Below are 72,089 nucleotides of genomic sequence, written 5' to 3'. Positions count from 1 at the left end.
CAATGGGGTGGGGTGGGGGGGCATGTGTCGGGGCCTGCTGGCAGGTGCTCATCAATAGGGGGTGGGTTGGGGGGACATGAGCCGGGGCTCCCAAATGCATGGTGCCATGTGGCCTGCCTGCGGGGCATGGGGAGGGTGGATGGGCTGCCTGCGGGGCATGGGGAGGGTGGATGGCCTGCCTGCGGGTCATGGTCAGAGTGGATGGGCTGCCTGCGGGGCATGATCAGGGTGGATGGGCTGTCTGCGGGGCATGTGGAGGGTGGATGGCCTGCCTGCGGGGCATGGTCAGGGTGAATGGGCTGCCTGCGGGCATGGGGAGGGGAGATGGGCTGCCTGCGGGGCATGGGAAGGGGTTTAGGATGGACCCCTGTGGCATCGTCTGGCTGCAGGGGGTGCATGTGGCTTCTCAGCACACTGCTGTGTGAATCCGGGGTACGGGAGTGAGAATTACATGCAATTGGGCTGGCACAAGCAGGGTACGTGTATTCCAGGGGTGTGCATGGAGTTTTACACGTGATTGGGCTGGCGCAAGCGGGGTACGCGTATTCCAGGGGTGCGCATGAAGTTTTACATGCGATTTCGCTGGCGCGAGCGGGGTAGGCGTATTTCAGGGGTGCGCATGAAGTTTTACACACAATTTCACTGACGCGAGCGGGGTACGCGTATTCCAGGGGTGTGCGTGGAGTTTTACATGTGATTTCGCTGGCACGAGCAGGGTACATGTATTACGAGTGATGCGCAGGGAATATTACACGCGATTTCGCTGGCGCGAGCGGCGTACGTGTATTCCGAGGAGTGCGCGGGAATTTTTACTTGTGATTTTGATGGCACGAGTGGGGTACGCGTATTCCGAGGGGTGCGCAGGGAGTTTTACATGTGATTTCGCTGACGCGAGCGGGTTATGCGTATTCCGAGGGGTGCGCAGGAAGTTTTACACACGATTTTGTTGGCACGAGTGGGGTACGCTTATTCCAAGGGGTGCACAGGGAGTTTTCCATGCGATTTCGCTTGCGTGTGATGGCTGTGTGGCGTTTTTAGCGCGTTTTTGTGGTTGGGGACTCTATGCTGGGCCACTGGCCTTTGCACCATGTAGGGGATTTGTGCTATGTTTTTGGTGCACGGGGTGGGGTTGGGGGCATAACTAGCACTGCTGAAGGGTTGCTGTGCCACTCTACACCATGTCTGGTTATGGATATAAGTATTCATGAATACACCCATTTACACTCTGCGCAGCCCGCGTGCGCTGCTTTTGTGAAAAATTCTATGAATTACCCCCTTTGTATTGATGTTGCTTCTGTCTTCCGTACTGTAGTTTGCCGATATTTGCCTCTAATTTGTATGCATTGTGGGTCTTTATATGTATTGTTTGTGATAACACACATATGTAGTAGGTATTGATTTATTACCTATATATTGCATGCTTAACATTACTGAAAACTCAAGCATATTTTTCATTAGTTTACAAAGCAAAATTACCAGAATAAAAATATTCTACATCTACAGTGCATGCTGTACCCATTTCCTATGTGTATGTATGAGTATCGACCTGTATTAAGAACAACACTGTAATATAATGTTTTATTTGCATAAGTACAGTCGTTCGTAGTTTTGCATAGATCTCCCAATCACCCCTAACACCTTGTTACCAACATTATACAAAGAACCTCTTGTAAGGACTTGAAAATTGTGATGTCATCTTTGGTGTCCTGGGTGTTAGTCTTAGCAGTGCACAGTGGTTGCTTACCTTACCATAACTGGCAAATGTCTGGTGTTCTTCAGTTTTACTTGTAACAATAACATCCCTTTAACAAACTTTTTCCACTGAATTTGTTATTTTGTTATTAGTGCAACTTAAACATAGCGTCCCTTTAACAAAGTTTTTTCACTGAATTTGATAGGTTTTTATTAGTGCAACTTAACCATAACATTCCTTTAACAAAGTTCATGGGTTTTTACCAGGATACCCTTAATAATTCTACATGTCCCTTAGATCATAGTGACCCCCCTGCACATAGTAGCCTCAGAATCCGCGTACTGTGCGCTGTCCGCTGACTTCGTACAGCATTCACACTGCCCAAAAGCATAGGGTTTACCTTACATTGTTGTATCCTGCAACGGGCCAAGACATGTACATGAAACTATAAGAGATGTATGTACCACATCCAAAAATAAATATATATATATATATACATTCTGTGATTGAGAAGTATTTTGTCATAGGTTGCACAACAAAATGGAATGCACCAAGCAAAATGGCTAACTGTACACCTCAATTGAACCTTCCTTACACACTGAGATGCAGCTGGCAGTTATGCAAGGAGGAACCCTTAGAAAAATATTAAGTGCACTATATTGCTTTATCTACCATACATAACTTGTAAGAAATAGCAGTATTGTTTTCTTTAAACAGAAATGGCAAGCATACATGAGTGGTTGGAGAAAAATGTCCCCCATGACGAAATGAGTGAAGTAAACAACTCTAATGGTACAGAATACAATTTTTAAATCAGAAAAAGTTACATAATTTGTTCAGATGTCACTAAAACATGTTTTTCCTTTTTACAGTACATAGTGGGAATGAAGAAATGTGGCCTGAACTACAATAAAATAAACCTGAATATGGGCACAGACAGTCCCTAACTGCAAATGCACAAAATTAACTAATATACTTATCTGCAAAAACTGATGTTTATACAGTTGATGACGTTTGTTAAAAATCAAGTCAAAGAAAATATCCGATATCACTGCCCTACTTGTACCTGTGCCCATTCACCCTGTCCCAACCAATCATCCCTATCAGATTCCCTAAATGAAAGACCTTATGATGAAACCTCAATCCCTTCCTCCCCTCATTAACAGCGTGTAGAAAACCCCAATTCTCCCATATATGTTGCCCATTCTGATTCCCCATCTCTTTCCTAATTGATTGTATGTTTTTGTTTCAATAAATATGTGTGTCTGTACTGTTGCTGCATGTTTTTTTAAAAAGTCCAATTTGTAGTATGCAGACTGTGCAACTTGTTCAGGCTATACGTAACAAAAATGGAGGTGCCCCCAGACATTACACATGTCTGCTTGGTCACTTTGCACTTTTAATTAGTTCGGGGACTCCACCCTGTATTACGGACAGTAGCACGTATCTCGCTATGCCACTGGACACCTCGCCTGTTTGGACATGTCCGCTTGCATGTGTTGCACTTTTAATTAGCACAGGGACTCCACCCCTGTCCTACAGAAACTAGTGTACGTGTGCACCTGATCTCGCTGTGCCCCCAGACATTCTGCCTGTTCGTACATGTCCGCTTGCATGTGTTGCACTTTTAATTAGTTTGGGAACTCCACCCCTGTCATACAGACACAGGCACTCATGCGCACCTGATCTCATTGTGCCCGTGGACACCTCGCCTGTCCGCACATGTCCACTCCACGTGTCACATTTTTAATTAGTTCGGGGACTCCACCCCTGTCCTATGGACCGTAGCACAAATGCCCACACTGCCTCCCCCACAATAGGTGTCTGCAGGACAGCCGTCCTATCCTGGATGTCATTATGTGACCAAACCTGCATTGCGCATGGGGAGTATCCATGGACAGTGTTTGTACCCCTGGACAGTTAATAACTGTGTTATTGGCCAATCCAGTGTGTTTGGAGCTGAAACGTCACCCTTGCAGAGCTCTTAGGCCCTGTCTTAGTTGATCTAGAAACTTTTAATAACTTTTAAGCCCTATATATGGATCGACTGTCCGTGGACAGTCGCACCATCCGCAGACAGCCCCTCTCAAGGGACCCACAACTGCTACTCATTGTGTTTCTGGATGTCCAGGAGAGAGCACCTACTGCTAATTTTTGTACTAGCTATCTGTTCTTGGAGACAATGGCATCCATGGTCACTGCAGCTAGCCCACCACCACCTCCACCACCATCTGGAGGGCCTGGACTGGGGAACAGGCATGGTGATACAGAAGTGGATCAAGAGGAGGATGATACTGGAATTCCCTCTCCCAGCTCTCAACGTGAATCTTGGGTGTGGCAGCTTTTTACCACCATTGGGGGTGTACCTAAGGCTCGGGCGGACAAGGTTAGATGCACTGAGTGCAAGGTTGTACTCAGTCATGGAAAACCGGGTCAGTACAGCTACGGGACTACCTCCATGCAGTGTCACCTCAGATCAAATCACAAGGGAGCAGTGCGAAAGGTCGTACCTTTCGAAGGGACAAGTAGGCTGATGGCCACTACCGCACAATCATCATCCACTCCTGCAACCACAAGGGACATTCCTGTGGGGCAGAGGAACCCTGCGGAAGCCTTGCAGGCCATCCACAACACAGTCGACCCTCATCTTTTGAGGTTGGCAGTGCTCCGTATGGACTGTGACACACCGCTTTGTAGGGGGAGCAGTTTCGGAGTGCTTTCGAGGCTGCTGTCAAGGAGCATGAGAACCAATGCCCTCTACTTGATTAAGGCCCCCCCAACATCGTCCTTGCTCCACCTGCCCCTTCATCCCTGTGGTTGGTGCCCCTTCCCTCCCTTCCCTTCCCTGCCCTCCCTTGTAACTCCTGTGAAAACAAACCAAAAAAAAACACACACAAAATATTTAAAAAATTGTTCTTTTCAGAACCACCTTTCACAGTTTAAAAAATAGAAGTACCAAAAAAAAGTTATAGGCTCCAAGGCCCCTGTTGAGTCCGTGGACAGAGGTGTAGTCCTCAGACATCTAAAAAATGAGGGTGGCGGTGGCATCAAAAACATTGAACTCTTTTGTGTGGAAAGTGCTGGCTCTAAAAAGAACCTTTTTTTAATTCTTTTATTTTGAAGTTTTTTTCCAAATTTCAAAGTAAACTAAGCAACATTCTACTGAACTAAACTTTTTCTTTCAACTTCCAAAACAGTAGGCATTTTGTTTTCACCATGGTTCCATGCATGGTTCACCTACTGGAAAATGCTTTCAATATTTACAAAAAGTACTTCAAAGCATGTTGAATGTTTTGCAGAAAAAGCTGATTACCAGCATCGGTAAGATGTACTCCATCTCTGCAGAAAATATTGGCAATGTCAAATTTTAAATTTTCATTATGGAAAGACGTCTTGCCAACATCTCCAAAAATGCACATACAGCCTGGTTGACATTGTGCCTCTCTTTCTCCAATTGTGGACCAAATGAACTCGAGTGCATCAACATCTGTCTCTGGGCAATGCGAAAAAAATGAGTCGAGAATTCAGGAACATTTACTACAATTTGCCAAATGTCTCCTTCATTGCAAACTCCAGTGAAATGCTGGTTACATGCCCTAAACTGTTCCCTCCGAAATGAACAATGAACAAAGATAATGACTGAATGTTGCAGTGTGACCAAATTGACATAAAATGGGAGCAAGTCCACCTACCTCATGTCATGCACACCATACCATTGCACACCATACCATTGCACATGAACATCATGAAATCCAAGATTTTCAGCCACTCCACACTGCTCTGCATACACCTTCAACCAATGGATCCACATGTCCCCCAGAAATCGACACACTCAGCCTCCTGAAAAACAAAGCCATAGTCATAGCCATCTGCACTCCTCTCATCAAACACACCTTCTGCAAAACACTCTTCTTGCATACCATACGCAGGAAACCTTATTGACTAATCCCCTTGACTGAACAGTCCCATTTCAATGCCTGCCATCATCAAAAGACCTGGATGTTGCAAGTGCCGTCCGGCGGGCTACCGCAGTGCCTGCAGAGAGTTCATTCAAATGAAGTAGTGGGTACAGAAATTAAATGTAATGTAAGTTATGTACTCTTTAGTGGTGGCTCTGAAAATAACCTTTTTTGTTTTCATTTTTTGGGTGGGGAGATTTTCAGGTTTCGTTTTCCTACAACTACTCACATGCACTCTACATCATTTTCACAAGAACTTTCCGAGTGCATTTTGAATATTGTCAAGAAAGATTGCATTGCCACAATCAGTAAAAGTGATACTCTCATTTGTCCCACCTCCTGACATCAACTTGCAATTACTTACAATTCTGTGTGGTAGTAAAGTTTTCTTTTAATGAGCATTTTCATAACAGTTTCAAAACACATATTTGTAATTTCAGCAGCACTCTGTGTCTTTTTTAGGAAATAAAAGAAGTCCACATTTAAAACATTTCCACAGCATGTTTAAGTGCCAGATCCTGTGTCAAAGTTCAATATATTACCAGTACATGCATACTTGCAAATATGACCCATTACAATCTACCAAGTGTTATTTTGTTCATTCATTCTGTCACTTTAAATGCCATTTCTCCCACTAACAAAGTTACACTTAGACTCCCACAATGCAAACTCAAAACGAAAACTGCATGTATGTCACCAAAGCATGGCATGTACATGGAATGAAAAATGGAAACATGCAATGTGTTTACAGACATTTATTTCATCACCACTTCAAGTGAAACACATAAATGCATGTATACATTTACAACAGTGCTCTGTGTAATTTTTAATGATTAACTGAAAGAAAATGGAAATTATTTCTCCAACATATTGCAATAACACTCAGTGTGTGCAATTTCATTAACTTTCATACACATGCATACTTGCTAACATTCTCCTTTCTAAGCTGTACATTCTTATTGGCTCCTTGATATTTCTCTGCATTCTGGGACTTGTAGTGTACCTTTCTAATACAAATAGTGCAACCACAATCTCCACAATACAAATGAAAGAACTATCATTTAAAAGCAACTACATATTACAATGCTTCACATTCACAAGTATGCATGTACTGAAAACATAACAAATCATCACACAAGTGCCACTTAAAAGTGCTCTACAAATATTTTCCATCTGCATTTCTTTTCTTTAGAAAGAAATAATGCACAGTGCTGCTATAAATCCACAAAACCATTTTCTTTACTTTCATGTACAGCCTCCCAAAAAGGACAGCTTTTTAAATGCTTAGCATTTTCCATTTTGAATTGTATACTAATGTCACACTTTCTTGCTATGGCCCCGATGGGCATACTTATCATGGGACCACCGGCACCATTCGCAATGCTGCCAGTGCTCCGGTGTCCCCATTCCTGTATAGTACTATGCAACTCCACAGAAATAGGGACTAACATTTTCTGGCACTTGACTGTCCAGGCTAACAGGACCTGTAATGTTCTGGTGGCACCAGAAAGCTAGCTGCCAAAAAATGATTAGGAATCTGGTTGCAACCCATCTGCATCAACGGCAGGGTTACCACCATACTTGTAGTAATGCCCAATGCTATTAGCTCTTCTTCCCAGCAACTCCTCCCACATTCAAAAATAAATTCTTCTTGTACTAAAATTACTTCATCATTACCATACATACCCACTAATTTTCTTCTTTCCCAATTGTAGTATAGAACAACCTCCTGGAAGACAACAACCGGAATAAAACTACTCTTCACATCCTACAAAATAAGTGTCCTATTGTAGTAGTATTCTTTCTGTTACTCATACAGTACAGTGTAGCCACATAGTAGCCAACAAAAATCTGTTCAAACCAACAACATTTATTTCCATCTTATTAATTTCACCTCAGCAGTTACACTCTTTGTATTCTCATCTGAACACCATTATCATAACACACACTATTGTCCTGAAAACATTGTAATGTCCTACTTATTCATTCACACTATCCCTCTCTTAGGCACTAACCCAAGCCTTTCACACATTTACACACACAGCTACTCTTACAATCTTCACAGTCAGAACTAGCAGCCCATTGCACACTCACACAGCCCTCTATTTATATCCCACAACTTTCAAACCCACAATTTCCCTTTTTCTCCAACATGCAGAGCAGAATGCCTACTAAAGAGCAACTCCATAAAAAACAATGAAACAATAGAGCAGATAAAAATTTTTAAAAAATACTCATCCACCTCTAGCAGAATGTATAGCAAATATTCAAACAAATCTGCTAATATAGTCAGTCATCAAAACTGAATCAGCTAGCACCAAATAAATTAGGGCCCCTCTTCCGAAAAATAAAAATATAAAAAAGAAAATGTATAAAGAAGAATAAAACTGCTAATAACCCTACCACTATATCTACCAAAGTTAACGTAGCCACAGGTATGCATCCCAAAAACATTATTTTACAAAAAATGTTCCACTGTAGAGTACTTCACAATCTTATGAAAACAGTGGATAAGTCACGCTCGACCCCTAAAAATTACTGCAGAATAATAATCCTGGAAGCTCTCATTGACAGCGTAATTCTGCTCAAAAGAACATTGTTTATATTAATTTTAAACAGAATGAAACTACTAACGAAATTAATCAGTAAACTACAAAAAGTACTTCTAAACATGTGCAATGTCAACATAGATACCATTGTGAATTGCTGTGAAGGTGAATTGATTTACACACGCAGCACATAACCATATTTCAATGAAGAGGCTGATAAACAAGAACAAGAATACCCAATTGCCATACATAGTAATGGCCAAAGGTATGAAATGCTAGAAAACACCATTATGGCAAAAGAAACCCTTATTGAAAATGCATCCCCAACAAACATGCAATAAACCCAACCAATCTGTCCAGTCTGCAAATGGCCATTCAGCTCAATGTTTAACACACAGAAAGAATCGTAATGACAATTCCTCAATCACTATGAGAAAAACAAAATAGAATTCAAACTTCACAAACAATGGATTGCAGTCCAGTGCGCAACTACACTGGACTTGTGAGGACATTCATTAGCCTGCATTTCCAGACTTGCTTGCAAAAGCACCTTCCACCACATCAAAATGTTAGCAACAAACCATTCCACTATACAGAATCCTCTCCAGAGACTATACTGTGTTGAAATCCTACTTTACAACCGCAACCGCAAACCGTACAAATGCCAGTCTTCAAATAAACACATACAAAAAAGAAATAGCAAAGTTTAGAAGCACATCTGCTAGCGTACCAAACAAAGTATGTGTGTGCTGTTGCAGAACTTTTAATAAAAAGGGCATAACAATTGAAGATTAAAATAGAAGATAATGAGGTATCCCAATGGTTGAAATTAGCTCTATATCTTAACAGAAAACAAATACAAAATAATTGACCCCTCAATACTTTGCACACACTGCAATACAAACCTTGATAATAACCAAATGCCTCCACGTGTTGTCACTAATAACTTGGAAATATTTCCACTTCCAAAACCTCTCCGACAGCTTAATTCGTATGAGAGCATTATTCAAAAAGTACACCCATTTCAAGTTATAATACACCAAACAGACAAATTGCCTTATTCTGAATTACTAAAAGGCATTTGTGGCAGAGTAGTTTATTTGCCATTAGATCTTAACGAAAATGTAGAAACTATAGGAGTGCAATGGCCAATAGAATAATCTTTGATTATACTAGTTAATTGTGTACCAATGAAAGACAACAAAAATATGGCAACACCTCTTAAACAAAGTTAGCAAAGCCGTGCAATAGCTAACAAATAACAATAACTTCTACTTTCATGGATCGTTGGCGCCGCCGCTCTCTGTGTCAACGCTGGAGGTTGCGGGCATTGTCTATTTTTCTTTCTTTCAACATGGCTCCTCTTACTCGGGGTAGCAGTGCAGCATTTCCGCGTTTGGAAGTCAGAAGTCCTCTGACGTCATCACGTTGTTCCGGGGATTCCGGATATGGCCCAGTGGATCCAAAGCCCAGCGCGTCGCTTCTCTCCCCAGACGCTATGTGAGTTCGCAGCTAGGGTGCATGTTACCTACATCCTTGCTTCTACTTACTATCTCCTTCTATTCCTTCCCACAGCCTTGTGCCTTTATCCTGCCATTTACTCCCGTCATCCAAGACTCTTCAAGAACCTTTGATAGGCTCTTCCTTCCGACACACAGGGTACTTCTCCACCCCTTTTTCTTCTGATTTAACTACGTGTCTGTCCCTCGGCTCATATCCTGTTTGTTTATTTAGAGTCCAGACGTTTTCGGGATCCCGCAACTAGAACCTGGGAGTTCCTTCCCGTATTGATGAGCGGCATACAAGGGACAAATTGATCCATCTAGCTACACATCCGTTCCAGCAGGGTTTTATTCCCCAGGAGGGTTTCCCTGGGATCCCTCGCACCACCCCTTCTTTCCCTTTTAAGGGGAGGGGGGTGTCAGGGTCCTCAGGGGACTCCCCAAGTGCCACGTTGATTGCTGCACAAAACAGGTTAGTTTTAAATTTGATACAACTACAAAGATATAAACATTGAACAGAACTTAAGGGAAACCACCCAAATAATTCAGGATGCATCACCAACTGGCCAATTGAACTTGTAGATCCTATCACTGAACCCAATATTTTAGACCAGTATACAATTCCCCCATTACACTCCAAAGACACCATAGACGATGCATTAGAAACCTATCAAATGTGTCAAGCCAAAGGATCTCCAATCAGCAAATGGGAGAAAAGTGCAGGAGCACAAGTCTTTCCTCTACTCTTTCCTGTAGGAAAAGGGGGAAGATATGATGAGAGAGCTACACAAATAACATCATCAGAAAACTGGTCTTTACGAATACATATTCCACCTCCTGTTTGAAACTGAACTAGCAACTCTATTTTACGGAGTTGCACACATATTGAAAATAGGCTCCATTTTTTTTAAACATGTCTGCTACCCAACTAATTCAAAAGATAAAAGACAAAGATGAAGTTTTGCATCTAAGTATCACAAATCTATTGGCAAACATGTGTGGTACAAAAGAATACTGGTTCTGACGTCACACTGATGTACAGTGTATGCTAAGGAACCTCAGTGCACCCACATGGTTTGTTACTTTAAGTTGTGCAGAATATACATGAGATGACTTGCATGACTTCCTACGCATAGCAAACCAAAACAAAGAAGAATAGACATAAAAACACAAGGAGCACTCTGCTCTCTTAACCCTGTAAATGTATCAAGATACTTTCACCAATGCTTTATTGTCATGCTTCATCTGTATTAAAAATATCACTCTTTTGGAGAAAAGAATATCAATCCAAAGGAGCACCACACATCCACATGCTTTGTTGGATAAAAGATGCTCCTAAATTTAGTTATGAGTGTGATGCCACTGTTTTGCAGTTTATTCACAAATACATAACCTGCAGCATCCCTTCAGAAACCACAGATACTGAGCTACGTACACAAATGTTACGCTTCTAGAAACATAAGTGTGGCAAATACTGCTGATGTAGAATTAAAAACAAAGGTAAATACTACACAAAATGCTGCTTTGGTTTCCCTAGACCAGTTTCAGCAAAAGGACAAGTAAACAGTGTCATGTCTTCTGTTAGACATAGTGTGAAAGGCAAATCGCCTAAAAACACATATAGCATTAAAAGAAACAAAACTTCAAAGTTCATCAGTGATTACAATGCAATCATTGCCCTCTTGTGGAATGCAAACATAGATATCAAATATATTGCAGACAATTACACTGCTGTTTCAAGATATGACACAACCTACCTAGCCAACGCTGAGAAAACAGAGCTAAAAGACCTCTGGGTTGACATATCATCTGACAAAACACTGTCACAATAATTGTACAGCTTTGGCATAAAAATGCTCTCCCATAGAGAATGTGGATGCTACAAAGCTGCAGACCATTTAACAGGCACAGCCTTATATGGCAAATCTGAACACATAGGGCCTCATTACAAGGTTGGAGATAGTCATGGCGCTGTTAACGCCATAACTACCTCCAATACCGGAATACCGGTACTGAGTCTGCCCTCGTTCAATGAAGACTTACCGGTCTATTCCAACCTTTGCGGGACCGGTAAGTCCCCATTGAAAAAGCCATTCCCCATTCCCATTTCAGCCCCCATGAGGCTCAATGGGAAGGGGAAGGCACTAATAACAGTACTGCAGATTGCGGTACCGTTATGAGCTCTTAAATCCCTTAACGGGCCCCGTCCATAATGCGTGGAAACCAGGCGTTAAGGAAGGTACCCGCTAAGGGACCTCAGAATAGGGCGCAAAGGGATTACCGGCACCGATGTCCTTAACGGTGCTCGGTATCCCTTTGTGCCCACCTCGTAATGAGGCTCATAGTCTGGCTAAGCCTTGGTTCAGATGCATCTAGAAACAGAGTGCTGAAATCCTACCAAGATATATAAGCAATAGCCACAAATGATCCCAGCTGCCATGACATTTTAAAAAACAATGTATTAGACACATACTACCAAAACAGAAGTACGGTTCATGAAAACATGTGCCTGTACCACATAGCCCAACATTTTTCCTAGAAAAATAATGTCAAACCAGATGATAAATGTAGAAAATACATGGTGTTAGCTTGTGAAGGGAGCCTCATCAAACTTACCAAACCCAGACTAATTATTCATATGAAGTTATCATTTAAAACTCTTCAACCTTTACTTCATGGCCCTTCTGCAACTTTTTAAACCATGGAGAAAAGAAGAAGATTTATTATGCAACCATAACTCATTTGAAGCTGCATTCATTGCAAATTAAAGCAGTATAACAAATGTAAATTTCAAGCAATACAAAAACATGGTGGACAATGAACGCCAACAAGAGAAAGGAGGTCAAGCACAACTAAATGAAGACACTCCTGAGGGCAGTCAACCCTCTGTTACAGGAAGCCAAGAATCACTTGGAGAGCCACTCATAGTAAATGAAGCAGAATTAGCCATGACTCAAGTAGAGAACACCATGTATCAATATAAGCAATTAGAAGAATACTTAGCAGTGCTGAAATCACAGCTAAATGGTAAGCAACTTAGCATTTTCCTAGAAGTGACTAAAGAAATTGACCACGGTTTGAAGCATGAAAGTACAACTTCTAGCTGTCAAAATATAAACCTCTACTCCTGTATGTAACTGTTGAAGCTGGTTCTGGAAAAATAAAAAATCATCAACAAATTCCTACAAAAGTTAAAAAACAAGAACCGTTCAGCTATAGTAACAGTACTACAAACTATCAACAGAAGCTGCTACTGAAGTACACAGAATTCTGAAACCAAATGAAAATGCTCCTAATAGATGAGGTAAGCATGGTTTCCAAGCTAATGTTAGCTTTAACTCACTTCAGATTACAAGAAGTCCTTAAAACTGACTAGGAAGAACTCTTTGGAGGGAAATACGTTATTGTTTTTGGAGATCTCCTACAATGAACACCAGTGAAAGGTGAACCTATTTTTAAAACCTTAGGACACAAACAGTGCTGCAACACACTTGGCAACATAGGAAGGTAAATCTCTGGTAACATTTCCAATACATAGAATTAACTCAAAACATGTGTCAGTCTGCAGACCTCACCTATGCTGACATTTTAAAAAGCATTAGGACTGGTCTTCTTTCTAAAGATGCACAATCTTAAATAGTAGACTCATCCATGAGCTATATGGGCGTAAGACATTGGTCCTGATGTCATAGAACAATTAGCAAAAAAAACTATTTAAAATGTATGTCCTTAATGCCAATCCTAGCAAAGTGTACGCAATTCAATGAGACAATGTTAAAAACATAAATGCATCACACAGACAAACTGGAAGTGCACGTCATGACACTCCCTATGCATCAACAAGCAACAGCACGACTAAATAACTTGGAAAAATGTATCTCCAACACAGCTGGTTTGTAGAAAATGTTAATGTTGTGTTTAAAGTAATTCTGCAACATAACCTTGATTTGGAGCAAGGTTTTGTCAATGCATAAATTGGTACAGTTGTTGACTTCTAGAGGTATCCACATGACAACAAAATTCAGTTTGTCAACATCCACTTTGACACATTTTCAGAAGTTAAAAGGAGAACTATCAACCATTAGAATATGCCAATTGGTATCTAACTGCATCCATAGTACTGCAATGCTACTTTTGAATAGCAAAATAGTTAGAATATACCAACAGGAATCAAAATGCTTCAAAACATACCCTTCAAAACTGTAAAACTATCAACAATTAGAATATGCCAACTGGTATATAACTGCACCCATAATACTGCAATGTTACTTTTCAATAGTAAAATAGTTTGAATAAACCAGCAGGTATCAAACTGCTTCAGAAAATACCCTTCAGAATTATAAAACTATCAACAGTTAGAATACACCAACTGGTATCTAAATACATCTAAAGTACTGCAATACTCCTTTTGAAATAGAAAACTGTTTCAATACGGCAACAGATATCTAAGTGATTCAAAAATACCCTTCATTTCACTTCATTGCAAATACAGCATTACAATTCTTTCTACTGCAACACTGCTTGTAACAACAAATACACTTATTTGTGCACTTTAAACATTTCTTTAAGTAAAGTACATTTCAAATAAACATACTGTGACAAGTAACATCAAATAAATGTAGTAATTTCTTTTTAAATCCTGTATTGATTTTTTTTCGCCCAAAGCCACAATGATTATGCAAAAAAAAACATCAACTGTGTAAAATGCACAGTAATATTGTTTCAAACATAGTACTTAGAATGTATTGATTATGAGGTGCTAAAAATTACATGAACATGTGAGATTGTGTGCAATGCGACATTGTAAAATATTCTACCTAACATATTATGCTATGTATTTTTTACAGAAAAAGAAGCAAAGATTTATCCTGCATTACCATGTACAACAAACGCAACCTGTACCCCCAATGGTACAGCAATCATAAGTACCATTTGCACTTCAATAGTATTGTGTCACCATGTTACATATACTATACACTGCTCACACACTATGTATAATTACTATACACATATTATTATAATGGTTGTTTCCAATGGGCGGATTCCATTTCTGTACACATATTATTACAATGGTGGTGGCCAGATTCTTGGGAGCATGGCCTGTAGCCTACAGGCTAGGACATATGGCCTAGGTCATTCACCCAGGAATCTAGGCACTGGCCACAACTACCACAGCATAATACAGCCATGCACCCAAGAAACTGGCCACTGGCCACAACCACCACACCACAACTTTCCCAAACCTTCTCAATGCAAATGTCATTTGCAGACACCGAAATAGACTGCCAACCCTATTTGTCACCTGTGAAAATAACCCCATATCATCTAGATTCCACTCCACTACCATGAACAACCCCTATTGCAGTCACCAAATAAACCCAAATGTGGTTCTCAAGCTGTCAACCCAAGCCCTCTTTCGGTCACCAAATAATCCAAGCTGTCCGCCCCAAAACTCTTCCAGTCACCAAATGATAGCACATTTGTTTCTCAAGCAGCCAGCCCAAGAGTCTGTTTGTGGACTACCGTGGTATCTGCGGACTGCCGTACACCTGTACACTCTTCTTCCACTTGAACAAAGAGCCCCATATAATCTTTTTTTTTCACTCTTCCACCCTGCCCAGTCTCTCTTTGCAACACCAAATGACCCAAAATGTGTTTTCCAGACTTTTTCAGTTGCAGCTGTCCGTGGATACAAGATGGCGTGTGTTTCCGAAAATATGACACACCTCACGATTTACACCATTTAATCAGCGAGTGCAAAAAAGTATATGCCCCGTCTGAGGTTTTCTGGCACGTTTGGTGAGGTTTCATCAAGGGGGGAAAAGTTGTAGGGGGTCCCAAAATGTCTGTTTTTACCATAGAGGAAGTGGAAAAATAATGTTGCTTACGTTTGCAGCTCAAACCGCTGGACGGATTTTCACCAAATTTGTGGCAGGAGTACCGACTTGGTCTCAAAAGCACACTTTTATAAATTTGGTGTAAATCCATCCAGTAGTTCTTTTTAAAACGGCCCAAAAGTAGGTAAAAAACAATTTGGGATATCTGAGTTCAGTCCACAAACTCACTTCCCTCTTTGGTCTGTGGACAGGCATCCGATTGGCCTAGAGGGCAATGTGAAGTATATGGACATCGACACGAAGTGCATCAGATTTTGGGAAGCGTCCGCCATGTTGGATTTGTGGACAGCCGCCGGTGTCTGCAAACATTGACATAAAAACATATTAAAAAACACAACATTGCACTTGTCAAACTTATCAAACAATCTCTGTGGAGGTGAGGGGTGATGAGGATGGGATGTATATGGCTGTAAAAAGCCCAAAAAACAGGTGTTTTTCATCCCTGAAGTCCGCAAACAGTCCGTATGTTTCGGGTGCAGTCCTATTTCTGCATTACAGGGTTGGTGAAAAGCAGTTGTTGGATGGCTTATAACTTTGGTGCCACTCAATGAAAATGCATAGAATGTTGCAACTTTATTTTAGACCTGATTCTGAATGGTTTTGGAAAGTGTGGAGCTGTTTTGTCAAGAGGGAACAAAATTAGAGGGGTGGTCCCAAAATATTGTAATCTACACAAAAGTTTGCAAAAGAGGGGGCTAAATTACAGGGGGGTCTCAACATTTTTAGATGGCTTATAACTTTGTTGTCATTTGACAAATGTGGACAAAGGTTTTCACCCAACCTTGAATGTCTGTGTAAAGTCTGAATGGATTTTGTCAAGTGGGGGCTAAGTTATATGACTATTGAATTTACATACATGTTGACACTTTGAAAAAATAAAACATGGGTGGATTTCCAGCAAACTCATGTAAGGGGCATTGGTGAGGACCTAAAGCATGATTTTGCAAATGTACCCATGTTTTATTTTTTGACAAGTGTTATAATGTAGGTACAACAAATAGTGATATACCTTTGGTGACTGAGGTGTAGCCTGTGGCCATGGGCAATGACCCGATTTTGGAAATGGAAATCAGATGCACTTCACACTTTTCACCATGCAATCAGAGTCTGAGGAGCAAAACCCAGATATCACACATTTTATTTAACTACTTTTGGGTTTGTTTAAAAAAAAAGACTGGATGGATGAATACCAAATTTACAAAAGCATGCTTTCTACATGATGTCCGGGCTCTAGAGGCAGCAGCACTGGGGTTACCATGCCCCACTTTGGAGGACCATAATGCTGGTACTCTCCCCTCCCCCAAATGCGGGTAAGAACTGTGTTTTGGAGGGGTGTTGGTTCCTGGCCACCTGAAATGACTGAACTTTGTTATCACTACATGTACCAGAATCCTTTGAGACTGAAATCAAAAACTAATTAGCAGCACCTGAAAAGGTCACAGCCTCTACCAAGAATGTTTGAGACAGGAAAGTACTAGGAGGAGAAAATCAACAGAAGAATTGGAACTGCAATGCAAAGGATTCAACCCTATTATTACTGCATCATGGGATTCAACCCTGTTACTACTGAATTTTGTTGGGATTTAACCCAGTTACTATTTGCATTAAGAATTTTTGACTGGGAACTAGGGTGCGTGCCTGACGTACTTTTTTCCTGTAACATATATATATTACAGGACAGTGGTCGTCGCTCTATAGTTAAGGTAAGTCGGACTTCCATAGGAACCCCTCAAAATTCTATCATTAATACATTTTGATTGGATTAACAGATTTGACTGAAATTTCAAAAGTGATTAAGGACTCACGGGTACCCTCAGACTGCAGAGTTTCATAAAGGTCTGTTATAAAATTAAAAAAAGTTATTAAGAAGACAAAACATTTTTTTTCTCCAAAAGCACAGCTTACTTACCATTCATTTTCCCATAGACAAACAAGGTGCATTTTTGCAAATGCACACAGCCCAACCACTGGACGAATTTGGACCAGGTCCAAATCCAATTTAGGCATGAAGCGTTGACTTGTGATCCATGCATGGTTTGGGGTTATTTCATGCAGTAGTTATTTAATTATTTGTTGGAGAAGGGTGTGCCCCTTCTCAAAAATAGATAGCTGTATCTCAGGGATTTACCCAAAACGGGCAGTTTTTAGACATGAATCAGCCGCCATCTTGTTTTTCTTTCAATGCGAGAGATAAGCGTGACTATAGCTGATAATTTGGGAAAATGAAATGCATTAAAAAATCTATTTTCAGGTAAAAAAATAGGCATATGCTATCACGCTGAGCCGAGGTGGTTGACTAGAGGGCACCAAGTGAAATGTGGTAGTTGGACGGAGTCCAGGGACTGAGTTTGCAACGCAAAGCTTTCTGTAGCCTCGGTTAAAGCCTGGAATAGCCGACATCTCAAAGCAAACTGGGTCACAGAAATAAAGTGTGTTATGGGGAGAAAGAGAGAGGGAAGGTGAGGTGAGGATTCCTTCTGGGGAGTGGGGGGAGCTGGTACACCCAAAAGTGTGGGGCACTTGGTGAGGGCATGGGTGCAGGAAGGCATTTTTTCAGTCATTTTTCCGATATTTGTGACTATATTTGAGGCTACAAAGGACTATGGATAGCCATGGGTAAGAATAGTTCCATGCGGGCAGTTAGGATTTTATTTTTTTGAAAGATATTTTGACAACTATAGTGTCCTCAGGGGTGAAATGGCCAGAGACATGATTGCCATCCAGGATTCCTACTCATGCAGTAACCAGGTCAGACCAGACCGTGCTTAGCTTCAAAGTGAGGAAGGGGCCAGCCTCCTCAGGCCATATTGCCCGATAAATTAGCCAAAGTTACAAGACCACTTAGAGCAACATGGCCAGAGGGGGCCAGCCCCTTCCTCACATTGAAGCTACGCATGGTCGTCCCGCTTTGAAACTAAGCAGCGTTAGTTCTGGTTACTGCATAAATGGGCGACCAAATGGGTATCCAAATTTTTATTATGTTTTAAACCATGCTACTGTCAGTCCTTGAACGTTTTGCACTCAGATAACATTTTGTGCCTTTTACTGAATTGCATTCTGGTATTTCTAGTCACCCAGTCAATAATAAAATAAAAAATAAATATGTTTACAGCAACAGTGCATTTCCCATCTCTGCAGCAACTGGGAGGAAGCCTGCTTAGCTTCAAAGCGAGGAAGGGGTCATCGCCCTAAAGCCATGTTGCCGAATAAATGAGCCCACTTACAAGACCACTTAGAGCAACATGGCTTGATGGGGCGGGCCCCTTCCTCACATTGAAGCTAAGCAGGGTGGTTGGTCTCCGTTAATGCACATATGGGAGACAGTCCACAGTCTGAGGTTGTGTTTTTTCTTCATTTTAAAAATCTCATAACACAATAAGTAAATACATGGCATCTGCTTTTTCTTTTTTAAACTGTGCTTCTATCAGTCCTTGAAAGTATTCCACTCAGTGGCCATTTCTTTTGCCTTTTGATGAATCGCATTCAGGTATTTGTAGTCTACCAGTCAAGAGGGCGTTGAGAGGGGGGTGGGGGGTAATGGAACAATTGTACACTTTTTGCCTAACATAGTTCAATAAGGATTTATATATTTGAGTGGAACTATGTAATGCGTGCTTTTCAAGTTAGCTTTATAAAGCAGAATATTGTTCAAAGACAGACATGGCCGTGAGGAGGGGAAATGATGAGAGGGCAAGTAAGTCAAATGTGTGTGCCCGTGGTGTGGCAGGAGATTTATGGAATTCTTGACACTGGTGCAGTTATTCTCTCCTTATTGCTTGTCATGGCACAATTAAAGGGCACATGTGGGTGAGGGGTATAACTTTTTTCAGAGGGTGGACGCGACACATGGGGTTTTTTGAGGTTGGCAAGCTTGGCTACCAGGATTGTACTAATAGTGTCATGTTCCCAGTGAAGACGCTTACCCACAAGACAGCAAGGACTTGTTTCATATTGGGATTTTGTTTACCAGGGAATATTTCATGAAAGATTGCTGGGTTTAAAAGGTGAGCACCTTTTATACTTTGCCAGCGTATTTATTGGAACACTTCCTCTCTGAAGTAATTTTTCTGGTGTTCAATATTTTTTTATAAAGGACAATGCAATATTGTCTTGCGCTGCTTTCTTCTAAGGGGGAAGGTCGAATGAACTACATTTGTATATTTCACTTTCATATATATGTTCACTTACTGCTAAAACCTTGGGGGCGGGGACAGACAGTTTTGTTTATTCGGAGAGCACAGAAAATATCTTTTTGAAACAGACTCATAGAAAACTGAACAAAATTGGTAAAAATCTGTAAATATAGTGTTGTTAAAATGAAATTTCTGCTCACTGTGCATATGTTATTCTTGCAACTAGTACATTTTTTCCCGTTCCATGCTGCTTAAATGTGGTAACTTGCGATGTATCACAACAGTCACCAAGAGACTGGCGATAAAACAAGGCGCTTGGAGCATGCCGCTTAACCAAATTGTGTGGTCCATGGCTAATAATTTAATCTCACTGCACATTGCCTAAAAACATTGTGAGTTCTCAAAACCTGCAATCTTTTATACATAAAAATACCACTGTCAAAACAGCACAAAATCAGTTTGTGATTGATGAACATTTTGAGCGATGGGTTACAAGTGTTTTAAAATATAGAGTGGCTGTGCCCACCTGCCCTGGCAACAATGATGACATCACAGATAACATCACTGATGACATCACTAATTACATTTTGTATGAGAACACTGATGGCATTACAAATCACATAATTGAAGCCATCACTGGTGACAACCCTAATTACATTGTATATAACTGATTACATCAATAATGGAATTAGACATAACATCATTTATAAGTTAGCTCATGAATGTTTGATTACTTTAATAACAATTCAGGACATGGTCCTGGCCATGTGAAAGGCTGGGGTCACAGCACCAAAGACCATAGCTAGTGGTCTGTTAGTGTTAAAAAATACCAATGTGCATAGTTAAAAGCCACGCTGTGTAGCCCATGACTGTTTTAAAATATACAGTGGAAAATATTGAAAGCTGTAGTGAGTGGCCGTGGCTAGTGCCCATTAATATGTTAGAACATACAGCCGGCAGAGCTGGCTAGTATTGTGCTGAAGACCATGGCTAGTGGCTGGTTAGTATACAGTGGGCATGGCCAAAGTCCAGCGCTTATTGCATTTTATTATTTTAAAACAGACAGTGGATATGGCCAAAAGATATACAAACTGTCCAAGGTCAAAGTCTATGGCTAGTGGCCCATTTATATGTTAAAATATATAGAGGACACAGCCAAAGATTGTGGCTGCTGGCCAGTATTGTGCTAAAGTCCATGGCTAGTGCCTGATCAGTGTATATCATATACAGTGGACACTGTTGAAATCTGTGTCTACTGGTAAAGGTCAAAATCTATGGATGGTAGCCTGTTAGTGTTTTAAAATATTCAGTGCACATCGGTGAAGGTTGTGACCACTATCCATAACTGAAGGCCATGACTAGTCCCCATTCATGTGTTAACATATATTTGCCCATGCACACTGACCATGACTGAAGGCCATGCTTAATGCCAGTTACTGTTGTAATACAATTAGTGATGTCATCAGTGATGTGATCTGTGATGTCTTCATTGTGGTCATAGGCACGCAAAAGGGGGTACCAAGTCAGAGAAAGACATGAGCATGACTACCATGGAATATAAGAAATGTGCATCTGACATTATAGACATGAGCAATCACATATTGTGTGACTGCCATAGATTAGTACTTAAAATACTAATAGTAGTGCACATGCTTGGTAAGTACTGTGCAAAGTGCTTCCATTGAAACCCTTAGAATGACTGCAGGAATAAAAATATTAAATACATTCATCAATATGACAGATAAAATGGCTCGCACATCCAACTATGGGAGCAGCCCCCGTGGAAACCATGGAGGAGACTGCCATAGAATGGTAAATACAATTCTGCATACAATAAAGGTGACAATAAAGTGCAAAGTGTGCAATTCACAATTTAAACTACGTGCAGGAAACGTGACCTTCGAAATAACTGTGTTAAACTGGTATTTAAAGTGCTATGTGTTGTGCAAATACACTGTTGGTAAAGTGCACAGTACATGTACTTCAACCTTAAAAATAGGTTTAACTGACTGCATAATAAAATACAGAATGCATTCAACCAGACAGGCAGATATCATGTATGACAACACACTACAATAAATTCCATCTGACGAAACACTAGATCAAAATATAAATCTGAGACTTAGTTAGAGATACATGAAACATATGGCACATAATAATGCCCTTGCACATTACTCGAAAATGAATTTAATTAATCCAATTATCACAAAGGAGCATATGGTATCAAATTAGAAATATGACCAACATGTATCAATAATAATTAGCCTGAAAAAAATATAATACCATAATGGCTAATGATGACAAAGAAAATGAAATATGTCCCAGAAACTGATGAATACTGATATTATCAGGCCATCAGAAATAATGCGTACAGATCTCAACATACAAAGTTGAAATTATTCGTAAATTGCATGTAAATCTCATAAGGAAAAAAGCAAATAATAAAAAAATCATAATCTATCCTAATATCAAAGTGCTAATGAAATAGAATACAGCCTTAGTGCAGCAATACAGCGCTGAAAAGCAAGACTATGTCCCTCAGCATACGCATATACAAAAATATAAACAACATAAGGAATACTATTAAATTTCAAAACAGAAAATGAGAAAAAATGAAGAACAAGGCACAAGAACTAAAACAATGACCAGAACATGTTAAAAAGAGTTCAAAGGTAATCTCCCAATGAGGGGAGAAAGATCAAACTGACAGATAATAACAGCTGCACTTGTTGTATTATACTCCAATAAATGGGTAGAGCTCCTCATTGATACTATGGCGCAAAGGAACTTTGGTTTGAAAGTCCAATATCATTCCTATTTCCAACGGCCTCAACTTCAATGTTCTGTCTCACCACCTGGATGTTTCTTCACGTTTGAGACATCAAAACATGAGAAGCCATCGAAAGGTCCATTATGGCATTCACAGAAATGGACAAGCAAAGTCAGCATGCCTAATAGCACAAATGTCCTGTAATATCTGTATCTTCAACTTGCAGGTTGTACTCCCAATGTACCACTTGATACAGTGACAACTGAGGATGTGCACCACAAAATAAATATATGTTACAATCAATATGGATGAGAATACTGTAATTAGTGACAACCATAAGATGTGTAAATGAGGATATACAGTGAGCATACTGACACACCTTGCATTTAGGACACTTGGTAAACCCAGTTATACTTTGTCCCAAACAGGTTTGTGGTTTTACTGATGGCAGAAAACAGGAAACAAACTTGTTTTTAAGAGAATGAGCCCTCCAGAAGGTGATTGAAGGGCAAACAGGGAGGACATTTGTATTGTCTGTATCGACATGAAGTACGTGCCAAAGTCTAGAAATGTCTTCACAGATCAATTTTGAATATGCGCCATACGTAAGAATAAGTCTGATGTCTATATCAGGGTTAATAGTTGACTGGCCGGCAGAAATAAGTAAGTAATCATAATTCAAAGCCTGTCCATTTATAAAAGCACGTGTTATGATTCTTTTTGGATAACCCTGAGCAACAAATCTAGAAGCAGTGACCACACTTTGTGAGTCAAAGTCAGCTAATTCAGTATAATTCCGTTGAAATCGTACAAACTCAATGTACGGAAGGCTGTTTATAGAACTTTTAGGATGGTTGCTGATGGCACTTAATGGCTGGTTTGAACTGGTGTGCTTGCGATGCACAATGGTATGAAGACCATTAAGATCACTAAGCACCTTGACATCAGGAAATACCAAATCAGACGTACGGTGTGATTCTGTGAAACTAAGATTTAAATAATCTTTGTTGAGCATGCTCACAAAGTCCAACCATTCTCCCTCAACTCTTTTCCAGATAATATACAAATGATTGATAAAGCGAAACGAACAGAGCACCTTATCAGTAAAACATTAATTAGCAGTAGTCCAAACAAAATTACGTTCCCACCACCCCATTGATAGATTTGTATATGAGGGGCAAACATAGCACCCATCACAGTGCCTCTGACCAGGTGATAGTGGGAATCATTAAAGAGAAACTCATTATGATTAAGACAAAATTTAGTCATGTCCAGGATCATTTCTGTATGGCTTAGGTAATTGAGAGACCTTGTGTCAAGAAAAGATTTACATGCTGCCAACTCAATTTTATGATCGATCGAAGTGTATAAAGACGCACTTCCAAGGTGGCTAGGAGCATGGCATCCTCCCAAGGTATCCCATTTATATGGTGTAAATCTTTGGTATCCCTTAACTAAGAGGGTAGGGTGGAAACCAATGGATTTAAGGTCTCATCATTATGTCTTTGAGGATTTCAAAAGTTTGGGCCCTGTCGCACCAAAGCTTTACACAATCATTCAGTGGTGGTCATATACATTTTTTAGCAAAGTTTGGTGAGGATTCCCCAAATGGCCCGAAAGTTATAAGCCACCCAAAACCGGTTCTTCCTAAGAGTTGAGCATCTTGACTATAACTACATGTCACTACTGCATGCTGTGTAATCATGTTATATTACATGGCCTGCGGTAGTGGCCATGTAGTTATGGTTAAATTGCTAAACCCATAGGAAGAGCACTTTTTGGGCGGCTTATAACTTCACTCCCCGTGGGTGAATCTTCACCAAACTTTGCGGAAAAAAAAGTATATGGCCCACTCTGAACAAAGTTTGGTGAGGTTTGTTCCAGGGGGGTAAAGTTATAGGGTGGACCCAAAATGTTTTTTTTTTTCCCATACACCGAATGGAGAAAACATTTCTGTCTCTCCTACAGCCCAAACCGCTGGATTGATTTTCACCAAATTTGCGGCAGGAGCAGCGGCTTGGTCCAAAAAGCGTGCTTTGGTGAAAATCTGTCCAGTAGATTTTTTTTAAAACAACCAAATGTATTTCTAAAAAAATGAGTGATATCTATGTCTGTGCCGCAGACACACTCCCCTGTTCGCTCCGGGGACAGGACACTGATGGGCTAATCGGTTTGCATCATGTCCGCGGACACGCAACATGTTCTCTGATTGGCTGGGATGAGGCGTGAGGAGCGTCAGATTGTTTTGATGCGCCCGCCATATTGGATCCACGGACATCCGCGGACAGAGCGACATAGAAGTGAGCATAAATCCAATTTCGGGGTTGGTGTTGGTGTGTATGAGTGCTTTGAGAGATGGGTCAAATGCTGTATTTGTTTAGGTGGGAGAAGGACATGATGTGTTTGCGGTGTCCACGGTCACTGCAGTTGTCCCCAGACATACTAAACACTGGGAGCACTACTGGCTATTTTAGTTTAGTATGATGTTGGTTTTGGGTCGTTAGAAGAGCATTGGGTGAAGAGGGTATGTATTGAAGAGTGTGTACGTTACTTGTAATTATTGTGTTAGAATGTTATTTGAAGTGGATAGGTTTTGAGGTGGATGTATTATGTTTTTGGGCTTTGGTCATTTGGTAGGTGTTTGTTTCTATGGGTGTGTTATGCTGGGGTGGTTGTGGCCAGGGCCTACGGCACTTCGGTCATGCACCCACGACTCTAGGCCCTGGCTACAACCACCGCAGCATAACACACCCATGTTACCAAAGATTTTGACTGTGGTATGTGGGCTGCTTAGGGGATATGTTTTCAAAAATGTGTGTACTGATTGGTAGTAGTGTAATAGTGTTTATAGGATAGTGAGATGATGTATGTTATTTTTCTTGTTGGATTGTGTTCAAAATGTTGGTATTGAAGACTCTAGGAATTTTGGGTTGTATTTATTGGTGAGGTGTTCGTTTGCATGGCTGTGTTATGTTGCAGTGTTTGTGAGTTTAATTATTATATACTTACTGTTTCCTTTGTTGAGGCTGTATGAAGAGTTTTGGCCAGGCCACGCAGTCAAGATTGTAGTGTTTGTCAACAAGCTCTGCAGCATAAGCCCATGGAAGCAAACATTTTGGATTGTGGTTTATGGTTAGGTGTTTGCTTGAATGGGTGTGTTATGCTGTGTTGTTTGTGAGTCCAATCATTATATACTTACTGTTTGACTTATTGTGGTTGTATGCAGTTTTTTCATGACATTGGTAGTGAGAGCAGACATTTTCTTTCAATCACTGTGATAAAAGAAAAAAATCACACATTAGCGTAGATAGTTAATAATGAGTATTGCATTGCATAGCAGGCATTTACTTCTGTATCTTGTCGACCCTCATGGTTAGTACTTTAGAAGTACTTTAGTTCAAACCAGTGTACTGTGCAATTTGCTCAGTTCCTGTGTTTGTTAATTAAATCATTGGGTCTATGGGAAAACAATCCGTGCCGGATTAAAAAAAACTTTCTCCGTTGTGGTACAATATATTTCTTTCATTGAGTTCAGTAGGCGGAATTGAATATGTGTTTGTTTTTTGATTTGGAAGTGGTGGTCGTATTGTTGCAATTAGATAGCAGTTGGTGTATTCTAATTGTTTATTTCTTTTTCCATTTTAGTGGTATTCATCTATCTGTTGGCTTGTTGCAGATTTTTGGGGCAGTAAGATACCTGTGGGCGTATTCTAAGTGGTCATAGTTTTTAAGTTCAAGTTTTCTTTATGTTCATACACAGATTAGTTATAAAATGTTGGTTTTAAGAATATTAAGTAAGCATTTACAAGATTTGCTGGTAATCTCTGTTTTAGAGTAATGTTAGTATCATTACATTCAAACCATCCACAATTCTTTTTTATATATGCAGTGTTGTGGCTCCTGCGTGGTAGATTATACCTATTGTTGTGAAGGTTTTCTTACCAAGTGATACTTGACCGTGTCTGAATCCAGATAGCTTGCAGTTGTTTTTGGTACCATCTGCATTGTAACGTAAAATCATTACTATTGTGTATTTATTATGTGTCTGTATTTGTGAGGTGGAATGATCATCGGAATTGCAGGTAGTACATAATCTGCCATGGTTTGCATTTTGTACAAGTTGCTGAAAGTTAGGTTAGGTACGGATAGATACACGAAGCGTTCATTAGGAACTTCTTCTTGTACTACATGCCTGCAAAGAGTGCATTTATTTTTCCACATGTATGAAATCTCATTTATAGGTATGTTTTTGTTTTCTAGTACTTGTAGTAAGTACATTACAAATTCTTGTGGATCTTCTTGTGAGTTTATAATGAATTTGACCATTCCGGCACAGTAGTTCAATTCCTGCCTTATTCCAGAAACACTGTAAGTGGTTGTAACGCTCACCTGATTCCCGTAGAGGCGCCGGTCTTGACTGGGCGTATACCGTATCTTCAAAGGTGATGTGTAACACACGGCTGGCTCTTTGGGCTGGACCTCTGTGCACTGTATGTCTGACTCGAAGGGTAAGATGTCTGCAGATAGAAAATATGGGATTAAGGAACTGGGTTATTGAATGTCTCTCTCTTCTTCCCTTTCTCTTCTCCTGTAGAACCCCAAAGGTTAACGCTCTCACCTTAGGTAAGTGAACGCCGTGCTCTCCATCTGCCTCGGGGCAGGGTGCTGTAACCAGTTTCTTCACTGGATAAGGGGGGGCAGGCCTCTTGACTTCAGAGGACTGCTGTCCGTCGTTTACTGCACGAACGGTAAGTTTCGAGTAATTCTAATGTCTTCAAAGTCTTTAGTAATGATGTTTCTTGTTTTGCAGGGTTCCGGCAATGGCGGATGACGGGCTGAAGTGAGTTGAAGATGGAGCCCGTGTGATGAATAGAAGCGCCTGGAAGCACGTAAGTAAGCGCTTGTTGCCTGCTTCACGATGCGCTCTAACTGTCTTTTTATTTTGCAGGTACAAGTTCGGAGCGGCTGCAGGGTGCCGGAATACCCACTGGGTTAGATGTGGAAAGGAGTAATGGCACGTGAGTATTAAAGTTCCCCAATGTCGTTAAACGCACCTTGTTTTGTCTTTCAGATGCGGGATGCAGCGCCGAAGGCCTCCGGAGCGTGCGAAGAGTTGGTAAGCTTTTGTCTTTCAGATGCCGGAATGCAGTGTGAAGACCTCCGGAGCGCACGAAGAGTAGGTAAGCCTTTGTCTTTCAGATGCCAGAATGCAGCGCGAGGCGTTGGTGACAGCCGATGGACCAGGTAAGTGAAGAGCTGTCACTGAAGACCGTAATGCTAACCTGTTCTTTCTTGTCTTTATAGGTGTTGCTGAAGACTGGATTCAGGATGGTAAGCCTTTTTCCTTAGGCCCAGGATCAGATGCAGAAGACACGATGAGCGTTCTGCTGCAGAGGATGCAGAATAACGCAAAGCAAGATTCATCCATCGGGTGTGGTTTAAATAGCCTCCTGTAGTGCTTAGGTGTCTCCTTCCACAGCCACGCCTAGGTAAGAAAAGTGTTCCTGCTTTCCAGAAGAGTTCCAGTGTTCCAACAGAAGAGGATCAGAGGCTCAACTGGCAGGCAAGTAAGCAGCATGGTCTGCTGCAGGTAAGTCCACCCAAGCATTATGAGCCCGGCGCTTCCAGCGCTGGGACTGGGCATATTTATGAGCCTGGTGCCACTGGCGCCAGGACTGGGTCCAAAAGGTCCCAATTGGGACTGGTTGGCACTCGGAACCTGGGTTATGGATCTGCTTCCAAGGGAGTTGGGAAAACCCTGACCTTTTGGAAGCAGAGATCATGACAGTGGTGTCAGGTGTTGGTTGCATTTCTATGAAGGACTAACATTTGCAAACACAATTGGTCTGTACTGTGTAAGTAAATGATGTCAATAATTGGTGGCAATTGGAATAGAATATTTATTGCTACATTTGTGTAGCAATTTACACCAGCTGTATTTGAAAATTTGAATGGACCTAACAGTTTGTGTTCAAGTCATTTTTTAGGAGTGTGCGTTGCTTCTTTGAAGAGGTAGTTGAGTTACTTTGACCAGTAGATGCTTCTTTGGTTGTGGTCCTTGATGAAGTATTAGCTTCTTTTACTTTATTTGGAGGAATTGCTGTGAGATCTTGCATAGTTTGAGTCTAAAGTAGTTTTCTTTTACAACATTAAGCTTTTTGCGGAACAGGATATGTTTTTAAATGGGGGTGTAGAGTGAACCCAATCTATTGTATTCTAGAATGCAAGAGATATCAGCATTTACTTTACTTGCATCAAAGTTGATTAGAAATCGTCTGTCAAGTGTACATAAGTGTGATAGTGCTACATAGGTCATGCCTTCTTTAAAGACTGTGCTACCAATATCTATCAATGCTTTATCTAGGGTAAGACCTTGTGATTTGTCAATGGTTACTGTGTATGCTACAGTTAGAGAACATTGTTCTCTGCGTACATATATGTCTTTGAAATGAAGGAAGCGTCCTATCCTTTTAACTTTGGATAGTTTATCAAAGAGAATATTGACAAATTGAATATTGTTGTCATGTGGGTATGTTTGAAAGCCAACAACTGTACCAAGTGCTCCATTAACTAGTCATTGGTCCATATCAAGGTTATGTTTAAGCATTACTCTACAGTTTAAAGATCATTTTAATATTTTCTCCAAACCAGCTTTGTTAGAGTTAGAGTTTTCCAAGGTGTTTAGCCTTGTTGTGACTTGTTGTCACATGGGTAGTGGCATACCATGTTGGTCCAGTTTGTCTGGGGAGCCAATCTGAACTATTGGTTGCATTTCTTGTTTTAACATTGTTTCATTAAACTTTGTACAGCTTGCAAGGGTTGGCATCAAGGACATACAATTGACATTTGTGTGTGATAATTGTTCAATTACATCAGTAGCACATGAGTTATGGCCATAGAGTTCATGGATGTGCCTGTTTTTTTAATATAGATTGTGCTTCTTGAGATAGTACACCAACTCTAATACTTTTTAAAATGTTGGCGTATATGAGGTCTGCAGACTGACACATATTTTCAGTTAATTCTCATTTTGTGCCCTGAGGTTTTAAAAACAAGTTCTACTTTCACTGGTGTTAATTGAAGAAGATCTCCAAAAACAATAATCTGTTTTCCTCCAAAGACCTCTTCGTAGTCTGTTTTGAGGACCTCTTGTAATCTTAGGTAAATCAAAGTGAACATTAGGTTGGAGACCATGCTCACCTCATCTATTTGCAGCATTTTCATTTGTTTGAAAACTCTGCGTAGTTCCATTGCAGCTTCTGTAGAAAGTTTGTAATAGTCTAATTTGTTTTGGTGTTCTACTGGAAGGATTAGTAATAGGTGTAAAGTAACACTGGCTATGTTGTAGGCAGCTAAACCTGTGGAGGCAGTTGCAACAGCTGACAGTTTGTTATTTGTCAATTGTTGGAAGAACTTTCTGATGATTTTGATTAAGAATGTTTTGCCTGAACCAGCTTGACCACTCATGTATAGCAGTATATGTTTGTAGCCTTGGCAGGTACCGTTTTTTATTTTCATGTTGCACACCATGTTTAATTTGTTTTGTTACTTTTTGTTTAGTTGTGATTTCAGTACAGCAAAGTCTTGTGTAGGTTACTCATACTGACACATGGTGTTTTCTACTTCTGTCATGGCTAATTCTGCCTCATTTGCTATTAGTGGCTGTCCAAGTGGTTCTTGGCTTCCTGGTATAGAAGGTTGACTACTGTCAGGAGTGTCCACATCTAGTTAGGCATGGAATTCTTCTTCGTGTTGCTGTTCATTGTGCAACATTGTTTGGTACTGTGTACAGTTTACGTCTGTTATAGTGCTTTCATTTGCTTTGAAAGCTTCTTCATAGGAGTCATAGATATCTAGTAACTCTTCTTATTTTCTCCATGGTTTAAAAAGTTGTAGCAGGAACATGTAATATAGTTCTTTATGTTGAGGATTTCTTAATGACAATTTGATATGATTAATTATGCTGCGTTCACAATGTGCTACTCTGTATCTCCCTTTCATTTCATCTGGTTTAATATTGTTTTTGTATGTGAAGTATTGGGCTACGTGGTATAGACACATGGTTTCCAAAGTGGTACTCCTGTTTGGGTAGTATGTGTCTAGTAAAGTGTTTTTCTCAAAATGTCTTGGCTGTTGGGATCATTTTTGGCTATTGTTTCTATGTCCTCATATGATTTGAGAATTCTTTGTCTAGATTTAGCAGTACCAAGACTAAGCCATACTATATTTTCAGACTTTCCATACAAGACAGTACAGGTTAAATGGTCTGCAGCTTCAAAGCAGCCACATTCTCTATGAGAGAGCATTTTTATGCCTAAGCTGTACAAGTTCTGTGATAGTGTTTTGTCAGATGATATGTCATCCCAGAATCGCTGAAGCTCTGTTTTCTCTGCTTTGGTTAAGTAGGTTGTGACATATCGTGCAACTGCAGTGGAATTGTCTACAATGTACTGATGTTTGTATTCCATAAGAGGGCAATTATTGTATTGCAATCATTGATATATTTCTATTATTCTGTTCTTTTTATGTAATATGTGTTCTTAGGTGATTTACCTTTGAAACTATGTCTAACTGAAGACATGAAATCTTTACTTGACCTGTTGTTGAAACTGATCTAGGGAAACCAAAGCAGCATTTGGTATAGTATTTCCCTGTGTTTTTATATTTGTGATGACAATATTTCCCACATCTGTGTCTTTAAAATTGTAAAATTTGTGCATGTTGGTCACTATGTGTTGTTTGTGAAGGGATTTCACAAGTGACATATTTTTGGGTGAACTGCCAAAGAGTGGCATCACTGTCCTGATCAAATTTAGGAGCATCGTTAATACACAAAAGCATGTGGATGTGTGATGCTCCTCTGGCTTGGTATTCTTTTCTCCAAAAGAAGTGTTGCACTTCTCTGAGGGGAGGAACAGTTTTATTACAAATGAAGTGTAGCAGAGCAATGAAGCGATGATGGAAATATCTTGATACATTTACAGGATCTAGAGTGCAGAGTTCTCCTGGTGTTTTTATATCTATGTTTGTTTTGTTTTTGTTTGTTATGCATAGGAAATTGTGTACATCTTCCCATGCATATTCTGCACAACTTAATGTCACAAACCTTTGCACACCCACTTAGTGGGTGGGCAAAGGTTTCTTATCATACAGCGTACATCTCTGTGACATTGGAACCAGTATTCTTTTGTACCACGTATGTTTGCTAAAAGATTTGTAATGCTTGACTGTAAAATCTCATCGTTTTCTTGCACTTTTTGTAGTAATTCAATAGCTGACATATTTTGAAAATGTGTACCTGATTTCAATGTGTGCGCAACTCTGTAGCATAAAGTTGCTAGTTCACTTTCAAAGAGAAGGTGGAATATATATTCCACTTTTGTCTGAATCTGGGGTCTTCAGAATACATTCGTAAAGAGTTGTATTCTGATGCTGTTATTGTGTGGGTCTATCATCGTACCTTCCAACTTGTCCAGTAGGAAAGAGTAGAGGAAAGGCACGTGCTTCTATATTTTTTTTCCATATGCTGATTGGAGATCCTTTAGCTTGTAGCATTTGGTACGTTTCCAGTGCATCATCTATGGTGTCTTTAGAGTGTAATGGATGGATTGTATAATGGTCTAAAATATTGGATTCTGTAGCAGGATCAAGAAGTTGAAATTGACTAATTTCTGATGACTCTTGAATTATTTCAGTGGATTCCCTCAGGTTTTCTTCAATATTAATTTCTCTGTAGTATTCATTGTTGTCTTTTAGATATTGCAGCGCTTGTCTAACTTTATGTAAGTCCACAAGTTGTTGCCAATTTGTTTTTTCTTTTGTAGGTACGCCATTTACTAAGATAATTAAAGATTGATCTATTGGACATTGCACTCCCACAGTGTGTACATTTTCTTTGAGGTCTATTGGCAAATAAACTACTTTGCCACAAATTCCTTTCACTAATTCACAGGGAGGTAATTTTGCTGTTTTTGGTTTAAGGCGTATTATTGCTTGAAGTGGGTGCACTGTTTGAATTATGATGCTCTCATATAGGTTAAATTGTTGCAGGCGTTTTGGTAATTGGAATAATTACAAGTTATTTGTGATAGCACGTGAAGGTGTTTGGTTGTTGTCAAGTTTTGCAGTAACTGAAAAGTATTAAGGGGTCAGTAATCTCGTATTTGTTTTCTGCTATAATATAGAGAGCTAATTGGAACCAATTGGAATCTTCATTGTCTTCTATTTTGTACGTTATGTCTACAGTTTTTGTGCTATTTTTATAAAAAGTCCTGCGGCAACACATGCACAAATGGTTTGGTACTTCAGCAGATGTACTTTTAAACTTTAGTATTTCTTTTTTGTATGCGTGTAATAGAAGGTTGCCATCTGTACAGTTGTTGCTAGTCCTTTTATAAACCTATTGCATTTTGTAAGCGGCTTTCAGTTCCAAAATATTTTCTCTGGATATTCTCTATTTCTTTGAGTAGTTGTTTGGCTGTACCATGTAGAAGATTGTTATTTAAATTGGCTAGTGCTAAAGCAGGACTTTTGGCATAGTACAGTTTATGGACCAGAATTCTTGTAATTGATATCATTTTGATATGATGGAAGGTGCTTTTGCAAATAGGTCCAGAAATGCAGGCTAATGAATGTCCTTGTAGTCCTGTGCATTTGCGCACTGGACAGGAGTCCATATTTTGTAGTAGTTTCAATTTGAATTTGTCTTTCCCTTTCACATACTGATTGAGGAACTGGCGTAAAGATTTGAAAGAATTTTTGGCAATGTTACACATTGATGTGCACAGCCATTTGTAGACTGGACGTATGGGTTCAGTGGAATGGACAGTTGATACTGAGTTTTATAGGGATATTTTATGAGCAGCGTTTCTTGTTCCATAATGGTATTATTACGTTTTTCATACCCTTGTCCACTGCTATGTATGACAATTGGATTTATTTGCTTTTGTTTGTATGCTTCTTCATTGAAATATGGTTATGTGCTCATAGTGTGACTCTATTCACCTCCACAGATGTTTGTGAAGCTATCTTTTTGATATTCCGTTTATTTAGAGGTCTTTTTTGTAGTTTAGTAGTTAGTTTTGTTAGTGGTTTCATTCTGTTTAAAACTAAAATAAATAATTTTCTTTTGAGATGAATTGCACTGTTTATGAGAGCTTGTCCGGTTAATTTTTTCTACGGTAGGTTTTAAGGATTGTGCGTGATTTCTCTCCTGTTTTATAAGGTTCTGAAGGACACTGTGGCGGAACATTTTTTGTAAAATGATTTTCTTGGTATGTTTACTTGCCGCTACATCAAGATTCATAGGTGCAGTGTTAGCACTAGTGGTAGCTGCAGTCTTGTTATTCACTTTCTGTTTAGTTTTACATTTTGAAAGAGGAGGCAAAGTTTCTGTAGTGGAATCTTGTTTTGTTTCGCTTAACAACTGAATTAGATGTTTTGTTTGAACTTTTTGTACTAATTCTGCTAGAGGCTGGATGCTTATTTTGGAGAGTTTTAGTTTGATTTCGTTTACTTTTGCGTTGCTTTCTACAGAGTTGGTAGGCATTCTTTGGGGTCTGTTGGAGAAAAAAGAAAGTGTGGGTTGGGATCTTGTGCAGTGTATGTGTGCTTTGTGCATGAGTGTCTGAGTATGATGGTAAGGATGTATGTAGAGGTGTGTGATTGTGCAATGGTTTGCTACATCAGTTTGGGAAGGCTATTCTTGTATTTGTGTGTTACTATACTGGTGTTCAGATTACAATACAAAGTATGGAGCTGGTGAGGGGAAGCACTAATACTGAATCTAATGTTGCAGGGTTAATGCAATTGTTTGTTCTAGAATATGAGAATTCTACAGCGTTTGAGTAACAGTTAGAACATTATGGCAGTATTGCACTTACTTTTTTGGATGAAAAGAGTAGGTTTCTTCTGAGTTCTCGTTCGTACTTCAGACGCTGCTGCTTTTCAAGGGAGTGGTATTCACTGCAATTGTGAAAGAAAGAAGTTAGTAAATATGTGTGTTAATAGCACTGTTGTTAATGTAGACATGGATTTCTTTGTTTTTGCAGTAGTAGTGCTTTCTGATAACTGTGCATAGCATGTGCATGCACTTTCCTTTTCCTATTTATTTATTTATTTGAATTTGTAAAGTGCCCACTGCCATGGGGCATCTTGGTGCTGTTAAGAAGGCTTACTTGGTTGCATACGTGCATTAGCAGGCATACAAAGATGTTGCTTCGTGAAGATTGAAAAGTGCATGACATACTTATTTTTTATTTTTATTTTGGTTGGCTGACGAATCAACCTTTCAAAAATATATAAAATTACAACAGCTAAATGCTTATACAAAATTACAGCAATAAGTGGCTATACAAACTGGCACTAAAAACAATAAAATAGCATTTGTACACATTTCAATGTTAATCAAAAGAAGTAAAATCTCAAAGAATGAGCATATAGCAAAGGAAACAAAACAATTTCCAACATAGAGATGACTGGCCTCTTCATTTCCCCACAGTCATATTACACATTGGTCATATAATACAAAAGGCCACCAATGTCTAACTTATACTGATTGAGATGAAAATCATCCCCATATGTGGGACCTAGCAACAGAACGAAGATCATGTCAAACAGTTGGTTCTTGGCGGACCAAATGATGTTACGCACCAACTTCCAACGTGGCTTCAGGCAAATGGTGGATAGAACATTTTCATTCATAAATTCAACCAACTCAATGTCCGCTGTTCCTATATCCTCAAGTTCATTTCAAGCACACTGTGTCTATTAAGGAAGTATTGCGGATGTGGGGCAGGCCGACATTCAAGAATTAATATGTTTGCCTGTGTGTCCTGTTTAGGATCCACTGATTGCTTTTTAGAAGGCTGTTTTCGATCTTGGGAAACTGGTGCAGCGGGAAATGGAGTTTTTGGTTGAGTTTTAGGCAGAAGGGCCTGTAGAAGCTGAGCGATCTCATCCCCCCGCCCTTCAAAAGAGTCCAACCTAGGTTTCAGCAGGGCACTTGGACCCAAGACAGCTGCTTGATTGCAATCACAACGAGCATTGTTCGATGCAACCGCAGGGAAGCTCTGTCTCAAAGCTATTGTTTTGGGGCACTCGTCCTCGTTTAAGCCATTCACACTCACTTTTGGTATGACCTCATTCAGCCCCTTATCAAGAGTTGGTGTGACTTTGGACATTGTATTGGGGGCACCTATCGTTGGAAGCTGGGCGAATTTAGCCATATAGGCATCCACTTCTCTCCTGATTTCTTCCCGCCTGTTTAACACTACCAAAGGGGTAGTGATGGGGGTGGGCACAACAGGAGAAGCGGAGAGCCCAACTTTTAGTGACAAATTCGAGGTGGAGAAAGATTTAGAATGATGTTCCATCGCTTCCACAAGATTATCCAGAGGAGCATACTGCTCCATGGTAGGTTTATTTGGTAAGCCCCAATTTGATCTTTTTTAATTGATTCAGTTCCACATATTTTTATTTTACAACTGCCACCGAAGCTACAGAGGAACTTTTCGTTGGGGTTTTCAGAGCTTTGAAAAACTGTCTTGTAGACCCAGTGGTCATGTTTTCCTTTGATTTGAGGTTTTTGCTTCAGAACAGCAGCTGTATCGCTTCCAACTTTTTCCGGCCCCAAGATTTTTTTGTTAGACAAACCAAGGTCCCCTTTAGATGGCTTGGCAAATATGGCGTAAATTTGCCTTTCCATCTGCTCATGAGACTGAGTGGGGATTATGGCCTTCTCATTACAGGAAGCTAAATGATCAGTAATTACATTTGGAAAAAGGGGTACAGGAGAGACCTCTTCTAAGGTTGGACAAGGCCGTTGACGTAGCTTAAGGGAGTTCTCAGTTATAGGAGAGGATGCTGTGTCAATGTGAGGCACTCTTATTGGTGATAGTGCTATCGTTTCATGTCCACCACATCCCTTTTCCTCCAGAGGTCTGGGCAAGGCTTGCCATGCGATAATGGTAGCTATTTGCGAGCTCTGAGCTGAAATTTTGTCATTTAGTGATTCAAAAAGTTTAACTAGGGTGTTCATGGTGGTATTCATGGCTTCAAAGGCCAGATTCACCACTCTGTTTTCTCTAGGAGAGGGCAACACGTCTTCTCTGTCCGTTATTTGCCTCGGGGTGGGTATTAAGAAAGAAGAAGAGACGTTAGGCCTAGAGGGGCTGACATCAGGAAACATATTTGGTGAAAAGGAGAGCTTTTCTGAAATGGTTTGAGCTGAATAGTCAGTGTGCATGGAGTCCAAATCAATTACTGCGACATCCGCAGAGGCTAAAACAAAGCTCCTGCTTATTGTAGAGACCACCGTGGTAATCGAAGCCCCTCGCATCACCACACTATCTGTAAGGGACCGATTACACACCGGTTTAGAAGTTGTTTGCTCATCAGTCGCACACTCCACCCCCACACCCAAGCTAACAGCTTGTAACGGTCTCGTAGAACACGCAGTGGGTGGGGGAGTATCAACCACCCTCTCAGTGTTCGCTGGGAAAAATCTGCGTATGTCAGCGACTCCTTGCCCCTTTTAATTTTTGGAGGGACAAAGTTAGCTATTGTCTGATGGCGTATAGGAGTGGAGCAATTTTGTAAATCAAAGAAACTTTTGTGAGATGTTGTATGTTTCTTTTAACACTTAGAACCCGTGACAGGACCTGGGAGCTGCAAAGGCATTCCCGTACGTAGTGTGTATGGCAGTTTCATGATTGTCAAAAAAGAAGCACTCACTTGAAAGCTCACTCCAAGTGCTTCCGCTATTCACAACTCGCAGCCTCTAGCAAGTCTGCCACTCCACAGAACGGTCAGGGAGAAAAAAGAGGGACAGTCACCGGTGAGTGTTGCGCGTGGCGTCCCTCTTTAATAGCGTAAACAAAAAAGGGACGGAGCTTCAAATTAAAGTAGCTGAAAAAATAAATATAAAAGGTATATAAGTGATAGAAGATACTGCGTTCAAAGACTAAAGTCCATAAAGTCCAAGAAGAAATCCAAATAACAGCAAACAAATGCAAGTTAACACAGCCACGGAGGATCCAGCAAACAGGGGTCGGTGCAAAGCGGTGCTTGACTGGTGCTTCCTCCTGGTGCGCGTGCTGTATAGAGTTTACACTTGCATTACGACTCAGAGAATGAAAGGGAAATTAGCGTTTCGCTGTGAGGTTTGTACGTTTTACAGCATTAATACAGCTGAAATGTCTAGTCCCATAGTTGTGATGTTTTCCAAATCTTCGAGTTACTGTGCAGGTTTCTTTGCAGCCTCAGTGGAAACCGGCAAGAGAACAGTTTTAATGTCTGCAGCACACGTGAGGGAGATTGAAAGGAGGCAATTTGTAATCGCAGCAACATGAAATAAAAACAGATAAGCAGTTCACAGTTATAGCGTGATTTCCTTCCAATTATTTCCAGCAAGTTTTGGTCTCCCAGTTAGTGTAACCCAATTTTATGAATGCTGGCGTGCAGGCTACAGATCCGTTTTTATATGCCACGAGATATAATTCACGTAGCCTAGGCAAACAGCTGAAATGTTTAAACCTTGAGTGAAGTAACCGGGATCAAAGGAGAAAACCTGCATTCTCCCGGTGTCACTATTTCAGCTGCCTTTCGCCGTAACAGTTCTCAGTTATCCAAATATTTCAAACAGCATTGCCTTACCGCACATGCATTCGTCTTTAATACACTCCCCTCTGGGACATGGCGCATCCTTAGTCCATAGATGTCAGATAATAGCTGGAACTTTTCCTTACTGCAATTCCAGACATACAATACATGGTTATATAGGTAGACTGTATGGTACAAACACATCTTTCATTGTAGCATCATATAGTTTACATTGTAAGTAGGTGGGTGAAAGCATGGTGCCTGCCATGTCTTGTATGGCGGCAGCTACAAGCGATTGCGTGGTCATAATAGTGAACATATACAGGGTGTCAGCCATAAGTTGCATGGCGGCAGCGACCCATATATGTAAAGTCGTAATCAAGCGTAAGTGTGTGGTGCCAGGCATCCTAGTACAGAGGAGGCATATAACGCAGGTATGCACGGAAGAGATTAACGCAGAATAGCATGGGGCCAACTGTCATATTTGGAGTCGTAAGTGCATACCATTAGATAGTTTTAAAATCTACAGGACATGGCGTGCTGCAGGTTTCAGGTATTATGGTCAGCTATATATACTTACTGGCTAAAGGTGAGGTGGGTAGCATACATACAGATGGATGGGGGTGTGTAACCATGCATACAGGTGGTAGCGGAGGGTGCAGGGGAGTTACCATGCAAACATGGTGTTGGTGGTGGAGGGGGTGGGGGTGGTGTTGAGACTGCAGTAGCACCAGCAGCAGCCATTGATGCCATCAGGACAGCTGTTTCAAAAAGCAAGAGCAATCCAATGCAACAAGGGACAGTCTCTGTTGTTAAGCGGCTTCACTTCAACACAACAGCTAAGTCAATGCCTAGTCTGGGATGCTGAAGAAAACCCTTATTGATATATTTTTAGGTCCAGTTCATGTACTCTGGATGACAACCCTTTATGACACCCCTCTCTTAGAATCCCCCTGCCCCACTGAGCCAAGAAGTAGGTTTGTTTTGCAAATGAAAAGGTTTATTTGAAAAATTGAACAATCTATATATATATATATACATATATATATATATATATATATATATATATATATATATATATATATATATATATATATCACTTTTATAACAAACTAATATCTGATAGTACACTTAGACATATGATGTGGAACCACAATGGATAATGGTACAGTGGTACACTTGATTACTTAGGATTAGTATAGAGGATGAGGTAGCTAAAAATGCTTGATTGTTTCAAGTAAATGCAAGGTGGAATAAAATGCAGTACAGAAATAACTTGTTATGATTTTAGCAAAAGGTAATATGATCACTTTTTCTTTTGACAATTCACTCCCCCCCATTGCAATGTAAGAAATGGAAGGAGATGGAAAGAGGAGGACACAGTTCTCAGGAATGCAATCAAATGCAATACGAAATGCATTCCCCCCCCAGCAAGCTTAGAGGAAACAGGTAGAAGTTTGAAACACAGGCCCAAAATGCTTTGAATGTGATGACAATGAAGTGAGAAATGTGCTAAAAATGCTTTTAATTCCCTCTAGAGATTCAGGGTGAGTGGTAGACACTTTAAATCAGTTCAGGTCAGTCCTAACAATGGTTCAGGGATGGTTATTAGGTTGCAAACGAATTTTAGCAGTTCAGGCAAAAAGCGGCTATCTTTTTACAGATGACGAAATCAGGCCAAATCGCAAATCGTGGTAAATTTTACGAGTGCGTAAATCGCGATTGCGGTAAAAGTATAAGGAGAAGGAAGTCAGTTCTAGGTTCGTTGGAAAGCCTAGAATCCCAGCTTCGTTCCTAGCCCAAACGGTTCAAGAGATACGGACAATTTAATAAAGGTAGATTTTCGAATTTAAAGTAAAACTCAAAATGACAGGTGACAGCTTGCAGCTGCAGAATTGACAGGTGGCAGTTGTGCAGCTTTAAAATGACAGATGACATGATTTCTAGGAGGCAGTTCTACTTAGGTTAAAATAGCTTGAATTAGATTATTTTAACTAAGAGATTGGTTCTGCACAGTTCTGCTAGGTACTCACAATATAAATTTGAAATAGGCCTCGTCACGGATCTGGTCAACTGGAATGGACTTTGGCGGTTCTGCTCACAGCGTCTGGGGCAGCTCTGCTCTGCTGGTCTAGCCTCTCTGGATACAGCGGTCTCTGGTTCTGGATACTGCTCTGCTTTCCGGTCCGGATCAAGTGGATTCTGGATGTAACACTGCTTTTTGGGTACTGGCAAGAGTTCTTGGCAAAGAATTCAGACAGCTCGCCCGGCTGTGGAATAGTTTGCAAATGATTTTAAGGATGCTGAGGCCTGCTGAGAAGAGTTCTCAGTTTGTGGGTTTAGGCCCTTGCTTTAGGTTCTGAAATAAAGTTCTGGTCTCTGTCTGGATGGGATGTCGACCATCAAAATGCTCCGCAGAAATGGAAAATGAATGTTCTACCTGGGTTTCAGTAGCCCTTTTTATGTGTTTTGAAAATGGGTGTGTCCCTGGCATAACTGAGTCTGCCCCTCTCTACTTGTCATTGGCCCAATTCTCCCCTCTCCCATGATTGGGGGAAGGAAATGGATTGTCATCATGATGAGGTCTGTTTATGGGTCAGAGGATCCTCCCCGGGTCAATTTGCCCACAAATCTATATTTGATTCAAATATTTATTTCCCAGATACACAATTTGTTGAAATTACATATACAAATGATATATTCCTTAAGGTACATGCTTGTCCGCCTCTGATCTTCCTGGGGGCTTGCATTCAAGAATGACAACATTTTGCGCTTTTTGACTGGTTTACCAATATCGGACATTTACCAAATATTACACACATGTGCGCAAGGAGTATGGACATTAATTGATGAAGTGTCAGATTTTTAACATGCAGACATTTGGAGTAAGACCCTATTTTCCGCTAGCAACCCCCCAGAATACACCACAGGGTCCTAACACCTCTTAAAACGTGCACAGAAAAATCACAAGAATAATGATATTACTTATATAATTCTGACAAGTCTGCACTATGAGTTATCTATCTTTTTAAAATTATGCTCTGGCCCAGATGGGTGTGGTTTAGGTTCCAAAGCACATGGGGGAAGCTTCTGTCTGCCCCCGCCTCCAGCTCGGGTGGCTCCCAGAGGCACTTCTCCTCCCACTTCTCCCAAGGGGAAGCCACTTTACGGCCCCCCCAATATAACATTTGCCTGAGTCCAGGACAAGTCTTTGTTCAACCTCCTGCGGTGCCCCTCCCCTAATCTAATCAGAGAGGTGTCAACTCCTTTTGGTGGAGAAGCAGGATGCAGCTAGGCCTGGGAAGAGTGGCTGAGCAGGTTTCTCCTGTTGGGGGTAGCTGTGAGGCAGAATTCAGCTAAATGTCACTTTAGTTCCCAGTTTAAATCAAACTTACAATTAAATAATTACTTCCTTCAAGTCATTTCTGAATATTGTTTTACATTGTATCCACCTCTTAGCAAGTCTTTCCTTGGTCTGGTTTGGGTTCCTCTGTTCAGTTTTACACAAAAGTCTGGTGGTTTTAAAACACAGGCTTTCTGATAGTGGTGAGTACCGGTATTGCAACCATTTTTGGGATTAAGAAAATGAATTCCCCACAGTTCTGAGTTGCTTTTTGGCAATCAGCATTGCCATTCCCAATGGTTTCAGGCTACTGTGTGTGTAGCCCAATGGTGGTTTTAGGCAGTGCCCTCCTGTGCTCACAACATAGGCAAAAATGGGTGGCAGCCTATTCTTCATGTTTTCCCTGTGCACTCTCTGGGGAGTTCTGGCCATCATGATGTTTTCCATGCCAGTACTGCACAGTTGTATGGTAGGGCTTGGATGCATGGGTAAAAACATCCCACACTGTCCTGGAAGCCCAAAATCAGAATACGGAGCAGCTCTGGGGTGTGGCCTTTTATAGGGTTGCTGGGGCACGCTTCACAGACACCCGTGGTGTCTGCGAACACTTTGAACACCAAGAAAGGGCTCAAAAAGCACAGGAAGGGGGTTCAGTATGTTCTATGTTATATGTATATAAACTAAGGGAATCCTAGTAAACATTTATCAAATGTATATTATATATATCTATATTCAGTGAAAAAACTTTGTTAAAGGAACTTTATGGTTAAGTTGCGCTACTAAAAACCTATGAAATTCAGTAAAAAAACCTTGTTAAAGGGACATTATGGTTAAGTTGCGCTACTAAAAACCTATGAAATTCAGTGAAAAAACTTTGTTAAAGGGACGTTATGGTTCCAAGTAAAACTGAATAACCCCTGAAATTCAGAAGTTATGGTAACCTAAGCAACCATAACTCTTGCCACCACTGTGATGTCATCTTTGATGTCCTGGGTGTTAGTCTTAGCAGTGCACGGTGGTGGCGCGAGTTATGGTTGCTTATGTTACCATAACTGGTGAATATCAAGCGTTTTTCGGTTCTATTTGGAACCATAATGTCCATTAAATAAAGTGTTTTTCACTGATATATATGTATATATATATATATATATATATATATATATATATATATATATATATATATATATATATATATATATATATATATTACACAGCCACGGTAGTGGCTGTGTAGTTATGGTTAAGGTGCGATTCCCATAGGAAGAGCACTTTTTGGGCGGCTTATAACTCCGCTCCCCCTGGACGAATCCTCACCAAAAAGTATATGGCCCACTCCGAATTTCTTTGCAAAGTTTGGTAATGTTTGGTCCAGGGGGGGAAAAGTTATAGGAGGGTCCCAAAACGTATTTTTTTCCCATAGAATGAATGGGGGAAAAGGTTTGCGCATGCCTTCAGCCCAAACCACTGGACGGATTTTCACCAAATTTGCGGCAGGAGCTTGGTCCCGAAAGCGTGCTTTTGTAAATTTGGTGATAATCCGTCCAGTAGTTTTCTTTAAAACGACCAAAAGTATGTCTTAATAAATTAGTTATATCTATGTCCGCTCCGCCATCACACTCCCTGTTCGCTCCACGGACAAGATACCGATTCACTAATCGGCAGCGTCATGTCCGCGGACATGTGACGCGTTGACTGATTGGATGTTTAAAAGCGTGAAGTGTGTCAGATTGTTTCGATGTGCCCGCCATCTTTCATTCGTGTTTTGGTGTTTGGTACGCAGACATCGCCACTAAAACATATAAAACAACACAACATTGCATTTGTTAAACTTATCAAATACTGTTTTGGAAGGTGAGGGTTGATGAGGCTGGGATGGGATGTGGCAGCAGGAAGTAAAAAAGTGATGTTTTTTTGTCACCAAAGTCATACGGTAAATTTGAAGTTGTTGCTCAATATAATGTCCTGTGTTACAGTGTATTTAAAATAATATTGCAGTCAGACTGGCGCCCTAGAGTTTGAAATCTGAGGCAGCCACCTACAGTGTTTGATGGAAACAGCAGGCCTGCAAGTGTATGGGAGTACCAGTTCTCATGAATGCGTTGAAGCATGTTGTTGCAAAGTGAGAATGTATTTGGATTCTGAGTGAAGGTCACTTGCTTTGCTTTTTTGTTTGTGAGCTCAGGAGGCCCACGCATCCGACTGAACCCATAAGGGTCAATTGTTTTTGACCTTGAGTGAAAGGCAAAATTCAGTAAGAATGCAGGGAGTGAACATTTGCAAAAAGGACCATTTGATAAGGTTATGCATTCAAAACGTTTTTAAGGCACATGTAATATCAGTTCATGAAGATTCTTTGGTGCTAGCACATTGCTTTCTGAGTTTCACAAAGTCAATGGAGACGGTCAATATCGTGTAAGTTTGCTTTTGACGACTCTACACCGGAACAAGATTACATTTTTTATTACCTGAACATTCATTTTGGCAATGTTACTGTGCAGTTGTCATTTATTTTTAGTTAAGGAGAGTGCAGATTCTCAGCATTTGTAGACTATCACTAGATTCACCCATGTTCAACGCTAATATTTCTTTAAATTGTCATGTATGACCACATCGATTTGTGCATTAGTTTCCACGTTCTTTTTGTCTTTTTTGAAATTGTTTACTAAAGGATGGGTATTGATACGTATTTTCTGTTATGTTTTCCAAATAGCTACATCCTACCTTACTGCGATTGCCATGGATTCCAGATGCCAAGTGATGGATTTTTTGCACGCCAGATGCATGTACTCGTGAACGGCTGTATAAGCGTGACTGTTTTGTGGGACGATAGCGCAGGGCCCATTTGTCCGTACGCTGCACTGGCGATTAGGAGTAACATAACATCTTTTATGGTGGTCTAGGCCCAAGTTCATGCCGACGTCCTGGAATTCACTGTGCGACCGAAGCAATTGCTTTATCGAAAACGAATACTTTGTGTATGGGAAAAGAAAAACGTGTGCCTCATGATTTACATTTTCGATGACGACCGAAGAAACAAATTTACAACTTGATTGAACATGGGAATAGTCTGATGACAGTTTATTGTGAAATAAAAGTACTTTACAATGTTCATCAATGACAATTGGGATGTCATCTTTGATGCCCTGGGTGTTAGTCTTAGCAGTACACAGTGGTGGCACGAGTTATGGTTGCTTAGCTTACCATAACTGTCGAATTTCAAGGGTTTTTCGGTTTTACTTGGAACCATAACGTCCCGGAAACAAAGATTTTTTTAGTGAATATATATATACATAAATATATAACAAGGAGTAATTTACTTGGTGTTATTGTACAAGTAAAGAAAATAAAAATAAAAATGTGGCTTTTGCTTATGTTTTTCAAGTAAAGTTAAAACAGTCATGTGGAAAGGGGCCTACCTGTCATTACCAATGGACAAGCAGCAGTTTAATTTACAAATGAAGGAGGAATCCAAGATCCCTGTGACATGGAAAACAGGATTTTCAAACATTGAAAGCAAAAATGGCCTGCGCATGTGTTTGCAAATAAAAACGGCTTTAAAAAGCCAAAGTGGGATGAAATATCACTGCTCACAGAAAAATGTCAGGAAAACAAAACATGATGTGTAGGTTGACAAAAGCAATTTATAATATGATTCACCTACAAAACTCCAGTGACACTTGAAGAGTCATGTTGTCTTCATGGAAAACCAGTTTCCGGTTGTGGTCAAAACTTCACAAAGGAAATCTCCCACTTCCAGCATGGATGTAACATCTCCAATCTAATGACTCCTGTAATAAAATGTGCTCCTAAGGGCATTCAAAGCCCTGTGGTTTCCAGACTTGCTGGCTCTGAAAGCAGGGACTTCAATGAAATTCACCCTTGGTTGGAGCACAACAAATATGTGTGAAAATGGGGGCACCCTCTTAAAGAGCAAACTACCAAGTTCAACGAGACGCAAAAAAAACTTTGGTCACAGGCTGGCCCAGGTAGACATATGGCTGTGCTGGATGAAGCAGATCTCCCATTTGTTGAACATGAACATTCACAATTAATTTAAAAGGACTATTATCATTTAGGCCTTTTTCTTAGCAACCATACTGTGGATTTATTTCATGTCTGTACCATTTTTTTGTGTAATTTCCATGCGATTATGGTGATATAAAATGCATCTAGCTGTGACTCTGGGAACTGAAATGGCCAATTAAACTAGCTTCCTGGCTGATCTGAACATGTTCCAAATATGAGAATTGGTGAGGGGATGGAAAATGAAGTTAGGGATATGCTAAATAACTTACATCTTTATAACTGTTGTGCTTTTTATGGAAACAGCAGAAATGTGCCACATTGCCATGCTACATCGTACAAATTTGGTGGTGGGCATATCAGATTCTCCATGATCAGCTAAAACAGAAAATATGTTTAGTATGGCAGTTGCTAGTAAAATTATGAAGTTTTGATACATAACTAGTTTTGCCAAAAAGTTGAAAGGAGAACAAAGAATGATGACAAATGGGAATACACATACGTTGCTCCAAACCCCTAAACCAATCCTGACTTGGGGCAGAGAGAGAAGGGTAACTGTCCAATCCTAGTGGCAGGGATTATTGCAGGGTACTTCCTCAAAATTGTAAAATTGATGATGCCATTTCTGCTATATACGGAGGACTGCACTAGGACAGAAGAGAGACATACAACAAACCGGGTGACAGAAAAATGATCAAGACAGGAAGGCTGATACTTCCCATCTGACAGCTGTAAGGAGACACCAGAGGAGATTGCTGAGAGTGCACCTCGGTGGAGTTATCCATTTATAGGAAGGCCTCAAAGCAGACTGGGTCCTGTGGTGGAGAGTGGGAGGCCATCTTTGAGAGTGGAGTGACCAGACCCCTGCCCTATCTTTCCAGAGTGTCCTGAGATGCAGCTGGCTTTCCTGAACCTTAAACAGTGGCTTGCTATGTAAGTAAAACTAAGCTCTGGAAAACCAAAAGGTGGAGGGTGTCTGCTTGCCCTGAATCCTTTCCATGTATAGTTGGCGGGGAGGGCAAAACTGTGTGGATCCTTAGCCTATATAACCAAAAATATTAATTTAATTAATGTCCCATTTGGCAGAACACTATGGGTGAATTTTGTTAACATTTGAAATTAACAAAGCTCACTGCCCATTGTTCGCTGAAAACTATAGCATATAATTTAATTGGATAATCCTTGTTGTCCTGTCCAGCTGACCTTGACTTCTATAAGGAAGAAGGGAGTCTTTGTTCTTAAATCAGTTCAAACTTTTTATCCAGCTTCCCCAACACAGGCCTTTCAGTCAGAGGGGTCTGAAATACAAAATTACGCAAAGCATTACAGTTGTTCTGTCTAACTTTCCAACATACATCAAAGCCAGGGGGTGGGGTCTGAAAAACAAAGGGCTACATCTCCCTGTGTTTGTTTTAAACCAAATGTTTGGGGTGATATTATAGTATTAATCTGTGTAATTATTTTGTGAAGTGATATTTACAGAAAGGGAAGAATAGTGTCTGTGTTCTTTTTAACTAACTTTTGTGATTTATTTATACTGAGTGAAGTTGATGGTGTTGTGCCACTGATAAAGTGGTGTTTTCAATATTTTGGTGCTAATTTCTATTACTGTTAATTCAAATATATACACATATATTTCCTGTACACCAGCCTGGTTCTTGGCTCATTTTTAGCTCAAGGGAGAGTGATCCAAGGGTCATGATATGTGTCTGAGATAGGGATAAAAAGAATCTGTTAAACAGTTTGTTGAATAACCATATGAGTGGGGAGGGGAGGGACTCCCTGTGTTGAGGGTGGTTTTTCAATAAACCATTACACATTACAATAAACAAGATCAGCTAAAGCATTGGTGATAATGATAACCAACTTCAGTGAAAAGGAGAAGATGGCAAGTATCCTTTTCATGGCTTTGACCTTGAAAATGGTGTTGAAAGCAGCCTTGTGTTACATTAATTACACTTTGTGTGTCAGGTGCCTTTGCATCCTGCTGTCCCCTTCAATATAACATATAATACAAGCATCCAGAGGCCCAGTAATCTATACATACCTGCCCTGCCGTCTGTACCTGACCCATACACCCACTCTTCAACTTAGCCACCACGAACTTGTTTTTATACCAACATAGTCCAACTGTCACACATAACGTTTTTGTTACACATTAGATACACGTTGGGAAGCCTACACATTCTATCGTAGTGGCATACACTGCTTTCCTAGAGTTGGTAATAGTTTTGGCTTTTGTCACAGTGGGCTTCCCTGGTCCATGTGTCTCTAAGGGGCAGGGGCCATGTAGCAGAAGCCATAAACTGTTAGATGTGCCAGGGCTTGCATTATATTTTTTTATCTTGCTGTTTACTTTATTTTGAGGAAATGTTCTTTATGATTGCCATTGCTCCCGATGGCACAGCCAATAGCTGTGTGTACATTTCTCCAAATGTAAGCATGCTGATTGTCATTATGGATCAGCAGGTCTTCAGGACCTGATTCGGAGGTGCACCCACCTAGGATAGCCACCGCGCGGGAGGCATTGGCATGGGCCAATATATCACAGCAACTGCAAGCTTGACTTTCTAGTTCCACCCTTATTTGCACTTGTGCTCATTCTAATTCTTATTCTGAGTTCATGTTTGTTCAGCGCATCTGGTTGTACTGAATCAGGCTCGAGTAGGTAGTCATACAACACTTAGATGAAATACTAGCAGATATACAGCAACGATTTGGCAGTAGTATGGATGAAATAAATTAATGTTAAATGTGAAAACCACGAAACTTCCGAATATTGAGAAAATGCTTATTTTGCTGTGTAGTTCTCAATCGCCGGTCTAAAAAAATATAATGTATTCTTTTTGCCTTCTGATTTCATAGTTGTTTAATGTTATTGCTTGAGTACGACAGCACCAATAAGAGTATTTTTAACACATGCTTGTAAACTCCTTTTCTCAATAAATTGACTGCATTCCACAACTCTACCAACAGAAATACAGAAGGCTCGATTCACAATGAAACTGAACGAAAAGTGGCAAGCGCAAACGCCCATGCATCCCAAAATCTCCAAGACAGGCCGCGAACTGCAGCCCAGCAGGGCATCACGGTCCCGACATGTTTAACCTTCAGGTGCCCACATTTCTATAGTAGAATAACATGTATATTTTAGTTCCAAAAACAAGCAGCCGACTGCGTATTCCAGTAAAAGACCTGTGTGGTCTTTCGCAGTATATCCCCAAGGTGTAAACTCCCTCCATCAAGAAACTCATTTATCAACATGATGGTTTCACCCCATTTACAGCCAAGTTATCACCACCCTAAAAATAATTTGTCTTGACAGGGAAAGTGATTGTCCTGTGACAAGTTGCACTCTGGAGTCAAAATAAAGACTGCCAAGCCCAGACATATGCAAGAGGAGAATATATTCTGGGACCTTAAGTGGTGCATGCTTTGTACTGAACAGTTTTATTTCAAACAACATACGAATGTACATTTCTGCGAAATGTGAAATGTCGCAGTACATTCGGATGACTGACTTTTATGTGGAGAAGTACATGCTTCACAGAAATCCTGCTATGGAAGTCAGATTTATAAACCGTGTAGGCTCAAGTGAGACACATGCTTTCTTATGCATAGTTAATAGCCAATGACTGTTTAAACGTTTGGGCTTCCACCAGCGCCTGTGCTACATTTCGGAATTCAAAGGAGCATTAAGTCCTCTTGCAGTAAATTGCACTGCTGCCAGCTGATCCCCCTGCCTGTGTATATGCAGTGCTATGGAGCTGAGCAGCAGCACGTGTAAGGTGCTAAATGGAAGCCCTGGAAGAACCACATTAACTTATGAATGGTGTGGGTGGTGTGCCCCCACCCAAAACCCAAGAAGGGATTGTGGGGACCTCACAATAGTATCACTCAACGTGCACTAGTAGCGCTTGATATAGAATAAAATGCAATCTTCAACCTTGTGGTTATGGTCCTGCTTCTGCTGGTTGTGTAATCTGGCCATGGGTTTCTGTTCTGGTGCCTGGAAACACTTGTGTGTATAGGCACCATACAAATGTCCAATACATTATAATTGTAATTGTAATTGTTTATTTGTAAGGCGCTTCAACACAAGTGAAGTGCTTCAAAGAATGTGCTTCAATAAATAAACAAATGCATGTGAATCAATAAATACATACATTACTAACACAGTGTGGTAAGCATTTTACAATTAATTATTCTCAAAAAAAATGATAAGTGCCTTAAAGTTTGTCACAAACAGCACTAATGTCTTGTTTGTTTGCTTTGCAGTATATGTGTCACGTAATACCAGTGTGGTTGCACAATTGAAACCCTTGGCAAAGACTGGTTCTAATATGCTTGCCATGCTGCATGAATGGGGTCATATGAACTTTAGTTGTATAGTCACTTATTTTTTGCAGGATCGTTACAATCCTAACCATGCAATTTCAATCCCAATCACAGCTATTAATACGCCCGCTATACTTCATACCAATACACTGTCCTAACTTTCCACAGGAAATGATAATAGAGCCAGCCAATCTTGTCAAGAAATACTGCCAATCTGCTAATATTTACAAGTCTGAATGGTAAGTCTATGAAATCGCCAATCTTCACAGTTGAGCACCATTCCCCTATTATATCTAATTAGGACTCTTACCAATCTTCACAGTTGAGCACCATTCCCCTATTATATCTAATCAGGACTCTTACCACTCTTCACCGTTGAGCACCATTCCCCTATTATATCTAACTAGGACTCTTACCAATCTTCACAGTTGAGCACCATTCCCCTATTATATCTAATCAGGACTCTTACCACTCTTCACCGTTGAGCACCATTCCCCTATTATATCTAATCAGGACTCTTACCACTCTTCACAGTTGAGCACCATTCCCCTATTATATCTAATCAGGACTCTTACCACTCTTCACAGTTGAGCACCATTCTCCTATTATATCTAATCAGGACTCTTTACACTCTTCACAGTTGAGCACCATTCCCCTGTTATATCTAATTATGACTCTTACCACTATTCACAGTGGAGCACCATTCCCCTATTATATCTAATTAGGACTCTTACCACTATTCACAGTGGAGCACCATTCCCCTATTATATCTACACAGTTTTCCAAACAGGACTGTATCCTGTCTGCAAACCAACCGTTGTAAAAAAATGGATCATTACATGAGACCATTAGGGTAAGTGCACAGTAGCACTATGAATTTTTATGTCACAGATATGTCCGTAATACTATTTTCTTGGGCTGCTCACATATCTGCTCCCTTATCACGTGACATACAGGTTAACTCAAGGCGCCAGCACTGCTCTTCTGTGTTCTTTGTTCCTCTGCTTCCCTTTCCCTGGCCCTTGCATCCTCCTGTCTCCTTCTCCTTCCTGCTGGCATTGCACTGACTAATCCTTCCCTGCACCCTGTTCCCTGTTCTGGGTGCCTTGTGCTCTGTGCCTCCGCTGGGGTGTCATCATCCTGGTTGCTGTGAACTCGCCAGTCAGCCCTCCGACCTTCTGGATCCCTACGATCTCAGGACTTCTGGACTATCAGTGTGACCTTCCCTAGCAGTATCTGCACAGTTCCTACTGAACATAAATCAGGGAAGTGCCGTTCTGTGGCGTGGGGAGCTGGTCCAGTGCCTCTATGTTTTTATTAGGGAGGCGTTGGGTTGATACCAGGCATTGTGTAATATTCTGGACCACATTTCTTGACAGTCTGGCTTGCTGGCCGCAACAACAAACACAAAGGACAGGTATGCAGCGCCAGCAAGACACCCTATATAACAGGTATGAGCTCCTCAAGCAGATGTGAAAGAGGCAGTCATTGAATGCTGGATACAGGAGTCAGTCCCCCTCAATTATCTGATAAAGAGAAAGTCATTGAAAACTCGATGCAGGGGTACGTGCTCCTCACGCATCTGATGATGAGACATTCACTGCAAGCCAGGTCAACCAAATGAGAAGGAGCAATGTTTCTATGCCGGAGACAAAAGTCCAATTTAGTATCAAGTGTATTACAGTACATGACGTTATACAAATTAAATTACACATTATAAAGTATTCCTAACTTAAACATAGTCTTAAGTAATAGCATCCACAGATGTTTGCTAAATGCAGGGTGGTTGCCTTTAACCAGAGTTAGACAATTCTGTTCCATCAACACTTTTTTCCGGTAAATTGGGAGGATTCTGTGGACGTGTTGCAAACCACAGTTTCATAGGTATGCATCACTCAGTTCTGCCAGCAATCCTGCAACAATGCGAGTTGGCAAACGTATTTTCCTTAGGCAGGTAAATGACCTGCACACAGGAGTAAACCAATGCTGTTCAATCAAGAACCTCTTCATGGAAGGGGGATCCGGCAGCGATTCGAGTGAACTGCGTCCTGAAGATAAGTACTATTTAGAATAAGAACTCTTGTTTGGCACGCATTGGGGGCAAGTGGAATACTTTGTGATTTAAGAGCATACATGACAAGAGCAACATTAAAATTACATTTGAGGTTAAGTAGGCACAGTAGCCAAAATCTTAAATGTGATCCTGTGACATTGGACATTTGTCAGCCAAGGAAAGGACAAACATAGCTTAGAAACCTGTGCACATTATGCTAAGCTCAGAAATAGTGCCATCATAGCCTAAAGGAACCTTATTTGGCCTTACAGGAGAATCATGTCCACTAGGGTCATGGCAGCATGAAAATGCGCATGAATGTAATGAAGCACACATCTTAAACTATAGAGAACGGTGTTTCCAATGCTGTGCAGGCCCCCATTGGATAATTCCTTGACTTATTTATTAGCATTTATAAAGTGTGCAGCAGCCCTGGGGCATCGTGGCGCTGTTACATAGATACTTGCTGGTTACAGAGGAAGCATACAACTTAGTGGTTTCAGAGGATGCAGAAAACTTAGTTACAAGCAATGCAGTGTTGAAAAGTGGACAGGAACATACATAGGGTATAGAGGCCGTGCAGGGAAGCAGGGAGAAGGGGGAGGCTGATGGGGCTAATTGAACAGTGTGGTTTTGAAGATTTTGCGGGAGGTGAATAAAGAGGATTCAGCTCTGAGTGCATTGAGTAGGGCGTTAAATAGTTTGGGTGCTATGTGAGTAAAAACGATACCTCCAGCGTTTGCTCTTTTGATGGGGGGTATGCAGTGTTGGTTGGCGTGGTGACTTCTTTTGGGGCATGTGGAGGAGTACCTGGTATTGGTTTCTGATAAGTAGAAAGGGGCAGAGAGACTGAGGCATTTGTGTGTTAGAGTGAGGATCTTGAAGTTGACCCTTTCATTAACGGGGAGCCAGTGGGCTGCTCACCTTACCTGTGTGATGTGGTAATTTAGGCACCAGTGATAGAGGCACCAGTAACCGTATTCCACTGGCAATACAAGCTAAGACTTCGAATACAAACATAACACAACAGAGTATGCAAAGGATATATCAGTGTAAATATTACTTACCATATGTTATTTTTTAAGTGGATCTGTTGCTAATGCTTCTGCCCCACCACTTTTCCACGGGCATGATCACAACCAACTTTATTAGGGTAATGTGTGGAATTTGTCACGGTGAACAGAGGAGAATGTTGGTGCATGATCCTTCTGCAAACTCAGACAAAGAAATGTTTATGAACAACGCACCACAATAAAAGTACTGTAAAGGTGATTGCTGTAACAAAGGCTTGACATCTTTATTTGGACCGCATTTTAACCCACACATTTGCCATCTTTCCATGCGTTCAACATTGCTATCACGTACTCTAGAAATGTTATAATGTATATACTTTTCTCACCACAAGATCATTAGACATAAACCATTTCCAGCTGTTGCAAACATTTAAAAAAAGGCACATTTTGCATTTACTATAAAGTCAATCTTTCTTTTCATGTGCATTACGATTAAGCTCCATATTATAGGCACATAAACAAACATTCAATCATCAAACCACATTCATACATTTACAACAAATTTTAAAGTAGGCAAACATAAGTAGTCACAAGAGATGTCAAGATTTGCAATACATCTCGAAAACGTTCCTCATTGTTTTTTAAACAAATGCCCTTCTTCTTTCAATGTACATCTCCAGTAATTTCGCAGCCCCTGTCTTGCCCATGTCTTCTCATGCACATGGGACTTGCAGTTCCTGCTGATCCTCATCTGGGGTCCATCCAGCACCCTCCATGCCCCGTTGGGCAATCTTCATTTAAAGAAGCAGGCTGCTCGAAAATGGCCGACAGTAATTCAAAGGAGAATCCATTAGACCTGATGCCCCTGCAATCCGATTGGCCAGGCAGCATCTTCAGACTGCATCCTGCTGGGAGTCAGCAGGCTAAGCCAGCCCCTTGCGAAGGCCAACTGGAAAGGCCGTTGATCACAGCCCCTCTCTTGCCCTGTCATGCTTCTTGAGCAGCGTGCTCACTATGGATCTGGATCTGGATACCGAGATTGCTACCTGCATCCGACCTGCAGCCCAACTGCAAAGCGACATCCAACTCTGCGAATGTAAGCCACCAGCGGCCTTTGTAACTAGCATTGCGTTATCCATTTGTTTGACCCCTTGCGCTCCTGTTATACGCCTGCATTGCTCCCACACTATACCTATTCCCATGCTGACGCCGTGCCCCATCCTCCTGCCTGCTTACCCTGCACATCTGCATTGTGCATCACAGCTGCACCAACAGCTCAGAGGTCTCCACTTGCATGCAAGACACAGCTACCAGGAAGAAACGCCTAAGTGGACTTATCGCCACTCACCCCAGGTCTAGAACTTGGATGTCTCCCAGGCACAAGAAAAACTCTACAACCAAACTCACCGCCACCTTTAACACCAACCACACAACCTCTAGTAACTACCCTACCTCCCTGCTCATTGCACAAGCTCCAAACCGCAGACGCACAGCATATATCAACAGTAACAATACTACCTCACTGCACTCCTCCAATGTGCCCTGATCAATGCTAGATCCATCCCAGCCGACGCACTGGATATGTATGACTTGATCACATCTTTGAGCCTTGACATCCTTACCGGAACGGAAACCTGGCTGCACCCTGCTTCAGGTCTTGTCCTCTCCATAGCTGTCCCCCCTGGATTTACCATCCACCGTTGTCACAGACCTAATACCGGGGGAGAGGGGGTGAGGAGTTGCTCTAATAGCAAGTGATTCCTTGCTGATCAGAACAACCAGTACCTCCTCAAAAAACAATTGTGAGATCCTCTCAGTCAAACAGCCTATATCAAACTTAGACACTGTGACTATTCCCACTATCTATCGACCCCCATGGCAGCACTACCTTCAAACTACACACTAACTCCACATATTATTAAGCCTACCTCAAAAACCTTACTCTTAGGTGACCTTAATATTGGCTACAATGACCGCCTTGACACTACTGCTACATTAGTAACCAACACTCTCGGTGCCCTAGGCTTTCTGTATCGGGTTAGTTCCCTGACACACTCTAAGAGTCACAGTCTGGATTGGATTGCGGAACTCAACTGCCAGGTTGTAATCTTCAGCAACAACCCATACTCTGGTGCGACCACCACATAATCCACTTCATCACATCTCCTATAGGTCATTCCACCCCAGCCCCCTCCCCCTTAACCCTGAAACTAGCCTGCAGCTGCAGGAACCTAACCAAGGATTGCTTTGCCTTGGTGCTGAACTCACTCCTACCAGAGTCTCCCCTCCCTACCGACCCCAACACCCTTGCCGAGTTGCACTCAAATATTTTGATTACAGCTATCAACACCATTGCCCAATTACTACCTCGAAAAACCAAACCAACAGACCACAGAATCTCATGGTTTACACAAGACCATCTCAAACTCTGTTCCAAAAAACAGCTAACTGGAGAAAGTCAGCCACCAAAGCAAACAAGTTGGACTTCATCTCTGCTTCCAACCGCTATAAATATGCTATCACTCTGACCCTCTCTCTACCTAAGGCAGGACCACCATTTGTTTCACTTTGCCAATGTCTCTATCACTGAGGTCAAAACTATCTTAAAGGGTCTTAAACTTTATAGATACAAGGGAGACATTTGCCCAGCAGCTTTAGTTAAGGACTGCTCGTATGATCTCATACCTCTCATTTCTTCATTTATCAATGCCTCCTTCTCCACAGGCTTAGTCCCCTCAACCCTGAAGGAAGTGTGGTTTCTCCCCCTCATCCAAAAACCTACTCTTGATCCTACAAACCCCACTAACTGCTGTCCTATCATGACTGCCCTGTTCTTACTTAAAATTCTAGACAGGGCAGCCTACATGCTAATCCAGCATTACCTGGAAGCCAATCAAATCCTTGGAATCCATGAGTCCGGATTCCACCCTGGCCATCGTACAGAATCAGTGCTGCTAGACCTTAAGAATCAACTACATGACCTCAGCGATTCGGGCAAGCCTTCCCTACTCCTACTTCTCGACATATCAGCCTCCTTCAACCTGGTAGACCACAAGATCCTCTGCCATCACCTCACCTCAGCAGCAAAGTGTGCACCCGAAGCCACAATCTGGATCTCCTCATTCAGAGGGAGAGAACCTTCAGAGTATTTGCAGAGAACGCCAGCACCCCCTTGCACCGATTTCCTGCAGTGTTCCACAATCGTCCTGCATCACTCCAACACTGTACAATATCTTTACAAAACCCCTTTTCATCCTCCTTGATTCTATCGTCATGTCATATACAAACAATGCAGATGACACGCAAATACTACTTCCTCTCTCTGTCAACTACTTGGAAGACACAGCCGTATTGAACGCCATCTGCTCAACCATTCAGACCTGAATGGCCACACATCAACTGTGCCTAAACAATGAAAAATCTGAGATCCTCCTTGTGGCTCCTTCTGCAATGCTTAAGAAGCTTGACCCCAGTACTCCTCCTTTGTCATTGAAGGCATCCAGATCTCACGCAGTCAGTAAGGACACTTGGGGCCTAATCACAGAGAGTTTTCCAATGGGGTTTTACCATTATAAAACACTTCTGTGAATTAGGCCCTTGGAGTCCAACTGGATGCTACGCTCTCCCTCACGCATCATGTGAAGTCCATTGCCTCCTCTGCTGCTTACACTACTAAGCTGATCAATGCAGCTGGACCCTTTCCATCCACGGAAAACTGCCTCACAGTCGTACGAGCCACTGTAGGCTCAAGATTTAATAATTGCAATGCACTCTTTGGAGGTTCTTCAGAACATAACATTGGGAAGTTGCAGGTCATTCAGAACAATGAGCTCAGACTAGCACTGAACATTCCAAAACCTGAACACATCACGGCAGCGAGAAGGAAGGAACATTGGCTCCCCATCCACAAGAGGATTTGCCTGAAGACTGTATCTATCACTGTATCTATCACTCATAGATGCCTCTCCCTTCTAGGGTCCTCCCCACCTCTCACAGAAAATCACTGAAGCATCCACGTCCAGGCCCACCAGATCTGCTTATGATCATCGTCTCACCATTCCCAAATTTAAATGGGCTAAAGTAGGCTCAAGATTCTCAACCATCACAGCGAAACAGTGGACTGCTCTCCCGTCATCACTGAAAGCAGAATCTCCCACTGGACTATCCGGAAGTTGCTGAAAACACTCCTATTTGATTCATTTATTTACCTACATCCTGCCCAACGCCCATTCTGCTTATGTCCTGTTTGTGTTTCCCTTCACTTACATGCAATGTTTTCTACAAGTAAGTGGTCATGTAATAGCGCCTTGATGCCTAAGGGCTTAGTGCGCTATACAAATGCTAAAATACATAAATAAATGTATCACCACCACTTCTGAACTTCTGTACCAATATTAAACTACTGTATAAGCTACTAGTTACCAAACCATATAATTGCCCAGACCTCCCTCTTTACCCAGCAAGAGAGAGATTCATCCCCCAACACTGATATTGAACCATAATTTAGAGTGTTCCTCCCAAGCCTAATCTGACCCCATAATGTCTTTATGTCGGACCATAACCAATATATATGCTCCCAAATGATAATATACAGATGGCAGCACCAACAAATAGGATACATGTGTATTCATTCGTTTGCATTAAATAGAGATTTTACATACTGTGACAGGCTTCATCTCATCAGGGGGAGCCGAGACCCCCTTCAACATGCGACAGGACGCGTACCAGGGTTTTCACCAGATCCAGTTCTGCGCCAGAGGGAGTTGGGAAAGGAGAGAGTATAGAGGAGAGAGGAGAAAGGGTGGAGTTGAGTGGAGAGGGGAGAGGAGAAGCCAGGAGATTGTGAGACCATCAGATTGACAGAAGGATGAAGTAGAAAGACGGGAGACTAATGATAGAGAGACAGAGAGATAGGGGAAAGAGACAGTGTGTGATAGAGAGAGAGAGAGAGAGAGAGAGAGAGAGAGAGAGAGAGAGAGAGAGAGAGAAAGAGAGAGAGATGGGAGGGGCAGAGCAAGGAATCGAGTGGAGAGAGTGAATGAAGAGGAGAGAGAGCATCAGGAACATCAGGGAGAGGAACAGATGGGAGTTTCCCCCGAGAGTGAGAGGAACTCGGCAGTTGGACAGTCATCAGACCAAAAGAACCTGTTGAAATCTATTCCAGAGGAGTCATTAACTAGGTTAACCTAGAAGAACCATACACGGAATAAGATAGAAAAAGTTAATGCCTGTAGACCATCATTCTAGATAGGACGTATACAGTAGGGGTTACCCAGCTTTAAATCACAACCAGGGGTATAGGGAAGCATGGGTTAGGAAGGTGGGAAGTCCACAGCAGATGAGAGAGGGATGACTAGTGTCCCTCGTTGCAGTCAACTACAGTCAAAATACAGAATATGTTGAGTCATACAATATCAAACCCCTTGAACCAGCCTTGGAAGGGTTTTCTTAACAGCATCTTTAACAATGTAGTAATATTGAATCCCCCGCAAATATCACCAATTGGAACACTGTGTTTTCAATAGCATACCTTTTCCCATATAGGCTTAGGCTATGCAAACGTCCACTCTTGATCCCATATTTGCAGAATATCATCATTTAAGCTTTTAATTGCTTCATGAAATGCTCACTTCAATTTCAAGCAGATTTAATATTTCAATCAAGGCACTGCACGCAGATTCTGAATCAATGTAAATGTATTTTTCTTTAAAAGCCTGAGGTGTTGAAATATACATAAAAAATCAAGCACAATCATAACCGTTACTCCTATTAATGTTTTCACAAATGGTTTATCGATAATGAGGTTTACTTAAGCAATAAAGCGTGATGGCTAAGTTAACCCCAGAAGGGGTTTATTGCTATTAGCTTCCCGGAATGTTTTCCAGGATACTGATAGTTTGTTTTTAAGTTGAGAAACAGTGTGTTTACAATTTCTCAACCGCTATGGACAGAGGAGAAGGGGACTACACCTAGGGCTGCATCACGAGTTGGACGGCAGCCCCTAAATGTGGTGGTAACGGGTTGCCAGTCAATTCGTCGAAAAAAATTGGTCGACCAGACAAATGGTCGAATCAAATTGGTCGAAAACCATTTCGTCGAATTTTTTTTTTTCTATTTTAACCCTTTTTTTTTTTTTTTGGGGGGGCGTCCCCCCCAACCCCCTTTTTTTCTCTAAAAACCCATTTTTTAACAAAACGAAAACCCCAAAAATAAATATATAAATAAAAAAATGTTTTCGACGAAATGGTTTTCGACCAAATTGCGTCGACCAAATTGCAGTCGACCAGTTTTTTTTCGACGAGTTGACTGGACACCGTGGTAACGGTATTACCGCCACATTTAAGGTCTGGCCCTATCACATGTCTGGCTTATGTAGTCCCAGGTCTGAGCTGGGGGTAGATTTTCCCAAAGAAATCCCATTTTTGGCGAACATTCCCCATTGGGTGCAATAGCCTCAATGTGGAATGGGGAGTAACGTTTAGCCCCCAAACCATGATCTGGCGGTAATAATGCCGCACAGTGGCCTAACGCAAATAAATCTGGGTGGTATCCCAGTCGTGATACTGCCCAATTCGTGATGAAGCCACTAGTCTCTTCTCCCTTTCCATGGAAGTCATTGCCGTGGTGAGTTAAGCGCTTCCATGAGGTAAAGCCCTTTTTCCGAGCTTCCTGACTGACTGGCTGGGAAGCAAACTGAACCCCCTGATCGGAGGATAATAAACATTTCACATAAACAAAATGAAACTGCCAACAAATAACAATTCTCCATATCTAGAGTGTCCATGTTCTCGAGGCTCCCAGCAACAGAGGCTGGTGCACATTTCCCAGAGTCCATCACCACACTTAGGGTATTGGCAGCAGTGTGACTGGCAGAGATGCAGGCTTTATTCCAACAGCAGGTTCATGCCCAGTGTACCCTGTGGATGGGTAAGGAAGAGAGAATGTCTCTGCCTTGGGAACTCAGTATGCACCTCACTGGTGGAGTTTTTGGGAAAGTGAATTCTCCCATCAGAGTTCCAACCAATTAAATTCTTTGTAAGGTGTTTGTAACAAAGTACATTTGAGAAGGAGTGGGTTATCCCCTTTTTTTAAACCCAAAATCCCCCAGTTGATTAGGCTAAAGTTAGCCTACTATAGTGGTCCAATCCCTGCCCTTGGAATGAGTGGACCTTTCCTTCTGACATCATACTTAAGGTGCCTTTTGCAACAAGATGTGGAAGGAACAAGATGGGGAGATAGAGGCAGATAGAAACAAGATGGGGGGACCTTCCACCAGCTGTAAGTAGCTCCCTTTATCTTCACTAACCACGCTCCTTCCCTTCTCAATAGTACCAAAGGCCCTTTTGGAATACAGCACCCTGGAATGGGGCTACTCCTGTTGTGGATGGGAATGCCTGTTGATGCATGTATGCAGGACAACTTCCTGTGTGCAGATTACCCATTCAGAGAGAGAATTACTTGCCTCTTTTTTTTCAATTAAAAGAATTCAGAAAATCCAGGGCTTCTAAACCCATGCCAGGTAGCAATATTTCACGTCATGATGCCTCATTATATTGTGAAAAAGGGAAATGACAAGCACGTTGGAAGAGAGGCACCAGGGATACTTCCAAAACACACATCTGAATGCAAAAGAAACATAATTCATAAAACAAACAGCACTCTCACCCAAACCCCAATCACCCTGAAGCCTACCGCCAATACAGAGGACGAGCAAAGCATGTTGAAACCCAGCAACAGTGGCCGACTACGCATTGCTCGCACTTGTGTTCACTGACAATGCAAAGAGGATGAGGAGGTCCCCCCAAGACCTCTACATCCACGTCGCCATTTTGGAATGCCAGATAAGAAGGTCTGTGGCACATGTAGATTTCCACACATGCCATCCTGGATATGGTTAGGAAGTTGTAGGGGTGACTTGCCATCATGCACCATGTGGCCACATTCTGTTTCTCCGCTTGTGAAAGTGTTATCAGCCCTTCACTTTTTGCCCACTGGTTCATTTTAGATTATCACAGCCATTGTTGTGGGCATATCCCAGGCCACAAAATACTTTGCACCAGGTTGTGCATGCAGTCCATCTATTCCTGCCTGCATAGCCATATAGATATGGCCCACACTCTGCTTAGAAAGCAACGAGTGGTCCAATAGTTCTATGCCATGGTGAAGTTCCCCCAAATCCTCTGAGCCATTGAGTGCATGCACGTAGCTCTGTAACCCCCAGAGAAATAGAGCACATATACAGGAATAGCATACATTGGCATTCCATCAATGTGCAGGTCATCTGTGATGCAAATGGCCACATGAAGGATGTGATTGCCAATTTTCCCAGATGCTCTCATAATTGCTACTTCCGACATAATTTCCCTTTCCATCATGCTCTGGCATATGGAACCTGTGATAACATTTGGATCCTTGGTGAGAATGACTGATACAAACAAAATCAAACTCATGCAAAACGTGCACCTACCTCAGGAACCAAGCTAACCAATACTTATCATTTACCCATTTGAAAGGGACAGTACCTACCCGCTCCCACCATTCCTGATGACACCCTTCAGGAATTCTGCAGAGCCAGGTGAAACCTGCAGAAACATTGCCACTAGAGGCATAGCTGATTACACATTTGGAGAGCTCAAGTACTGTTCTGCTGTCTTCAACAGTCGAGTGGTGTGTTGCTATACACACCACCGGTGGTATGTAATATTATACTGGTGTATAGAGTCCCGCACAACATTGCAGCATGCCATGGCATACCTGTGGAGGTGCAGGAGAGTGTGAAGAATTGCCTTCAGGAAAGGGTGTAGAATTCCTGGAATTTATTTGTTTTTATTAACTAATAAAGCATGCGGGTACTACCGTTTCAGTAAAAGGGGACCTGCTCACCAGCCACTCTTTCCTTAAACTCCATTCCAAAAGCATAATGTACACCTGTGCCCTGCTGAATCAGTAGCCTAATTACAGTGCTTGCTCTCCAGTGGCACGGAGCAGGCTCAGGACGCAGGTGCCTACTTGACAGCTGCAGTCAGAGACAAAGTCACTACAGCACACTGGCTGCATTTGACATATGTGTCCCTGGTCCAAAAAACACGTAAGTGTTAACATTCTATCCTGTTGGCACGTTGAACTGTAAATCTGGTTCTATGATAAAATAGCGAAAATAAAATAACGAGGACGAAAATAACACATTTTATTTAGTTGAATTTTTCAGGTTTATTTATTTTAATATTGTGAGGGAAGACCCCTCCCCCCACACCGTAGCCCTCCTCACATTCCCCAACCTTAATGTATACACATTACCCATACCCCCATAAAAGCTGGCAAAAATGTTCGGCCTCGTTCTTTTTGTTTTCTCTTTTTTGGATTAATACCATAAATCTAAGCCATGAATGAGTTTGAGGTATGATTGCTGGCATATCTCATGGATATCCCAGTAACATCATATTGTTATCACATATGCGCCCGCCCTGTGACCCCAGTTTAGCTGTGGAAGGATTATGTATATTCTACCTAGCCAGGATGTCTTTGTCCCCTTGTGAGGGGAGGCAACACTATCCCTAGAGAGACAACCACTCTACGGAAATGTGTTCTGGGAAAAAGAATCAAAGGGCTGTTGGGTGTCCTGACCCACGTTTAAGCTATCATGCCACAACATTTGGTGCTGTGGGCTTAGAAAATTCAAGATGGCAGAAAACCCACATGTGCGCCGAAATCCAGGAAAGCTGCGCAGTTTGTGCGCCCACCGAAATGGTTGCCTCACTTGCCACCCACCAGTGCGAGAATGAAAGGCTGGGTTGCCATGAGGGAAATGGGTTGCCAAAGGAAAAACCGTAGCGCCGGTTAGCTTCAAAGCGCTTTAAAACCACCATTGGACTACCCGCACAGTAGTCTGAAACCATTGGGAATGGCAATGCTGATTGCCAAATGCAACTAGAATTGTGGGGAATTCATTCTTAAATCCCAAAAATGGGTGCAGTACCAGTACTCACCACTATCCAAAAGCCGGCAATTTAAAACAACACCAGATTTTACTTTTTTGTGTAAAAATGAATGAACCCAAAGCAGGCCAAAGAAAGACTTACTGAGAGGTGGATACAATGTAAAGTGATATTCTGAAGTGACTTGAAGGTTTATAACAAGACTGGCTTAGCTGTGGATTTCAGCAGTTTAAGTAAATTTGGACTGAAAGACACTACAAATCTAAATGTTTAAAAGAAATGAGTGACCTACTTTGAGTGTCACATAGGTTGCAATTGTTTAAATGTCATAGTTTTAAACTTAGAATCAGCCTTCTAGCTGCATATGTGAAAATGTTTAGTTTTATTTGAATGCAGAAACTGGGGAACAAAAAGTGACATTTTATCTGAAACTGGCTTAAAGAGATTCCAATTCTGCCTGGCAACTACCCCCATCAGGAGTGAAACTTGAGTCACAGCTGTGTTCCCAGGCCTAGCTGCCCTTTTGCTGCTCACACTAAGGATATGCCATCTATCTGATAATTGAATTACCTGTGCTCTGCAGGAGAATGAACAATGCAACTCCCTTCACCCAGGCAGAGGGTTTATTGAGAGGATCATAAATGGCTTCCTCTTGAACAATGAGCCTCTCCTGACTCAGGCAAAGGTTTTATTACAGCAGTCGTAAAATGTAGCTTCCTCTTGGCAGAAGCTGGGAGGAGCACTGCCTGTGAGAGCAAGCTGGCTTGGCAGAACTGGATAAACCAGTATTTCTACCTTGTGCTGAGAGGAAACCACACCCCTTTGGAGCCAGAACATAACTTTAAAAAGATGGATCATTCATAGAGCGGACATGTGAACATTTTATAAATGATACCATAATTCTTGTGATTTTTCTGCCCACATTTTAAGAGGTTTTTCGACCCGGTGGCGTGTTCAGGGGGGTTTTAGCGGAAAAGTGGATATTACTCTAAATGTATGCATGTTAAAAATCTGAAACTTCATCAGTTAATGTCCATACTCCCTGCACACATGTATGTAAAGTTGGGTCAATGTCAGAAATTGAAAAATCAGTTAAAAAGTCAATTATGTGCCATTTCTGAATGCAAGCTCTTAGAAACAGCAGATTTGGACAGAGACATGGCTAAATTCAGCCACACCATGTATATGTAATTTCAAGCAACTGTGTAACTGTGAAATATGTCTTTTATTATCAAATATAGAATGTGTGCAATCTGACAGAGGAGTGTCCTATCTGCAAGCCATAAAATGACATCCCTCTGACTCACAGTTCATTCCCCAATCAAATGATAAATGGAAGTTTGACCAATTAGAAGCTGAGAGAGAGGTAGGGTCAGTGATGCTAGAACACACCCACATTCTAAACACATAAAAGCAGACAGACAGGACAGATAGGACCTTAAAATTCCATCTGCCGCTGGAAGCTCTGCCGGAAAAATCCATACTTTACCTCCATCAAACCTCCAGAGAGCCAAACTAGAGACTTCAATCTATCCAGAACTAGAGACCCAGACCAGAGAACCAGAGAGAGCTGACCCAGATCACTGTGAAGTGCAGAGACCAGAGGCGAATTTAAAACCCTGACCAGATCCGTGATGAGGCCCATTTCACTCAAGAATATAGTGTGAGTACCTAGAAAACTGTGCAGAACCAATCTCCTAGTTAAAATAATATAATTCAATCTAGCTTAATCTAAGTAGAACTGCCTCCTAACGGTCACCTGTCATTTGTAAAGCTGTCACTTGTCATTTCCTAGTTGCAAGCTGCACTTGTCTTTTTGAACTTTAAAATTTCAAATCTGAAAAACGACCTTCACAAAATCGCTCATATCTCCGCAACCGTTTGTGCTAGAGACTTGCAGTAACTTGTGGTTCCTCTGTAATAGCGCTCGGCGCATCCGCGAATTTTGCCGCGATTTGCAAATTTCTTCACATGTAAAAACTGCTGCTGCTTGCCTTCCATTTCCAGAAATTCGTTAACCTGCTAACTATCCCTGCCTCATTGCTAGTGTGAGCCTGGACTAATATTAACTAGATACCACTCACCCTGAACCTCTGAAAGGGAATTAAAAGCATTTCCAGCATATTTCTCATCCATTGCTAGCACATATCAAAGCATTTTGCCTGTGTTTTCAAAACTCCTATCTGTTTTCTGTAGTGTAAGCTTGCTGGGGTGAACTGATTTACATTGATTGCATTTCTGAGAACTGTGTGTTTTCCTTCCATTTCCTTGCCTTGCATCAAGGGGGGGAGGGGATTGCCAGAGAAAAGCGATTACATTGTTTGTTGAAATCATATTGAGTATTTCCTATACTGCATTTCATTCATTCAACCTTGCATTTCCTTGAACCCTATAAAGCATTCTATACCACATTATACTTCTGTACCTATTTACCAGTGTGCTACCTTATCCATTTCATCTCAACTCCTTCGTGATTATAAAGAAGTGTGCTAGTGCCAGATTCTCCGTTGTTGATCTTTATCATATCAGATTAAGTGTGCTATTCAATTATTAATTTATTATAAAGTGTGATATATATATATTTTAAATTATCAAATAAACCTTTTAAACTTGCAAAACAGAACTACTTCTTGGCTCAGTGGGGTCAGGGGGATTCCAAGAGAGGGGTGTTATATAGGGGTAGTCATCCAGAACGCATGAACTGGACATAAAGATATATCAATAAGGGTTTTCATTCAGTATTCTAGACTAGGCGTTAACTTAGCTGTAGTGCTGAATTGAATCCTCTTAAATTGGGGGCTCGGGCCGGACGTTTGGGTTAGAATACCACTTGTGCAGCTTAATACAGTGTGCTAACTGACGGGATACATACATCCAGTCGGATCACCACGCTGCCTTACGCTGTGAAGCATTCCTCAAAAGGGACACTCCAAGAAAAGTTCTGTTCTGCAAAAATAAAATACTAACTTCTGTAAGTCAGGACAGAGACCAATCTCTAGAATGACGCCCTTAGTAGACATGAAAATAGCCAGAGAGCACTTCTTACATAAGTTATTTGTGAGAGGTGAGTGGACTCACCAGGACCAAACAGTCTGGTTGCAGGCCATCACGCAACAGGTCACTGAAACAGGGTCAGACTCATGGAGAGATCAGGGTCCATTACATGTGGCCCTGAGTGAACTATATATGGCTCCTAAGGCCAAAGATGAACACGACAAGATTGTTAGGATAGCGGCATACCTGTACCTATATATGGGAGACATGCAGGATAGATGTGCTGAAAGCCAAAATCTGGCAAATAGGCAACAGATGGCGTTAGAGAAGGTCCAATCTGACCTGGTCTCTTCTGAGCAGAGGCTGCAGAGGAGCCAGGAGTCAGAAGATGATAGTAGGCAGCACATCATTAAAATAAAGAAGGATATGGATGTGCTGCAACAGGAAAAGGTAGAACAGGATACCAGATTTCTGGCCTTGCAGAAGGAATACCAAGAAGGTTTGGACTCCCTACTGCAAAGCCAGAAAAAGCTGGAGCAACAACTGGACTTCAACAGGGTATGTGCTGAGCAGGTAGTCACCCTGCAAGGCCACCTAGATAGAGTGAAGGCAGAGAGCAACAAACTAATTCTGAAAGACCTGGATACCCAGGCAGAGTTTGATCAGGAGCGCCAGAATGCTGGTGCCTTCCAAAGGCAAAGGGACGACCTGGCAGCACAGATGCAGGCTCTCAGTCAGGAAAGGGATACCTTAGGCCAGGAAGTCTGCCATTTAAAAAGAAAAATGGAAGAAAATCACCTGACCCACCAGGGACTGGGTGACCTCCAAAAAGAACACCAGAACTTGCTAGAGCACACCAGGAGGGTGGAGGATGCTCTAGCAAGAAAGGAGCAGGCCAATAGGGACACAGCTCAGGAGGTAACCCTCCCGCAGCAAAGACTGGCCCAGTTCTCCAGGACCAACCAGGAAGCACAGAGGGAAAATGAGGCCCTCTGTCAACACAATGATAGGCTCCAACAACAGGTAGCGATGCAGGAGAGACTGATAGAGTCGAGTAAGGCCTTAACAGAGGAACTGAAAGCACAAATGCAGGCTCTTGCATTGCAACAGGGAGCAGGGGCGGATAGAGATGAGGTCCGCTGGGAAAGAGAGACTCCTGACCATAACCGCAGGAGCCCTAACACCAGGGGCCTTCATCTCCCCCAGTCCCTGGACTCTACCACCCCCATGTCCCCTGGCGCACATGAGCACAGGGCCGCAGGGATGGCAGATTACTATCCAGCTAAGAGTATGGGGCTCATAGGCCAGTACCACTCAGGAATGGAGGGGTGGGCATCCGGGTATGGGCACCCAAGTACAGTACAGTTCAATGGGGAACCCCAGGAGAGTAGGCCCATTAAGGGCATCCTGAAAACCTCTGCCCAGTTAGGTCAGTGGAGGGGGTACCCATCAAATCCTGGCAGCAAGGAGGAATCTGAAGACTCCTCTGAACTGCGCAGGACACAGGAGACCAGGTCCCCACATTCTGCCAGCCATTCCCAGGCTCGCAGAATCCGGGAAAACCTGGAAGAACAGACGGGAACCTCTGGGAGCAGTGCCTCTGAGTCCGAGGAAGAATGGACAAGGGTTACCCGAACCAAAAAGGCCAATAAGGCAAAAAGGGCCTTGCTTAAGGACCCCTTAAAGCAGATTAAGGCGATCAGGAGCGTCATCACGCCTTACCATAAGAACGCTAAGTATTCTGTTTGGGAGCACTTAGAGTTGTTTGAACAAATGATGGAGACTTTCCATTTGAAGGACAGCCAAAGCTGTATTCAATATGTAAAGTGGACCTTCTCCCCGGAATACTCCAGTTTCTTTGCGGGGCTGGAGGACCAAAATCATTTAAGATGGTCCACCTATAAGGCGGCCATCTTGAAACATTTTTCTGTTCACAGAAATCCTCAAGAGGCTCGCAAGGCAGCCTACAATTTGCAATGTGGGGAGGATCAGGCCCCACAAGAATTTGTGCAGGAGTTAAAGCGTGCTTTTGCACAGACCACAAGAAGGGTGCGCACGGATAGCAGGGAATTTATTAATACGTTTTTCCATGCCTTGCCCAAATATATCATGACCCAGCTCGTGAGGGATTTTCACGAGAAAAGATCTTTAGACTGGGTCATTGAACAGGCTACCCGGATCTATGAGGTGCAGAAACCGGTAGATAGCAAAAGTAATGCCCAGAAAAACCCCAAAGCCAACACCACCCCTGCTGCTGCCAAGGTGGCAGAGGTAAAGGTCACCCCCGTTTTAGATTTGGAGATGGGGGGGCCTAAAAACCTACCTGCACCTAATAATGCTAGGCCCAGAAGGTCCTCGGGCCAGTCACAGACAGGGAGCCAAGGAGGCAGCCCCACAAATGGGGTCCCTCGCTCTCCTGATTATGTAAGTCCCCGTTACAAGGGAAATCGACCCATCCTGGGTTATGTGTGGACTCCTCCAGCCCAAGGGGGGGATCGAGCCAAGCACCTAACCCGGGGAACTTCCCTCCAAACTTCCCACAGGAGGGCAGAAATTTACCAAACCCTGGGCAGAACTTTTTCCCCAGATATCCACCCGACTTTCAGCCCCAAAACCATCCATCCTTCTTTCCCCAATTCCCTGAGCCCAGACCACTGAATCCGGGAGAGGGGAGGCCAAGGGTGGAGGGGTACCCAAATCTTCCCAACCCGGGGTATTACCAGAGGAGGGACAGCTACCCTTCCCGGGATCAGCCCAGGGGAGAAAACAGGGCCCCGTATCAGCCTGAGCGGGTTTCCCAGTTAGAGCGCCAGGTTCAAAACTTGGCGCGGGACCTGGGTCACATACTGAGGGCTCAGCAGAACCCTCAGATGGGCGTGCCGGCGCAGAACGCACCCAACTCTGGACCTGGTGCTCCAGAACAATGACGGGGGCAGCACCCCGATAACTCACCGGTTCCCAGGGAGGAGGCACAAAGGGAAGGGGGGTGTAAAGCCTTGGAGGAAGCTTCCTTCCTCACTTGTAAACAGCCCCTGGAAACCCAGGAACCGGAAACAAAATCTCTTGCCCCGGAAAGTCTGCCTCCTAAGGAGCAGAGGGGGGGTAGGAGAAACAAAAGACCCAAACAGACTCAATTTGAGGAGGAGGTACAGATCTTCCGATTTGAGGGAGAGGGATCCTCAGAGGATCCTGGGAAAAGGATCTTCTCCTTCAGAGAGGGGGGAACTCCTCCCAAAGAAAAATGGGTCCCTAGGGATGCAAATCCAGACTGGGGAGATGTGGAGACTGAGCTACCGCCGCCCACCATCTCATCCCAGAACCAACATCAAGAAAATCCCCTGGTTCGAACCCATCCTGGTGACTGCCTCCAAAAAGGGGGGGCGGCCCAGAACCGGAACCAGGGGAACCCACAATGGCTCTGATCTCCAGTTGCCAACTTTTTCTTTCAGATTCCCAAGGCTCTCCACAGAATTCTGCCCAAAATTCTTCTCTCGCGATTTCCAAAACCAGAAAGTTAGCCCACCAGTTGTCCAAAAATGTACATTATCTGTGTCCCCTTGAGGAGAAGGAGGGAAGATATTATGCCCCGGTACAAGTACAGGGGCAGGGTACAATCTCGGCACTGGTGGACACGGGATCTCAAGCTACCCTTCTGTCCAGAAGGGCCTTTGACGAACTGAATGCAGGAAGGGGAGAGAATTACCAAATTCCTCTCACCTCTCTTCCTGGACAACTACAGAACTTTGACGGGAAGGAAATTCCCGTCGAGGGGACGGCAGATTTGGACATTAAAATTGGGCGACACAAGTTGAAACACCCGGTCATAGTTGTGACCCCAGAGGGCACCCCTTGTTTACTAGGGAATGACCTCCTGAGAAGGTTGTCACCCCTAATAGATTGCGTAAACAGGGTCCTCTGGACCCAGACTAGCCGACCAATAAAATTAAAACAGAGTGTCAACCATGTTAGTTTAAACGGCACATGCCACATGGTTGAACAAAAATCAGACCAAGTAGAATTCCACCTCCAGAACAACCAAATTCCAGACGTGACAGTAATAGCAGTAGGACAACAGACTGGTGATGGGGGGTCCTCTCTATTTCTGAAAATCAACCTTCCTTCCAGTCTAAAGTGGTATTCCACGCTGGAAGGAAACACTCCGAAATTCTATACTAATCCACAATCAGGAACTCCCACTCCTATAGTCCAGAAAGATGTGAAATCAGCTCAGAGCCTGGCTGATATTCAGCAAATTGGAGAGCAGTTGTTCATCCCTGTTCAGTTAAATGATGGGAAGGACTCTGTTCTCGCTCGAGTGTGTGTGAACAACGGTAAGAGCTTCATCAGCGAAGCCATGTTTCGCCAACTTCCAAAAGATCCAGCCATTCCCACCTTCAAACTGATAGACCAATGGGAAATGGACCTGGAAGCACCCAATTCAAAACATCTCCTGCCAAGCAGGTGTATGCTCAAAATCTCCATTGGCAACAAGAGCATAGTCCATAATTGTTGGGTCGTGCGAGACGTCACTGCCGCCTTTTACTTAGGCAGTGACATTCTCAATCGCTTTGCCATTAGTTTGGACCTAATAAACTTCAAAGCTTGGTCCCGATTAGCGGATAATCCCATGGGCTTTGATGATCCAGAAAAAGCATTTAGGTCAGCTCAATTGCTACCTTATGCAGTTGAAATTCAGGTTAAAGAGGAAGTCACCATCCCAGAAAGGACCCGACAATTCTCCCTGGAAGTGAGAGTTAAAAGGGGACAAGAATTGAAAAACCCTGATGCGTACATACATCTAAATGCTTCTCTCCAACAGCAAGGGTTGGGGGTAAACCCAACACCATTAGTCAACATAGAACATGACACCATTCCAATAGAGGTGGATAACAGCGACTTAAAGAGTATTACTCTAGCCGCAGGCACCATTATTGGAATGGCGGTTGATGACCGACATTTCTCCATTGATCTTAGAAATGAACTGTTAGGACCAATCCCCAAGGACTGTTTTGACAGTGACAGTGATGACAACGCAACACCAGACAGGATTTTTACCCGGCATGGGGGGAACTTCCTGGTGTACACTTCCTGCCCGTATGGTAAGGAAGATGTGACGTGTGACTTCAGGAGGGATGAGGTGATTTTCCAGGTTCATGAAGGCTGCCTTTCCCACCTGAAGCCTCCGGTCCAAATCAGCACTCTGACCAGGGACTTCTCCACCCAGCTGGAGGAGGCCGCTGAAATAGCCAAACCAGAAGTCTTTCCAGGCTTCAGGCAGATGGTGGAAGAGAGAGTCAACCTAGCTGATGCCTGTGTGACTCTGGAACAAAAGCAAAAGTTGAAACAAGTTTTCTTGGATTTCCAAGATCTCTTTGCGGTAGACTCATATGACTGTGGTCGCACTGACATCCACACAACAACAATCCCCACGGACCCTGGCATGACTCCTGTGTTTGTGAAGCAATATCGCTTGCCTCTCGCATCAATGGAGTCCCTTACTGAAATAATTAAGAACCTTGAGTCCCGGGGAATAATCCGTCCCGTCCACAGCACCTTCAATAATCCGGTGCTGGGAATATTGAAGCCAAACGGCCAGTGGAGACTCTGCGCCGACCTTAGGGAGCTCAACAAACGGGTCCATACTTCCCGATGGCCTCTGCCCTACATTGACCAAGGGCCGGCCCAGATTCAGGGGTCACAGGTATTCACAGCAATAGACCTGACCAATGGATACTGGACCGTGCCTGTCAGCAGGGAGGACCAATACAAACTGGCTTTTACCTTTGGGGGCCAGCAATACACATGGACCCGGACTCCCTTCGGATACCTCAACTCCGGCAATGAATTCAACATTTTCCTACATAAGGCCATGCCCGACCTGGGTGCGAGGGGTAACCTGGCTTATGTAGATGATGTCCTCATCAAAAGTTCATCTGTGGAGGAACACATAGCGGAGATCCGTTATGTTCTGACACAGTTGAGGGCCGCCGGAGCAAAACTTTCCTTTCAGAAAGCACAGTGGTGTAGAACCCGTGTTAATTTCTTGGGGCATGAGATTACTCCTCAGGGCCTCTGTCCCCAGGAAAAGAAAGTGGAAGCACTTCAGAAACTGAAAGACCCCACAACTCTGCGGGAACTAAGGAGCCTCCTTGGACTGACTAATTACAGCAGAAAGTTCATTGAGGGCTACGCAGAGATCACCAGACCCCTGATTCATCTCCTAAAGGGGGGGGTCAAGTGGGAATGGGGTCCAGAACAATCCGAGGCAGTAAGACAACTCAAGAGAA

The sequence above is a fragment of the Ambystoma mexicanum genome, chromosome 6q, assembly GCF_040938575.1.
Source record: "Ambystoma mexicanum isolate Mex_15411 chromosome 6q, UKY_AmexF1_1, whole genome shotgun sequence".
NCBI lineage: Eukaryota > Metazoa > Chordata > Amphibia > Caudata > Ambystomatidae > Ambystoma > Ambystoma mexicanum.
This window is presented reverse-complemented; position numbering follows the sequence as displayed.